The 72,089-nt window shown below is 42.1% G+C and overlaps 2 protein-coding genes across 2 annotated transcripts in view; both read right to left on the reverse strand.

The window, feature by feature from the left end:
- Positions 1-26,117: 26,117 nt before the first annotated feature.
- On the reverse strand, positions 26,118-57,150 carry rassf3 (Ras association domain family member 3). Its single transcript, XM_030045830.1, has 6 exons — positions 56,630-57,150; positions 36,163-36,270; positions 33,686-33,859; positions 32,807-32,894; positions 30,087-30,202; positions 26,118-29,951 (listed from the first exon to the last, which is right to left on the reverse strand). Exons 1-6 carry the CDS (start codon positions 56,750-56,752, stop codon positions 29,802-29,804), a joined length of 759 nt encoding a protein of 252 aa, XP_029901690.1. The 5' UTR covers positions 56,753-57,150; the 3' UTR covers positions 26,118-29,801.
- Positions 57,151-72,042: 14,892 nt separating this feature from the next.
- The window catches only part of LOC115355555 (ras association domain-containing protein 5-like), a 19,439-nt gene continuing 19,392 nt past the window's right edge, over positions 72,043-72,089 (reverse strand). The window contains exon 3 of the mRNA XM_030046413.1: positions 72,043-72,063. Within this exon, the coding sequence (XP_029902273.1) occupies positions 72,043-72,063 (21 nt within the window). The remainder of the gene's footprint in view (positions 72,064-72,089) is intronic.

Genomic DNA, 72,089 nt, shown 5'->3' on the forward strand with positions numbered 1-72,089 from the left:
ATTTTTCCTCTGAGTGTTTCCCCCTCCCTATACAAAGGCCCTAATACGCTGCCGCAACATGTGGCTGTTGGAAGGAAGAAAGTCTGAGCTAAGGCACAGCTGTAACGTTTTCAATGAGACACACAGTTTGAAAAGCTTTTTCCTGTAAATGATCTCAGTAAGCTGGTAGCTCGAAACCACTACACCATCTGTTAAAGGAGAGGAAATGCAAAAATTTCACCTGAGCAACAGCTGCAAGTAGCAATGAGCAGCATTGTGGGTATTGGAGTCTTTGTTTATTGTCCCAGCAGTTCAGCCTGCGCTTTACTTTGGTGATAGTAATGTAGTTATTATTTGATAGACATGATGGAAAACGTATGTTTCCCTGCTACCTGCTGCATGTGGGCCTTTGGTCAGCTGTCGGGTTGGAGTGCAGTCTCGAGCAGGCGCGTGTCCGTTTCAATCAGAGCGTCAGTCTGTGGCGGTGCAGGCAGGAAGCCCGTGTGGCTGCTGGGCTCGACACTGTGTTGGTTTTTCACTCTGAGATGCACAAGCCACAGGCTGGGCATTTATTTTGAAATGTTTTATCTGTTTTTTTTATCTGTTTAGGAACAACAGCGACTCAGCCATTAGGTGGCAGCACCACGTAAAGTTGCAGAGCGGGGTCACTGGGCGCTGAGGAGCATAGTGTGTGCTCTTCTCTGTCCCAGCATGACTGAGTTCCAGTGCACAAAGCAGCTCCATAAAGGCGTGGCTGGCTGAGTTTGGTGTGGAAGAACTTCACTGGCACGCACAGAGCCCCGACCTCAACCCCATCCAACACCTTTGGGATCAACTAGAACAGAGATTGTGAGCCGGGCCCTCTCGTCCAACATCAGTGTCTGAGCTCACAAATGCTCTTCAGGATTAATATATTCCCACAGACACACTCCAAAATCTTGTAGAAAGCCTCCCAGAAGAGTGGAAGCTGTCCTAGCTGCAAAGGGGGACCAACTCCATATTAATGCCTATGGATTTAGCCTATGGGATGTCATTAAAGCTTCTATAGGTGTAATGTGGAGGTGAGTTCAATCGAAAATCAATGAGCCAAAAATTTGATTTCAAGAACATATCCCTAAAGCACTATTACTGATCCTACCAGAGTTCTTGGAAAGATACACCCACCCTTGAACACAATGAAAGCTAATGAGAACAGAGGATGCCTAAAAAGACTTGTGGACCCCCAAAGTTCAGTAGCATAGCTGTAGAATCACAGTAATGCTGCACTGTCACACATTAGAATTGAGTGGAAGATTAATCCACCTCAGTTTATTCACTTTTTTGTCCGTGGAATAGTGTGTACTCATGTTTGCCTGTGTGAATTCACAGTATCCATTACAGAAATTTCATCCAACTGATGTAACATGTAGGAGGATAGGGCTTTTAACGAGAACATGCACCAGGAGAATAAAAACCTCCAAGTTATCCAACTTACTACTACATTACTAAACTTTGATTTAAGTTAAAGTGATTTGTTGACCATGCATCCTCCTGGGCTTTGGAATAAAAAGTCTATTTGTGTTAATTTCATAGTGACAATAGTCACCCCACATCCAGATCATCTCCAGTTAGTTGTTGTTTCTGTCCATCACATTTCATGGAAATGCCTCCATTCACTGAGATGCTGATAGACAAAACTAACATAATCTGCTTGGTGAACATATAATGGCGTATTATTGCCAATGTAGGGGGAAAAATTATGGAGCAGGGGAAGGGGGGTAATATTTTGAGGAAAAAAAACACAGCACTTCCAAGATTAAATTTGTAGATTTATGAGAAAAAACTCAGATATATGAGAAAAAAACTTGAAAATTCTGAGATTATAAAGTCACGAACTTACAAAAGAAAAACTGTGAAACAATTTTTTTTTATTCTTCTTTTTGGTCAAGGAACCACATCACTTCACTTTGCAAGGTTGGATCAACCACAAATGATTTTCACTATTCAATAAATGCAAAAGTCCTTGAAACAAAGAGACAGACAAACAAATAAAAGACTATTTAGGCCAATGATGATTAGTGAGTGTTGCACAGGATCTTTTTCCATATGCCCCTGTCCTTGATGCCACTCAGGATAGCAAAATGCCAGCAGCAGATTAGGATGAGGTTTTCCTATGGAGTGAGGACGCCCTCTAGTGGAATTCAGAGCATGTGTGCAGATCTGCTTTTTAAAGGAAAGTAGTACATTGAAAAGAAAAAGAAAGTTTTACAGCTGCCCACAAAGGAGAAGCATGGTTAATGGATGTGGGATGTAATTCAATTCACTTCAATTCAATTCAATTCAATTCAGTTCAATTCAATGTTATTTATTTATATAACCCAGAATCACAAATTACAAATTTGTCTCAAGGGGCTTTACAGGAATGCAACATCCTCTGTCCTTAGACCCTCACATCGGAAGAGGAACAACTCCCTAAAAAACCCCTTTAACAGGGAGAAAAATAGGAAGAAACCTCAGGGGAGCAACAGAGGAGGGATCCCTCCCCAGGACGGACAGACGTGCAATGGATGTTGTACGCACAGAAACAGAACACAGATTACATAATGCCATTGTTAGTGCAAAGGTGGATTGCTGGTGCTTGCTGGAGATTAAATTTAAATGCATTTAAAGTTAAATATTTCAGCTATGTGACACTGATTTTTAGATGAGATAGGATGAAGAAAATGAAGCTCTGCTCTTCTCTGGGACTCTAAAGCACCACTTTTCAGTGCTTTTGGAGCTAAAACAGCCAAATCAGAATCTAACATGCTTGTGTTGTAGACTAATATGAAAACATGATATTGTGTACAGGCAGACTATACATCAGGGGAGGGCTATGTTATGTTATGTTATGTTATGTTATGTTATGTTATGTTATGTTATGTTAAGGTATGACGTGATAATTCTCAATTCTCAAAAGAATGATTTAAAAATGCCTCAGGAGTTAAGGATAACTCTTTTACCCATCATGATCCAAAACATGAGAGCATTTCTCTCCATGATTTATGTTTTTGTGCCAATGTGAAATCATAACATTAGGCTCAAGATTTGTTACATTACGACTGTGGGTTAGTCTTGGATTGAACCTGAAGGGTTTTATGGTTCCTCAGTCTGGTCCTGTGGTGCCCCCTCCCATTTTAGCTGTATAGTCTGCCTTCCAAAACTGCCGCCAGCTCCAAACTAGGCCATTTATACTTACTGCTGTAGATTCATAATATTGACAGTAGGCTACACCTGGATACAGCTATATCTATAACTATATATATATAGATATCTAAATCTCTGTATCTATCTATCGATCGATCTATTGTGTGACTGCGTTTGTTGGCTGTAAGTGGCGTTACCCAACTGTTTGAGTCATCCATGAAGACCTACCTGAACTGTATGACTTACCTGATCAGCGAGCATTCGAACTGAGAAACGATGCTACTCCATATTATCCTCATGCACAAAGGCAACAGCGGGAGAGGGGCTATTGCCAAATACAAGATAGATAGAGAGACAGATAGACAGACAGATAGATAGATAGATAGATAGATAGATAGATAGAGACACACACACAGGGTACACCTGGATGCAGCTGTACCCTGTACAGAGATTTGTGCACCAGCCAGGCTCAGCTGGATCAGTCTAACCTGATCTCAGAGCAGTGAAAGACCCGGTCCAGCCTGAACCTCAGCTGATGGAACTGACCCCAGGTCCCGTCTCCGTATCAAGGAGCAGGCGCAGGCGGTATGGCTGTAACGGCAACGACCCGTGGTCCAAAAGACGGTATTCATCCCCTGTTGAGAAGCCACGGAGCAGTCATTGGTGCATCATGGCGGCGCAGTCCGGACAGCAGCACGGTCCTTGCGACCAGATGTTCAGCAGGCCAATGCCAAGTCTCCATGACATCCGTGACGCAGGCGCCGTCTCCTCGTAGCAGCAGAGAGCGCCTGCATCACTCAGGATCACCAGTCTGTGGCCTCTAGTCTCTGCGCAGGCTGCACCGACCACCGGAGACCGGCCTGAGGACACACCTGCTGTGCAGCTGGCAGAGCCAGCTGGAGAGCCCGCCTGGGAAAGACGAGACTCGCTTGGTCTTTGCTCAGTCTAAGACCGGACTGAAGAGAGTGAACCACTCAACAGCTGAACTTGGAGAGCTTACACATACTACGTTGGGCCACACTTAGTCAAGGCAAGCCAAACCGGTTGATAGACCAGTCAAAGACCAACACCAGCATGTGTGCTGGACACACACCTGCTGACCTGCAACAGGTATGTGACACACACCTGCTGCCGACCTGGCCTTTTAAAGACTCCGACTGACGTCACATTCAACCAAATGATGACGTCGAACGCGCAGCACAGACAACACCTGGAACACTGCTCAATATTTTACAATCACCTGCACTGGTTTGTGACGGACGGCATGACGTCACAATGGCTACAGCTCCACATTCTGCATTGTTGAATTCGTGTGTGTGTGTGTGTGTGTGTGTGTGTGTGTGTGTGTGTGTGTGTGTGCGTGTGTGTATGTATATGTGTGTGTGTATATATAGATATCTATATCTATATATCTATATATCTATATATCTATCTATATCTATCAATCTATCTATCTACACTATATTACCAAAAGTATTCGCTCACCTGCCTTTACTCATACTATGAACTGAAGTGCCATCCCATTCCTAACCCATAGAGTTCAATATGATGTCAGTCCACCTTTTGCAGCTATTACAGCTTCAACTCTTCTGGGAAGACTGTCCACAAGGTTGAGGAGAGTGTTTATAGGAATTTTTGACCATTCTTCCAAAAGCGCATTGGTGAGGTCACACACTGATGTTGGTCGAGAAGGCCTGGCTCTCAGTCTCCGCTCTAATTCATCCCAAAGGTGTTCTATCGGGTTCAGGTCAGGACTCTGTGCAGGCCAGTCAAGTTCATCCACACCAGACTCTGTCATCCATGTCTTTATGGACCTTGCTTTGTGCACTGGTGCACAGTCATGTTGGAAGAGGAAGGGGCCCGCTCCAAACTGTTCCCACAAGGTTGGGAGCATGGAATTGTCCAAAATGTTTTGGTATCCTGAAGCATTCAAAGTTCCTTTCACTGGAACTAAGGGGCCAAGCCCAGCTCCTGAAAAACAACCCCACACCATAATTCCTCCTCCACCAAATTTCACAGTCGGCACAATGCAGTCTGAAATGTACCGTTCTCCTGGCAACCTCCAAACCCAGACTCGTCCATCAGATTGCCAGATGGAAAAGCGTGATTCATCACTCCAGAGAACGCGTCTCCACTGCTCTAGAGGCCAGTGGCGGCGTGCTTTACACCATTGCATCCGACGCTTTGCATTGCACTTGGTGATGTGTGACTTGGCTGCAGCTGCTCGGCCATGGAAACCCATTCCATGAAGCTCTCTGCGTACTGTACTTGGGCTAATCTGAAGGTCACATGAAGTTTGTAGCTCTGTAGCAATTGACTGTGCAGAAAGTCGGCGACCTCTTTGCACTATGCGCTTCAGCATCCGCTGACCCCTCTCCGTCACTTTACGTGGCCTACCACTTCGTGGCTGAGTTGCTGAGGTTGTGAGATCTGGTGTTGTCTTGCTTTGGCTGCGATTTAGAGCGACTGACCTGCGTTTGACCTGCGTTTGACCGGCGAGCTACCTGCACCTACATCTGTGATCGTCTGATCCAGAACCACTTAACACAGATACATTTATTCCATTTAAAAACACACACATAACTAATTGTTAATCAACACACATATTTGCACTCCTTCAACACACAGACACATACAGACACACACAGACACACACCCCCACACACACACACGCACTGCCAAGGTAAGTTGAAACATTTGTGTATTTGAAGGCTGACCTTGTCTGGGAAAGCATTGTTTGTGAGTATGATTGGCACAGATTCACTTGGATTTTTAAAGTTTCTTTGAACTTCGGAGGAAATTTTATTTTATTTTATTTTTTGTTTGTTTTTCATTCCTAGATGCCCCGTGCCAAGTCCCACCGGCGGGCCCAGGCCCTGAAGCAGAGGATGGCGCAGCCGCTGCCATGGACCCCCCAGCCGCCTGTCCCCGAGTTCGTTGCTCGTAAGTATCAAACAGTTTGTTTATTTTTTTTTTTAATGTTTAACTGACGCAGTTTGAATGTTATTTGAAGAAGTACGAATTTTGTGTCATCATCCTTAACTTTGTTGTCAACCACACAGGGCGCGGTACCGGGTACCGCCATCACGTGCGGAGATGGCCGACTTCGAAGCTGACCCAGCGCAGCTTCAAGTTGGTCACTCCTGCCCAGAAGCCGGACCAGTAGGTATTAGTTTTTCTTTTTCAGAAACACAGTGCTGGTTGTAAGAAGTCGGTGTCTATGTTCTAAAGCCATGTCTCTGCCATGCAGATGGTGTTCGTCGTGGGAGACTCCCACCTGCGGGCCATGGTGGATGGGATCGTCGCGATGCCGGAGGTACCTCTCTCTTTCTCTTTTCTCTCTGTTCCAGGTGCGCATGCAGCAGAGCTGAGGAAGGAGGTGTCCCACGCCGCTCTCCCCTGGACCCCGGACGTGGTGTGTGTGCTCGCCCCGAGCAACAACCTGACAGCCAGCAGGAACATCGGAGAGGCGTCGCTGGACTTCGGTGCTCTCCTGGCTACAGTCTGCAGTTGGCAGTATTTGTTTTGTCCTGTGCTAACACAGTAAGCGTGTGTTTTCACATGTGCTTTTTTAGAAACCTAAATGTGATTCTAAACGTGTTTTTTTTGTGTGTGTGTGTGTGTGTGTGTGTGTGTGTGTGTGTAGGTGTTCGTGCTGGACTTCCCTCCACGCCTGAACATCGAGCCTGGCCTGCAGGAGCTGTTCCGCCAGGAGTTCCGCCGTGTCGCAGCACGCATGGGTACGTCTTAGTTTTGGTCATCAGTTTGATTATAACTGACGTATCGTGAACCTAACCTCATATGTTTTACATGAGTGTATTTATTACCAGAATGTATAATATTTCTCACTTTTGCGGCAGGTCTCCCATACGTCTGTGGCAGAGCACCTCCCCATGGACCGTTTGGAGCTGTGGAGCCGTGACGGTGTAAGTACAGCATACTTTGTTCTCGTTACGTCACACATGGAGGAGTTGAAGGTTTCCATTTTCGATACACAAGTTGAGCGCAATGTGTTCTGCGTTTGACTGTTTTCCAGGTGCACCTCAGCGACAGCGATGGAACGCCGATCCTCGTCCAGGCCCTGTGGGACGCCGCGGTCCGCCAGCTGACTCCTCCTCCTCCTCCTCCTCCTCCTCCTCCTTCGGTGCCCCCCCGGACATCGCCTCGTGCCAGGGTCTCCCCCGTGCTGGTTGTGACTGGACACAGCCCCGCGCCCCGTCACCGTGACCCACTGGAGTGGACCGTCGTCGGACAGGAGGGCAAGGTAATGTGTTTGAGTCATTTTCTGGCTGTACATTTGTGCATCTTTTCTGGTTTTACGCCTTTATTTTGTGTGTGTGTGTGTGTGTGTGTGTGTGTGTTTTTTTTTTAATGGTGATAATTTTTTTTTGTTGTGGTTTTTAAGATTCGAGCGTCTCCGGTGCAAGAGTCTGTCCTCCCGTCCAACCCCGTCTGGTTCAGCGGCGACATCCTGGAGGCCATGGAGAGGGTTTCTCCATCCTCGGACTGCAGCGTCACTTCCCTTCTGCCAGCTGGCCAGGTAAACTGCCTGAGAATTATATTTATATATTAAGAAGTAATCCATATTAGTTCTGACTTTAAGGTGTTTCTGTTAAGTTATAAAATGTTAAATGGGTTTGCCTCTAATGTTTCCCCTTGTCTCTGTGTGAGTGTGTGTGTGAATGGTTGTGAGTTTTTCCGAGTGCGTGCTGTCTTTTTGAGCCAGGTCATCATGCTGCTGGTGGTTGTGTGGCTCCGGTCCCAGGCTGCTCCAGTGCATGTGGCTCCCCTCGGCATCCGCATTCCTCATCCACCAACTGTTTTTACATTTTTTTCCTTTATATTATACATACAGATCTTTTGTTGTGTTTTTCTTCTGTGCTTGCAACATCCATTGTAGGTGTGTATGTCCTGGACAAAAGTGAATTTAAGACTGCATTTAACAAGGTTTGTTTTCCTTCTTTTAGACTTCCCGTGTGAGGCGTTCGCCGAAAGGTGTTGCCACAAGGCGTAGAGGAGGAAAGCGGCAGGTTGGTATCATGTTTAGTGTGTGAGCTATGTGGATTGTTTTTGCCATATTTTGATAACACATGCAGAACCCGAATGAATGAGTGCATTATTGAAATGAGTCTTTTGTCTTCCCCTATCTTTTTTAGGTGCCGGCAACACCTTCACCTGCCCGTGTGACCGTGTCCGCCTCCGGGCCCAGACCAGCGGTGCAGCAGGTTTGTCTTTGTTTAAATATAATATGCGAGTTATCGTTTTGAGAGGTTGCAGGGAAATGGTTCTCCTGTGATTTAGTGAAACCTTGTTTGATTTTTTTTTTTTTTTTTTTTTGTCTTGTGTCAGGTGGAGTCGTCCGGCGTGGTGCCAGGGGTGGTCGTCGTCCGGGAGGAGCTCGCCGCAGTGTGCCCGGCCGTCCCGGAGGTGCTGCAGAGTACTTTTTTATAACGTGCAGAACCCGAGTGAATGAGTGCATTATGTAAATGAGGCTTTTTTTCTTCCCCATCCTTTTTAGGTGCCGGCGAGACCTTCACCAGCCCGTGTGACCGTGTCCGCCTCCGGGCCCAGACCAGCGGTGCAGCAGGTTTGTCTTTGTTTAAATATAATATGTGAGTTAGCATTGAGAGGTAGCAGGAAAATGGTTCTCCTGTTTTCATATTTGTCTGTTGTGTACATTCTGTTTTATCTAGTTATTCTCAATTGCACTCAGTATTATTTACACTGTTTATTCAGTTGTTTACACTGTTTAGTCTGTTGTTTACATTCTGTTTTATCTAGTTACTCTCAATTGCACTCATTACTATTTAGCTCTTGTTTTTTAGCACTAGTTATATAGACCATATCACACTAGTTATATAGATTATATTTAATTTTTAAACGGTCCCACAATTCCATCTCTGCTGTAATCCGGAAGCCAAGCAATGACATTTCGTTGCCAAAATGTCACTGCTGTGTTTTTGGTTTTTTTTTTATCAGGTGGAGGCGACAGCCCAGGAGTCGGCCAGCGAGGTGCCGGGCGTGGTCGTCGGTCAGGAGGAGGTCGCCGCAGCGGGCCCTGCTGTCCCAGAGGAGCCACAGATCTTCAAAGCTAAGGCTGTTTTTGTTCCTTCTGTTTGTGTTAGAGATGTTAAGTCAGAGTCTAGTGCTAATGCTGTGGCAACAGGGTCTAACCTAGATAGCAGCAGGATTAGGCTAGCTAAAGTTGTGCGCGGGTCGTTTCATCAGGGAAATGCCCGATTTGTGTATGGAGGTGTCCAGTGTATGGCTATAGCTTTGGCCAGCTTAGCCAAACACACAGTGAGGAGCGCGTTCTCGTGGGACAGGCTGGATCTGGATCGCGCGTTGGTTGAAGGTGATGAGTTGTACACGAGTTTGCGTGACCTCAACATCTTCAGCCATGTGTCTAATCTGCTGTCTGTGCCAGATTTGCCACAACAGCTGGAATTAGACGGACAGTTGTTTAGGTTCGATTTTGGTGACACAGTGTTAGGCGAAGTAGGCATGACCGAAGGTGAATACATCGACTTCGGTGTATTCATCAGCTTGCGTAATGGACTGGAGCGGATCTTCAGTCAATACACCACATGTCTTTTGACAATGTGTGGAAACACCACTGCCATCGTGCGTGAGGATGGACGGTTCGCTGTAGTCGACAGTCACTCACGCAGTAACACTGGCTTGTTACAGTACAAGCGTGGTTCTGCATTTCGCGTGTCTCGACGATCTGCACCACTACATCTGTCGTTTGGCCGACAGTCTCCGTTCGAGGGAGAAGCTCTTTGAGCTGTGTGGTGTGACGGTCAGCACAGGTGCAAGTCCAGTGCGGTCTGGTGTGTCTGTGGAGAGTCTCATCACTGGGATGAGCGCTGCTCCAGCACCAGAATCTAGTGTGCTCACTGAGGCTGGGAGAAAGACTGAGGTGTCTGCAGGCAGTTGTGTGCCTGAGTGTGGTGTCAGCATTGCCGCAAGTCCGGCACTGTCTGGCATTTCTGTTTTTAGTTTCTCCAGCGAGGTGAGCAGCGATTCAACGGCAGAACCAACAGTGGCTAATGGCAGAAAGCGTGTTATTTCTTCTGGCACTTGTATGTCGAAGAAATCCAAGAGTTTCGATGTCCGAGAGGTCAATTTGGACGTCGAATTTGTTAGCGAGGTGAGAAGCGAAGAGCTGGTCTTCCATCCCCTCGGCGTAGATGTTTGTCGTGCTTTATGCACAAAGTTAAACGTCGATTGCGTGAAGGTTGTTAGTCCGGTAGCCACAGAGGAGGGGTTCTTAGGTGTTCCTTGTAGCAAAGAGAGGATTGTGGCCGATGGGAACTGCTTCTTCAGAGCCATCTCTCAGGCTGTGAGTGGTTCTCAGAAGCACCATCGTAGGATTAGGTTAGCTGTATGTAAAGAGTTAGAAAGGAACACTGATAGATATCAGAGTTTTTTGAGGACTGAGTACTCCTCTGTGTTAGAGTATATTCAGCAGTCCAGGATGAGACGTGTCGGTAGTTGGGCCACAGAGGTAGAGATTCAGGCGACAGCAGATTGGTTAGGCATTAGTGTATTTACGTTCCATGACGGACGTTGGATAAAGTATAGCTGTAGTAGTAAGCATTTGTCAGCAGAGTGTATTTACATAGACAATGTCATGGGACGGCATTTTGAGAATGTTGTTTGCGTGTGTAAGCCTGGACTGCATGGTTGTTACGGTTACTGTAAAGTTAGGGAAGTGGCAGGTTATAGCATTAGGTCTAGAATGATGGATGTTGTAGATAGTGACAACACAGTGGTTAGGTGTGATGTAGGTGTAGAGGATAGTGACAAGGTTGTGGAGGCTGCTAGGGAGTTAGCATCAGGTAGAAAGTCAGTGAAGTCAAAGTATCTGAGGCAGAAACAGAGGAAGCAGGAGAAGTTAAATATATCGCTTAGGGAGAAACGACAGTTTAGGATTAGAAAGATATATAAGGAAAATGTGTTGTTCAGGGAGAAGGCTAAGTTGTTGAGTGTAGGGAAATATAGTGAGAATTTGCCCCACAGAGAGAGGGTTAAAGAGCTGAGTGTTAGTAAATACAGGGATAGTGTTGAGTACAGGGATAGTGTTAAGGCCAAGCGTGTGGTCAAATATAGGGACAGCATTGAGTATAGGGAGAGAGTTAAGGCGAAGAGGTTGGTCAGATATAGGGACAGCATTGAGCACAGGGAGAGTGTTAAGGCCAAGAAGTTGGTCAGATATAGGGACAGCATTGAGCATAGGGAGAGAATTAAGGTTAAGAGGTTAGTCAGATATCGAGACAGCATTGAGCATAGGGAGAGAGTGAAGGCCAAGAGTGTAGGCAAATATAGGGACAGTATCAAGCATAGGGAGACACTTATAGAAAGCATTAAGACCAAGTATCATGATAGTTTAGAGTATAAGCAGAAAGTTATTTCCAAGGTGATGTTAAGCAGAAAGCAGAAGATAGAAAAGTCTAAAGATTTTGGTTTTGTTAGAGAGCAGTTTTTAGAAAAGGTCAGAGATGGACCTGATTTTGTGTGCTGTGTGTGTCACAGGTTGTTTTTTAGATATCAGGTGGTTAGTTGTGATAGGGAAACTTATAGGCAGAGTTCAGCGACAGCGGCTGTGGCAGATAGGTGTATAGGCCAGCAGTATTTGCATCGGTGTAGTGGTGAGTGTGTTGCGCCGTGTTCATTGGTTTCATCGCGCGGTAATTTGTGGATTTGTTACACGTGTGATAGGAAGCTTAGTTCAGGTGAGATGCCAGCTGAATGCTGGGTTAATAACTTGGAGCTTGATCCCATTCCTGCTGAACTGGGATCTTTGAATAGTTTAGAACAGCATCTTATTGCGTTACATATTCCATTCATGAAAATGTTGGCACTGCCTAAAGGCGGGCAGAATGGAGTACATGGACCAGTGACATGTGTTCCAGCCAACATTGTTCAGACTGTGAATGTGTTGCCGCGTTCTAGCATGGAAGGGTCTCTGCTTCAGGTTAAGCTGAAGCGGAAACTCACTTATAAAGGGTATTACGAGTACCAGTTTGTCGATACGTTGCGTGTAAGACCTATAATATATATATATATATATATATATATATATGTAAGGCCTATGCTATTTTATTTTTCTTACATGAACAATACATGAAGTACAGCCATGATTTTTCTAAATGTTTGTCTTGACAGAATAAATAACTAATCTGTACTGAGAAAAAAGGTCAATGACTAAAAGTAAAATGCAATCATCAAAACATTTACATGTAAATGCAATTGAATTGAAAAATAAATTTTATATTCTTAAGTACAAGATGTTGTCTGTCATATTATGAATGAAGGTCCTTTCAATGTGTTGTGAAAAACAAGTCTGTAGTAATACTACTCCTGCTTTACTGTGTAATGCAATATTATATAACTACATAGGTTATATGTATAAATTGTAATGGATTAAAATAGTATATTATTCACATGGGTAAAGAGATGACATGTAAACATGAGGAAATTATCCAGCATTGATGTTATCAAGAATGAAGAGATGACCAACAGAGGAGCTTATAATGTGTAAGTCATGAGTGTAATATTCCCTCAGCTGCATGTTACCCTGCCTGATGTGGAAACCTTTCTGTAATTCCCTTCTGAATGTTTCAAAGGTGTCTGATTTGTAAGGACTTGTACTTGAAATGTGTTGATGTGATGAAACCCTGCAACTCTCTCAGCTGGGTTAGAAGAAATGATAATGAAAATAACTTACAAGGCTTTTAAAGTCATTTTTTAAAGTGATTTTATTTTGAAAATATAATGCTTTAAATGTGAGAGTCTGTAGCATGATCCATATAGCCTGGTCAACAGTGTGCTTGACATGTCAGCAGTGAGGATAAGAAGTTCACGCAAGGTGAGATGTGTTTGTGTTGCTCACACCAGTGTCATCCAAATGAATGTTCATTGAGGCCAGTTCCCTTGATTTTTATGTATAAATTTAAAACCTCTTGAAGTCTTGATGAGTTAAGGTGTAGAACATAATGTCACCATTTTCAAGAGTTACTTGAGAGTGGTGTGAGGTTTTATTACCAAAATGTCAGAGGCATAACCCACATGATTTGGGCAGTGTAACTGACATAGGGCCCTTCTCCCTTTGGGGGGGCCCTAAAAATGTCAGAGGCATAAGCCACATGATTTGGGCAAAGTGTAACTGACGTGTAGTGGCAGGTGTGAAAGCATTAGAAGTATCAACAGATAGGCATAATGTAATGTGTAATAGGAATGATATTAGAAAACAGTAATAATTACAATATAATTATGTGTAATAGTAATAATACCAATAATATAATATAGGAATAACTATTTTAACAACATAAATATTAACTGTTATAAATTATTAAGAATAATAATATTAAGAATATTATGGCCGTATCTAAGATCTAAGATCCCTGGCAGCTACGGCCTTGGATCCTAGATTCATCGTAAAGTGAAAGATTGGCCATGAATTTTACTTTGAAAGGCATCTGATTACTGCTTTGCACACTCTTGGCATTCTCTCGATGAGCTTCAAGAGGTCGTCACCTGAAATGGTTTTCCAACAGTCTTGAAGGAGTTCCCAGAGGTGTTTAGCACTTCTTGGCCCCTTTGCCTTGACTCTGCGGTCCAGCTCACCCCAAACCATCTCGATTGGGTTCAGGTCTGGTGACTGTGGAGGCCAGGTCATCTGCCGCAGCACTCCATCACTCTCCTTCTTGGTCAAATAGCCCTTACACAGCCTGGAGGTGTGTTTGGGCTCATTGTCCTGTTGAAAAATAAATGATCGTCCAACTAAACGCAAACCGGATGGGATGGCATGTCGCTGCAGGATGCTGTGGTAGCCATGCTGGTTCAGTGTGCCTTCAATTTTGAATAAATCCCCAACAGTGTCACCAGCAAAACACCCCCACACCATCACACCTCCTCCTCCATGCTTCACAGTGGGAACCAGGCATGTGGAATCCATCCGTTCACCTTTTCTGCGTCTCACAAAGACACGGCGGTTGGAGCCAAAGATCTCAAATTTGGACTCATCAGACCAAAGCACAGATTTCCACTGGTCTAATGTCCATTCCTTGTGTTTCTTGGCCCAAACAAATCTCTTCTGCTTGTTGCCTCTCCTTAGCAGTGGTTTCCTAGCAGCTATTTGACCATGAAGGCCTGATTGGCGCAGTCTCCTCTTAACAGTTGTTCTAGAGATGGGTCTGCTGCTAGAACTCTGTGTGGCATTTATCTGGTCTCTGATCTGAGCTGCTGTTAAACTTGTGATTTCTGAGGCTGGTGACTCGGATGAACTTGTCCTCAGAAGCAGAGGTGACTCTTGGTCTTCCTTTCCTGGGTCGGTCCTCATGTGTGCCAGTTTCGTTGTAGCGCTTGATGGTTTTTGCTAATCCACTTGGGGACACATTTAAAGTTTTTGCAATTTTCCGGACTGACTGACCTTCATTTCTTAAAGTAATGATGGCCACTGGTTTTTCTTTAGTTAGCTGATTGGTTCTTGCCATAATATGAATTTTAACAGTTGTCCAATAGGGCTGTCGGCTGTGTAGTAACCTGACTTCTGCACAACACAACTGATGGTCCCAACCCCATTGATAAAGCAAGAAATTCCACTAATTAACCCTGATAAGGCACACCTGTGAAGTGAAAACCTTTTTTTGTTAAGTACATAACTCCACATGTGTTCATTCATAGTTTTGATTCCTTCAGTGAGAATCTACAATGTAAATAGTCATGAAAATAAAGAAAACACATTGAATGAGAAGGTGTGTCCAAACTTTTGGCCTGTACTGTAGATTGACATATTGTATGTTAAAAAGATAAATGAATGATAACTTGGTGTTGAATCGATTCCCCAGATGAAGATTCCCATGGAGGACATCTGGATTTGTCCTGTAAATGTTGGGGCTCACTTGATTTTGGAGGTGTGTTTAAACCTCTTTGTTTGTTATGCTGTGGATTATTTCACGGCTCATGTGTGCTGATATATCAGCTGATCTCTGATAGAGTCACAAGGCTCATCTTCAGTTTGGATAAAATTATTTCCTAAATCATTATACATGAATATTAATGTTGTAATGTTATGAGAAAAGAATAAAAATGCACTAAACATTCTTAGATTGTCAAAATGACAGAGGCAGTTGTTTAATGTTGTTTATGCTTTAGAAATATATTGTGGATCTTTGTAAGCTCCTTCTCAATTTTACAGTCATGTTTTAAGTGTTAATCGATGAGGATATTTTTCATTTCTTTTATTTGTATTTGACGATTAGAAATTTCTTGAAGAATGCAGGCAGGCCACAGGCAAAATGGACAGTCCAGAAAATGCCACACAATCCGCAGCAGGACGCCTAGAACTGTGGCATTTTGATGTTGATGGTAAAAAGATTGCTGTTATAGAAAGTTCAATATTTCTTAATCCCACCGGTCACAATAGTGACCGTAAAAAAATGTTTCATTTCTAAGGCTATAAAAATGTTACTGAATGATCTATCAATGCATTTCCAGCAAATACTGAAATAAGAAAGGGTCTCAATGAAATATGGGCAGTGTCACATGTTTACTGTAAATTGTCACATGACCAGAGCTGTTTACTTCCTGTTTGCGCCAAGTGAAGAGGATGGCAGCAACAAAGCTCCCAAAGAAAAGGTTAGTAAAGTATGTTAACATAAAGAGAGGACATAGATTTTTGGTACACATCATGTTTAAGGTGTCTAGTATTGTTGTATGCATTTGCTATTACTCAAGTTTGTTCAGTGTGGTCATAGAACTCACAAACATGTCACCGGCAACAATAGTGACCGGTGGGATAACCCATTGTATCTACATGCTAATACACATAGGCTAACTGTTCTACCTAACTTTCTGCTGCTACCTACCCAGAAAGCAAAAATCCATTGAATCACATTGAGATATGGTCATGGCTTAAGATTGAATCAACGTTGATGTCAGATGTTGAAAATAACATTGAAAGCGCTCGTTATGATCAACATTGAAATAATGTTGAATTTTCAATCAGTCTCAACATTGATTCAATATTTATTCAACTACATTATTACTGATTGAATTTTCAATCAGTCTGGAGCCAATCCCAGCGCTCATAGGGCGAAGGCAAGGAAACACCCTGGACAGGTCGCCAGTCCATCACAGGGCAGACAGACAAACACTGACATTCACACCTAGGGGCAATTTAGCTTCTCCAATTCACCTGACCTGCATGTCTTTGGACGGTGGGAGGAAACCCACGCAGACACGGGGAGAACATGCAAACTCCACACAGAAAGGACCTTGGGTGGGAATCGAACCCATGACCTTCTCACTGTGAGGCGACAGTGCTAACCACTGCACCACAGTGCTGCCCCACTTTACTCTTTTGGGTCTCCTGCAGTCTCAGGAGAGAGCAGGTCTCACGAGCTTCCCACGGCACGCCTACCCCTGCGGGGGTGGGGGGGCGGGGGCACAGACGCACAGCATACCATACATTGAAACCATGTCTATTTAATGTTGACATTTCAACATTGAAAAACCAGCATCTATACAATGCTGATTCAACAACATTTTTTCAAATGTTGAAAGTGGTAGCTGTAATTAAACATTGAATCAACATAGATTTATCAACCTCAACCAAAAATAACCAATTTGACCAAAATTCAACGTTGAATCACTGTATTTTGCTATCTGGGTACCTTTCTACCTAACTTTACACAGACACACACACACATGCACGTGCGCACACACACACACACACACAGACACACACAGACACACACACACACACACACACAGGGACCCCAGGAAGACTAGCTAGCTAACTAATTCTACCTAACTTTCCCCACACACACACACACACAATTACACGTAGACACACACACACACACACACAAGTACACATGCACACACACAAGCACACGCATACACACACACACACACACACACACACACACACACACACACACACACGTGGGCGCATACAGTTACATACAAACAGTACATTGGAGTCTAGGAAGAAAAGCTGAAAAATGACCATCAAAATGTCCTAAATGTATTTTATCTATTTTATTTTGTTGTTTGTTTGTTGTTGTTGTAAGCCTATACTTGAAAGTATGTTCAGCCGGCTACCTCTATCCTAAATGTTTACCTTCATGTTCAGTGTGTTCAATGTATACTGCACTAAAAATGATTGTGTTCAAATGAATGTGTTAAAATGAATTTTGTACTAAAAATAAATGTTTTCAAATGAAATTTGCACTTAAGTAAGTTGCACTAAAGTTATAATGTTGAAATACATTGATGATTATTGTTGTTTTTGCCTTTTGCCTCAATATTCATAATGGTGCTCCCAGTATTCATATTGGTAGCAGATAGTATAAAGCTTTTTGATGTGTAAAATATTCACAATACAATGAGAGAGCATTTAGAGGCAATACTGGGACTTTTAAAAGTGGTAATAACTAGCCTTATAAGGATTTTAACTTTACACACACACACACACGCACGCGCGCGCACGCCCGCACACACACACACACACACATACACACACAAACTGCATAGGTCAAATAGGCCTATATTCAGTCTGTCCCATGGTTGATACAACACATTATCCCACTGGTCACAGTTGTGACCGATCATAAAACACACTTTTTCACACACTTTTCCATGAAAATTTCTAAAAAAAATTATGATTGACAGACGGTCTTCTTTGTGACATCACATACCTGTCTGGACCTGCGTGTCAGTGACAGACGGTCTTCTTTGTGACATCACATACCTGTCTGGACCTGCGTGTCACTGACAGACGGTCTTCTTTGTGACATCACATACCTGTGCTAACTGTCTGCTGCAGCAGGAAACGAGTATGCAGGTGATGAAGGTGATAGAGGAGGAGGAAGATGACGATGTTGTAAGACCTTTCTGTCTCTGTCTGTCTGTCTCTCTCTCTCTCTCTCTCTCTCTCTCTCATGAAGTTGGTTCAATGTTAACGAAAAAAAAAGTAGCTTTGATGTAGGTTGAGCTCCATGTTGTCATTGTATTGTAGCTCAGCTTGCTGCATTTCTCTGGTGGGGAGCTTCAGTGGAGTGAAGCTTCATGTAATGCAGAGTAACTGGGAGCTCAACTCACTACAGTTTCCAAGTAGCTTGCCCAACACTATGTCCACTATCATTATGACGGACTTAAGATAAATCATGAGCAGACGGCAGCAGATATTACTCAGTTTTATTCAGTTTGGCTTTTTAAAACCTTTTCTCTCTCTCTCTCACTCTCTTTCATCTTTGGGTTTTCCTGCCATGTTCGCTGCCTGTGATGTGTGACGCTCTAAAGCCCAACACACACCGGCGGCGTAACGACGCGCGTCAAACAGCCGCCCCCATTATTTTCTATGTATATCCACACACCGGTGTTACGGATTGGTTTCCGTGTTAACTGGTGACCTTTGTTTGTAAACGTCGGGCGTTTGTCGTGGCAACAGCAGATGTTCTAATCACGGCAAGGGGACGCGGCTGACCTCGAGAACGCCTGAATGACTATCATTAAATCCCGTTTATAATTTTCTAGACTTGGCTAACTATCTGCTCATCTTAGCTTGTTGGTGGTTCATGTGGTTTAGTGAAACGGTGGGATCAGAAATCTACTCCATATTTTGCTTTATTTTCTTTAAAATAAAAAAATTATCCACCCGGGGTTCGATACCGGGTGTGAAACCTAAAACCCCCTGTTGCAGGGTTGATCCGACAATATAGCCCATGTTAGGCAATAACAACCACACGGCTTCCTCCAGGTCCTGAATACTTCTGCCAGATTAACACTGAGCAGGAGATAATAGCTCATCTTATTTCACCTGTTACCTGTTGTGTGTGTGACTTCACATGGGATTTTATAATAAATGTATGACTATACTGCATTGTCTTTGCAAGAGTAGTGCATTTATCCCATGATGTCAATCATATAGATTTCTAAATACATACACCTCCTGTCCATTTAGAAAATCATGTGCTTCAGTTTACAAGAGTATTGGTGTTTAACTGCACAGAAAAAAAAATCGCCTATTGTGGAAAGCAAAAACATCATATAGGCTATGTCTCTGCCCGTTTTTAAACACACCTGGTATTCCTAAACTGTGGGATATCTCTCTCCGTGCCTGGGCTTTTTTAACGATAATGATATCGTTAAAAAAAGGTATGACTGCAGTCTAGTGTCCCACAGCCCTGCATGCAGAGACAGCCACGATGACGCTTTCCTCCATTTTTCTTGTGCCTTTCTGCCAAAATCCGCCCATTTTTTCCAATTCCAATATTCTCTCCTATTGGATGCGCCGAGGTGACGTCACAGGGCGCTGCGCCCAAGTTAAAAAATTTCAACTTGGGCGCAGCGCCCTGTCCAGCGGCAGCGCCCTATCTCGCGGCAGCGCCCTGACCCGCAGCAGCGCTCTAACCCGTGGCACCGCCAGCCTCGCGCTGTGCCCCCCTCGGCGCAGAGCGGAGCGTCCTGGCGCCCAGCGATCACATACACAATGAATGGCTACGACGCCGAGGTCGGCGCTGAGCGCGCTATGTGAAAGCCCCTGTGAACATGCGCGCCACCATCTTGCCAACCATCATCAAGATCACAGTGAACACGCGTCATATGATGTCATCGGGCCTACGCAACTCTCTCTCTCTCATTGGCTTTAAGTAAGTGACCATCCTCTATGACGTCATATTGAGACTTAAGTGTAAGCCGTGATGTCAAATTAAATTACATTTAAAAAAAAGCATAAATAGGGGGACATCAGGCAGAAAATCTCGTCCCTCTCAGTCATTACTTAAAGTGACCTGTACAGCATATCAATATGGAGTGGCTATGCAAGAAGTTCTGCTCTCTAATAGGCAACATGCAAGTAGAGCAAACTGCCTCCATCCGCACCAAAGCCACCGAGCAGAATCTTTGCACCACACTCGCTAATGTCACAGCGACAAGAGTCCCTGGCCTACGAGAAGACATACAGAGAAGACATGTCCTTCAACAAACAGCACCAAGACAGCTTAATGTCACTGTGCCTGCACTGACACAAAGGAGGAGGAAACTATTATCATCTTCAACATCAACATCAAGCAGGTCTGACTCGCGGATGGAGAGAAGATGCCTCAATCAGCAAACTGCAGCAACACCGCAACACCGAACCATCCCACAAAAAGACAACAGAGACGTGAAAGAAACATTCACATCAGATAAAGCGACCCCGCCCTCAGAGCCAGACAAGCCCAAGAAGCAGCCGAGTCTGACAGAGCAGATCAAGTCAGAAATTGCAGAATTCTGGACTGAAACAAAGGACTTGGCAAAATTCGTTATATCGCTTCCTTTCTTACATAAACTGGGTATAGTCTTTTTCTCCTTCACCGTCACCTCTATCACTTATTTTCCATTTGCAGAGGTGCTTGTCCTTGCTGAAACTGTGATGCTGACTGCATTGGCAATGTATATGTTATGTCACTGCATTGCCAGCTGGTAGACCCTACACATTTGAACCAGGGCACACCAATAATACAGCTACTGTCAAAATGGCATTATGGCCAATTTGATGAAAAGGAAATGTGGGTCAAAACAGCAACTTGAGTCTTGTGAAGCACCTACCACGCATCAAGTTTGATGTTTTTTTTCTCATAGTGAAAGTAGATTTTTTTTTTTTTTTTTAAATAAAAATGTAAAAATTCTCACTAATTCTTAGAATATTTGCAATATAATTTCCCCCCAAATGACCATTTAATCCCACCGGTCACAATAGTGACCGTAAAAAAATGTTTCATTTCTAAGGCTATAAAAATGTTACTGAATGATCTATCAATGCATTTCCAGCAAATACTGAAATAAGAAAGGGTCTCAATGAAATATGGGCAGTGTCACATGTTTACTGTAAATTGTCACATGACCAGAGCTGTTTACTTCCTGTTTGCGCCAAGAGAAGAGGATGGCAGCAACAAAGCTCCCAAAGAAAAGGTTAGTAAAGTATGTTAACATAAAGAGAGGACATAGATTTTTGGTACACATCATGTTTAAGGTGTCTAGTATTGTTGTATGCATTTGCTATTACTCAAGTTTGTTCAGTGTGGTCATAGAACTCACAAACATGTCACCGGCAACAATAGTGACCGGTGGGATAACCCATTGTATCTACATGCTAATACACATAGGCTAACTGTTCTACCTAACTTTCTGCTGCTACCTACCTTTCTACCTAACTTTCCACACATGCACACACGCACACACACACGCACACACACACACACACACACACACACACACACACACACACACACACACACACACACATACACACACACGGACCCCAGGAAGACTAGCTAGCTAACTAATTCTACCTAACTTTCCACACATGCATACACACACACACACGATTACACGTAGGCACACACACACACACACATACAAACACGCACGGACCCAGGAAGACTAGCTAGCTAACCACCAAACTTTCTCCTGTGTTTTCTTTTAGATTTACTTTGAGTCAAGTTCTGGATTTGTTGGCTCAAGATGAGTTCCCAGACAAGGCATGCAGCATTGCAATCATCCCTGAAAATGAAAAGGATGCTGTACTCAGTGATTGTGACAGTGATGGGTCTGACATGGACTATGAGGGGGAAACAGTCCATTTGCCAGGAAGGCTGTTGAATGCATATGCAGAAGTTATGCAAACAGAGCATGATTGGAATGATGGCCTCCCCTTCACCACGCCCCCTTCCCCTCCACAACCCCCTTCCCCCATCACCTGTTCCAGCTCCCCCACCTCCCACCATAACAATGAAGGCCAGCCAGAAGACTCAAGGGCCTCTAAGCGCCAGAGGGGCCAGCCAGAAGACTCAAGGGCCTCTAAGTGCCAGAGGGGCCAGCCAGAAGACCCAAGGGCCTCTAAGCGCCAGAGGGGCCAGCCAGAAGACTCAAGGGCCTCTAAGTGCCAGAGGGGCCAGCCAGAAGACCCAAGGGCCTCTAAGCGCCAGAGGGGCCAGCCAGAAGACTCAAGGGCCTCTAAGCGCCAGAGGGGCCAGCCAGAAGACCCAAGGGCCTCTAGCCTCCAGAGGGGCCAGCCAGAAGTCTCAAGGGCCTCTAAGCGCCAGAGGGGCCAGCCAGAAGACCCAAGGGCCTCTAGCCTCCAGAGGGTTCAGCTAGGTCAGCCAGAAGAGCCAAGTGCAAAGCTGCAAGTGGTCAAAAATAAACATAGAGTGTTCAAGCGATTCAAGAGGCCTTCCACTGCTGTTATTCCAAAATACACAGTATACAAACCAAATGCTGCAGAATGTGTAAAACAAAGCTGCCCCGACCCAATAGATATTTTCTTACTGATGTATCCACCCACCCTGAGAGAGATCACAGTTGAAATGTCCAACCTCTACTCCACCCAGACCAAGGGAAAGCAACTGAATCTGAGTATGGATGTGCTCCTCACCTTCTATGGGATCCTAATCACAAGTGGATACAGCTCTGTCCCAAGAAGACACATGTACTGGTCAGTTGACAACGATGTACACAATGAGAGCATTTCAGATGCAATGCGGAGAAACCACTTCGATGAAATAATGGCCTCAGTTCATGTGGTTGACAACACAAAGATCACTGATGACCCATTTTTTAAGGTTAGACCCATCTTCTCTGAGCTCAACCAGCCATGCATAGTCATGCCATTTCAGGAATGGCTGTCAGTGGATGAGAGCATGAGCCCATACTACTACCGCCATGGATGTTACCACTCTTTCACTCATGGATGAGATGACAAAAAGAGGATATGGGAGCACTGGAACCATGAGGCAGAATCACCTGTTTGATGTCCCATTCACACCATTGAATGCCTTCATGAAGTTAGCCCGGGGGAACCTCTGAGGTTCTGTGCCAAGGAGAGAAGCTGCTGGTCCGTTGGAAAGACAATAACATTGTCACAGAGGCAACAAACATGGAGGAAAAATACAGTGAGACCTCTGTCAAGAGATGGAACAGGCATCGGCGTGCCTTTGACAACATCCAACAACCAAAAAGCATCAGTCAATACAATGAGCACATGGGTGGTGTAGACCTTCACAACCTACAGGTTTCACAATACCATATCTCAATCAGGTCTAAGAAGTGGTGGTGGCCCATCTTCGCATGGTCTCTCAACAGTGCTATTGTAAATGGCCATTTCTTTTACAGAGATGTTATTGGAGGGACCATCGACCTGCTCACCTTTTCACGGATAGTCTCACAGTCTCTTCTGCAAAAGTTTGGAACGAAACCACTGAGCCATGGAAAGAGATCTGTACTGAGTGCTACTGTTGAAGATCAGGCAAGGTATGACAAAGTTTCCCACTGGCCAATCAACACGATGCACCGGTTCCAGAGATGTCGCCGTTGTGACGAACGCATTACCTATGCATGTGAGAAATACAAAGTACCACTGCACATTGAGTGCTTCAAGATGTACCATGGAGTGTAGATGAGTGAATGAAAAAGGGTTGAAAGAAGAAAAGGAAAACAGGGAAGTCAAGAGACAGGAGAAGCTATACAATGGACACATGCAGTCTTACATACAGTTCACATGCACACACACACAAGTACACATGCACACACACAAGCACACGCATGCACACACATACACACACGCACACACACACACACACACACACACACACACACGTGGGCGCATACAGTTACATACAAACAGTACATTGGAGTCTAGGAAGAAAAGCTGAAAAAAAGACCATCAAAATGTCCTAAACATAATTTTTCCAAGTCACACAGTAATTCCCTTAAAGGTAAAAAAAAAAAAAAAAAAAAAAAAAAAAAGCCAGTCAAACAGGGTTGGATGGCTATTACATAATCAAAGTGGGGAAATTCAAAACTCTTATTTTGAAGGCAACATTCCTATTTTGCCGGTATTTGCTCGTAAACTCTGGAAACCTGATGCACTTCCAAATGAGTTTGTGGGGAGAGAGGGGAGTTCCCTCTTCCCCTCGTCTTGGCTGAGAGCTCACCGCTGAGGTTATTTAAATCGAGGTCATCCAGAGGACAAGAGGAGGAGCTGCTGCACATATTCAAACTAATATCCAAATCACCGACAGTGCAGGACTGGCCACGTAACACCATTAATAGATAATATAAACGCAGTAAATAAGATGTAAACAATCAAAAATGACTAAAAAATTAAAGGGCAAATGTACAGAAGGCAATTTAAAAACTAAAAACATAAAAAGGCAGCTTAGAAATTTCATGTATTGCATGCGTGGATGCTGCTTTTGTCGTGCCTCATGTCAGTTTGTAGGGAAATTATTGCTATCTTCCTCCTAGCTATCAGGAGATAGAGATATTAGGCAGCCAGTCACCACGTGTCTTTGTGTTGCAAAATCCAACTCATTTCTACCTGGTAACATTTAAAAACATGGAGAAACTTCTGCAAAGACAAAGTCTCTCCTCTACTCTGCCATGTCCACACCAAGGACCTACCCTGTAACCCGGAGGCTGCAGGTTCAAATCCCACGCGCCCATCTCTCACAGTGAAAGCTGATCGCATGTTGCTTTAGGCAAAAGAGGAGGCTGAGGCATGGCTCATTTCAAACACAACCAGGATACTGGCACCAGGGGATTCAAAACTTGGCATGACATTTAAAATGAAATAAATAAGGCGTGTGTGTGTGTGTGTGTGTGTGCGTATGAGTGAGAGAGAGAGAGAGAGAGAGAGAGAGAGAGAGAGAGAGAGAGAGAGAGAGAGAAAACAAAGAGAGCTACTAATGAAACCTCCAAAACACCAATCTTTTCGTTTTAATTCAACTTTAATAGATGCAGCTGGCCCTGTCTGAAGAAAGGCCACATTTGGTAACAATTCAAAGGAGAAACAAAGAGTTACCTACAAAAATAAACCTGCATTACTTGTTATTAGCGTATGAGACAAAAATGGAAGGGAAAGCAACATCTGATAGAACCACTGCACCTCTCCTGCAGAGCCGACACTCAGCCGAGCTGCAATGCCCAAACTCAGCAACACATTCACCTCCAACATGGATTATGGATTATTGCATTTTAAACATAACTGTTGGGGGAACAAACCAATTGATTTGGAAACAGATTACTAATTTCAAAGAGTTTAGCCTGGTTAAACAGAGGTTAGATAGAATTAGGAAAAAATTACAGTATTAAGACTATCGTCCTTTACTTATTTTTTCCATTTGGTGTAACACTGCAATACAGAGTTCGGCACAACAATGACTTTAACCAGACAGGATTTCCATTTTTAAATCACTAATTTATAAATGTGATGGTGGTTTTGGGCTTTGTAGCTTGGCCAGAAAATGAAACTCACGGCTGAAATACAGCTGGGAGGTTCTTCCAAAAATATCACCTTGTGTTTTTGTAAGACAAGGGAGCAAATTTTGCCTTTGCGACTCCAGGAAACTGCATAGGGCATCTGTTTCTCCAGTCCCTGCGTTCAGCATTGCCCCTGCCCCCCCCCCCCCCCCCCCCCCCCCCTAAAAAAAAGATAAAATAAATTAAAATAAAATAAAAACAGCAGAAGAGCTACACACAGATCTTTGGCATTAATGTGTCTGGTCATTCAAACTAGGGACATAGTTTGCACAATGCTTATGAGGATCTCTCTCAGGCAAACACACTTGTGTCTTTATTCCATCTTTCTGTTTATGCTGAGTAATACTTAAAATGATTTCAGATGAAGCTGAAAGGACATTGGATTGTAAAAAGCCACATCCAATTTAATTATTGTATACTATTAGTGGTAATATATCCCATAATATTAAGCCAAATCATTAGGTTAAAATTATAAATGTGTAGTTTATGTATTGTCCTGTAGGTTACCCAACATTTGTGCGCTCTATGGCTCTACTTATGGCTGAACAGTCTTATAACAAGATCTCTGATTACATACCAGATACCATAAATCAGCTTCTCATACATTACAAACACTACTGGCCCATTATTATTATTAGCATCATTATTATTATTTTTAAATAATGGCTAAATACCACTACAAGCTCAGAATTTGCATTACTGGCAAACCTGAGTCTGATCTGCAAAATAGTTGCTGGTGTTTGTTTTAGCCTCCACTGTATACCAAGTGGGTGGGGTTTACAAAGTTAGGTAAGCTGTCAATGACAACAAGGTGAACTGAATTTTTAGCCACTTTCCTGTAGCTGTATAGATCCTGTGGTACTCACTGAGACGCAAACTCCGTCACCCGTCTGGTAAGGAGGCTAAAACGAACTACTTGCAGAAGCCATTTGTCCCAAGTGGGATGACTAATCTATGTAATGTAACACATGCTTTATGTTGAATAATCCAGTAGTGTATACAGCAAGTATGTAAAGAAACAAACCAGAACACATGCTCAAAACATTTCACAGTCTACAGCTAACTTTGTGTAAATCATATGGAAGCTAAAAAGATGAGCTTGAAAGAAAAAAAAATTAATAACAAAATAAAATTCTGTCACACTGTTCTTCCATTTGTTACAAACATAAAATAAAGAGAGGAGCTTAATGAGAAAAATCTTGCAAAATAAGGTCATGGCAGGGGGTATTACAATTAGAAAAAATGTACAGATTGTGGAAGTAGTGGGTGGATATACACTGTAGGCATCCCATAACACAGGAGAGACAGAGGGAAAGAAACAAAAGAAAAAGTCAAAAATTAAAACCCGTCTTCCCTGAATTAGAAGGTAAAGTGCCCAAAACATACTCTAGTTGATACGATTGGTGTGGTTCATGGCCCTGGCATGTGTATGTGTATGTGTATGTGTGTGTGTGTGTGTGTGTGTGTGTGTCTGTGTGTTGAGCACAGGGCCTTGTTTCTGCCTGGTATAGCCTAATACAATGATGTGCTTCAACAGCAAAAGTTGTTAAGCGGATACACTAACAACATCATGGCTTTAAGATTCAAAAACTGTCTGCGCACAGACATCCATATAATATTAAATTACATTACCCAGTGTTTGAAAGTAAATTTGGGTTAGCAACCCCTTTAAATAAAACTCTATATAGTTATTCCCTCCAGTGGGACGAGGCCTCTAATATTTTGCTCCAGGCAACACCTAAATATCTGCACATTTCTTAAAAATATCTTTGGTTATACAGTATAACAAAAAATAAAATAAAATAAAATAAAATAAAATAAATCTATAACATAATGTTACCAATGGAAGTTTGACACAGAGAAATGAGAGCGTAGTTGCAGATTTGTCCACTAGATGGCGGCATTACACAACCGTCCTCTACAGAAATGCATTGCAGCACCGTCAGCTTTACATCATACAGTACTTGCAGCTAAAACAATGAGTCTTTATATCAAACAGGTTTGCATTTCTTGAGAAGCTCTACTCTGAAACTCTATCCAACTGATTGTCATTCAGGATTTCTCTAAGCATCTGTCATCGCTGATTCACAGGACACCGACATCAGCGGGGAGACAACAGAGAAGGTTTTACATAATGACAACACTGACAACATGCCTCTTTGGTCTCCAAGCCATATCCTGAAGTATAAATGTGACACAAGACAGTATATAGACAGTAAGGCAGCTATTTCCTACTCTGGCAACACTATTGAACAGCTTGTATTACTGTACAAGGAGCCGTTCATGAGTATAACCACACTGTACACAAACAGGCAGCTGAGCAATGTCAGACATAATTTTAATCATTTTGTACCATCTCTTTTCATTTGTGGATGAAATTGTTGTTGTTTTGCAGCTAGCAGTTCATGTTAGAGTTTCCTAATGGAGGTTCCAGATTTGTTGCTTTATAACCATCATGTCATCCTGTTCTGTTGCATTCCTGTTTTATTTTCTGTCATGCGGTAATTTTTCCTTCTTTACTACTTTTCCTGTGTGCACTCTCGTTTCAAAAGGAGAATGCAGGGTTGACAAGGGGGTCAAGGGTGCAAATTTAGCCGGGCCAAGATAAGGGCAAAGCGCAGCCATTTGAAATGAATAGCTGCGGACAGACATAGAGGAGGGCAGGACAATAAAGCCATTTTGCTCTCCTCTGTGTTGCTGCTATCAGCACTTACAGACCTCCATCTCTCTTTAGTGACACCAAAGCAACAGAGGAGCTGGTCACTGATTTCTCCAGTGCAGAAACTGAAGGGGCTGCTAATCACAGAGACTTCAACTTCAACTCCTGTGTTGCTTTGATGTGAGGGGAAGTCCTTTTGATCATCCCCAAGGCAACAGTCTCACTGCTGTTGAGAATATATATTTTCTCTGTTCATAAATTCTCACATAATGTCTTCCTAGAAAAACTGCCTAAACAAACTATTCTTCCGCTTTTTCTGTGCTTGTTCCTTCCTTCTTTCTAAGGTTTCTTTTCTACTTCCTCTACGCTGTTAGTCAACTTACAGAATTCAGTCTATTCTCACTGCAACATCCTCCTCCTCCCCTACCCACAGTGGGTTAGTTTGAAGGTCAAAGGTCAGTGATTATCTCTATCCAAACCAGTGTCAGTCTGTTCAGTTACTTTTTGCCTCTGCCTGATTCACTATATTAGTAATCTTGCCTTCATCCACCATAGCAAATGACAAGGCTTTTAACAGACCACATTCAAAACTAAATTCCTTCCTCTCCTCGAAACTTTCTGATTAATGTACCGCTTCATTTAGTCTTTCTATAGAAACCTGGCCTTTTCAGCTATGAATTGGTAACCAGAGCGCCTTATGAAGAGCTTTTTTCTGGTCTTTTTCCAATCATAAATCAACTATTCACTTCCCAAACCCTTGGCCCTTTTCTATTCATTTGATACCTTCACCTCCAACATGCAGTTTTAGGCCGATGTGTCTTGATTTGTAGGGTAATCTTATTACATACATATAGTCTTGCTTTCTTTAATGATGGCATGTGGGCATGTTTGTAGTCGCAGGCCAAACAAGGTTCAGATGGATGTGTGTTTCATGCTCATGCTGCCTGTGTAGCTGCTTGTAGTAGGTCAGTCGACCTGTATACATGATTCTATATGTTTCTGTCTCAACAGCCTGTTTTCAACGGTTCCAGATTGTTACTACGCCTCTGTATAATAACCTAAAATAAGACCTTTTGAAAAGAAAAAACAAAACAATATGAACGCTTCACCCATATAAATTAACAAAAAATATGTACAGACCATAGCAACAAAACAAATTAAATAAAAGTCAAAATAATCCAACTCCACGTATGGCCTTGAGTCTTTCACAAGTTTGAAGGATCAAAAAGAAATAAAGGAGAAGAGAACTCAGACTGCATAAATTATGAGACAGCAGAGGAGACGGAGAGAGGTTAATTGAATATGGCACAATGATAATCAGGGTAATTCTTTGGTATGTGGCATATGGGGCAGCAGTTTAAAGCCTTGAATCCAGGCTAAGGGAGATGCCACTGGCTACTAAGTGTTGTCCATTCATCCATCTATCCAATCCATCCTCTTCATCGGTCTCCATATCTCCATTTGTTCAGTCCCCTTCCCATTTCTTAAAGCATCCCTCTCTGTGTGATCACGGCTTCCTTCAGGTGCTGGATCGTCTTGTCCCATTCTGCTTTCAGGCCCCTCTCTCCTCCAAAATATACAGACATTTTCTGTCTCTCCTCTGAGGACGTGAGCCCCCTCCCCCACTGTGTCCCGTCAGGCCCTCCAGGGGGCAGTAGTCATGTTTTACTGGGGTTTATTTCTCTTAACAGGGTGCTCTGGCCTCGCTCAGGGCCTCCTGCAGTCTTTGACGGTAGTTGTCGTAGCGTCGAATCACCGCCTCCATCTGCTCCTGCTCCTCTTTCTCCAGGATCCGCAGGAAGTTATGCAGCTCCGGGATGGAGAATGCATCCCACTGGAGAGATGAGGAGAAGAGGAGGAGGAGCAGTAGGGAGAGAAGTAGGAAGAAAAAGAAGAATAAAATCATTAAAATGCTGAGTGCTGAGTGTTTAATTTATTTTGGAAATGAGACAGAGAGAGCCTGTATTACCACGACGTCTCCTGTTTGTTGTTCTTTCAGTACAAAGCTGAGTGTGTCGGAGTCGGGTCCTGCCACCAGACGAAGAAACAACGGCTGCTCTCCATCCGCCAGCTTACACACATACACTACAAAACACACAAAGTCGTTTTAGTCATTATGTGTATATTTATTGACTAGTGTCATATTTTGCACATCTATTTCTGCATACAACGAGCCTGTAACTGTGAAATGTGTATCTCTGTGTGTGTGTGTGTGTGTGTGTGTGTGTGTGTGTGTGTCTGCATAATAAACCAGCCTGGCAAAAGATGAAAGGGTATACACAGAAGGGTAGGGTACATTAACAACCACAATAAACTACAGAGAAAGAGAATGGAGGAGAGAGCAGTAAACAAGGCTGGCTTTAACTACATAAACTTTTTAAATATTAAGCAAAGTTAAAGCATTTATGTCACACTGAATATTCCTCTAATGAGAGAGAGACACAGTAATGGAGACAGGGAGAAAGCATGGTGGGATAAATTAAATATTCAGAGAGCAAAGCCACCGTGCCAGGCTCACATAATCTAAAACAAGCTGCAGTTAAAACAAACCAAGCTTGATTTAGGTTTTTTTTTTTTTTTTTTAACAGAGCAGCCTCTTTTTGCTGTAAACCTCAACTGGAGACATTTTGTCTCAACCTGAAACCAAAGTTCACAGCCATTTGTAGAAGACATTGTTACACATCTGCAGCCAGCACTTCTAGTTCTAGTGAAAGGAAAGGAACATGAGGTCTGTAGTAAAGTTAGGGGAGGGCGATATGGACAAACTCAAATATCACAATATCTTTGCCTGAATACCTAAATATTGAGCTTGTGATGATATTGTAGGCATGACTATTGGTGCTTTCATGATAGTTCTATGCAAGAGATTTCTGATAAATAATCATTAGTAATGTGGATCTGATAACCAAGCACGTAGAGGCAAATAATAGAACACAACATCTTTTTACTGAAATGCAGCCTTTAACACCAGGAAAAGACAACAGTCACGACAACAGTCAGTCATATCTACTGTCATATCATCTTAGATATGAGGACTGTGCGATGCAGATAATTTCATATTTTGATCACAATATAATATGTCTTATGTAAATTTGATGAAAAAATCACTGACACAAAATAACCACATGCATCATGACTTCTTTTTGAGAATTCTATTAGCTGAATACAAATGACAGGCACCCTTTTTCCTTTTATTTCTTCTTTCATATTAAGATTCTTTAAAACTGGTTTGAGGTTTTTTTGCTTTCAATATTTGCCTTTCATGTAGCTTGCATCTTTTGGCTCTACCTGTCCTGCCTTTCAGGGTTGCTCTGTAAGTGGTAGAAGAGGTTTGTTTTATTGGAGTCTGATGTGCGGGCCGATCTGCGACATACTCTACAAACCATTTTCTGGTCGTGTCAGCTTTCTCATATCCAAACCACGTCCAAAAAACAGAAGTACCCCCCTTTTTGGGTACAAGTTACTCATCTTGTCTTGGTTAGACTGGGTCCTGTTCTGCACCTGAGTGTTACCTGAGTGTTGCGGTGAATTTCATTCTGTGTCATGTTCCTCCATGTTTTGTTATTCACCTCCACATGTAGCAATGGTGCATTCAAGACAACTAGGGGCTCTGACTCAATGGCAATAGCGACAGAAACCATAAAGGAAAATCTGTATTTCCACCATGCATATCATCATATAGCACAGCCCTAACAGATATCAGTATCAATGTTATCAACACTTTTACCTGGCAGATTGAGTCATTTGTAGAAAACAGTTATAGTTTAATAGTTTTTCAGTATGAGAGATGAGGTTCATGCATGAGCTGAGAAAGCCTCCATCTGAGTTCTCAGACATGTGTCTAGACACCATCTTTTATTAGAAGTCTCCCTCCAGTAATGAGGGAAAGCCACTCCAAAACACAAACCATAAGAACACAAACACAAACACATGCAAACACATGCAAACACACACACACACACACACACACACACACACACACACACACACACACACACACACACACACACACACACACACTAATGAGGGGAAAACACCATGAAACTTTCTATGATATCGACATAGTTTTCACACACAGGAGGTGTAAAAAGGTCAAACTAACTCAATCAGTCTTATGACTGATCTAGAGACGGGGGTCAGGCCTTATAGATTAAGCACTAGCTTTCACACAGTTCAGCTCCTACAGCATTTTTTCAATGTGTAAGTGCTGTAGTGCATGGACTCCTACTGTCTTTTCTTTGTATCAGGTTACTAAATCAACTCCTGCAGCGCTGTTTTTTCTTGTTTGGAGATGCTAAATTGACTTTGAGATGTTTGATACCTCTCCACGGAACCCAATGACCCTATGACAGCTGCTGTTTGTGTGTGTGTGTGTGTGTGTGTGTGTGTGTGTGTTGATAGTGGGGAGAGCCCTGAGGCATTCAGCAACCAGCATGAGGGGGGTGAGGCATCCAGAAATACACACACTGGTACGCCCTTAGCTGTCTCTCTCTCTCTGTCACAAATACACACGCACAGAACCTCGACAGCATGTCGGTTCCCAAGCATCCGATACCAAGCCTGGCATGAGTGGCATGAAACACCAGCCCCAGCAATGTCGCTTTCCCTGGCTCACACACGCACACACACACACACACACACACACACACACACACACACACACACACACACACAGAGTGGGTGTCTTACCCTGTTCCTCCCTGCGACAGCGTTTGTACAGGGCATATTTGGCGGGGTTGTCTGCTACTGTGAATTTGTTCAACAAGGCGACGATCACCTGCACAAGAACAAGACGACACTCAGATATTTTGGTCCAGACACTGATAACAACACTAATGTGAACAATATGAGATGATTTATGATGTGATATATGACTGTGTCAGTCATTCAGGGTAAAGCCTACATATTTGTGGCAGATGATGATGTCAGACAGGATTCCTACTGTGCATATTTCGTCTTTTCAAAACCCCACCTTCATTTCTTGGCTCGGCCTGACTTTGCTATGTGTTCAATGTGGTGCCTGTTGAGCAGCTGAGAAACATGACTGCCAACTAGAACATATCAATCTGGAGCTGATATTTCACAGTAGGGGTCAACTGATGGCTTTCTGAAGGCCAATACTAATATGATATTGATATGTTTTGGAATGAGGCTGTTTAGACTGATGTGTTTATTGAATGCCTATTATTCAATATCTTTCTTGCCAGAAAAATCCCAAAATCTATAGAATTCATTGCTTCTCCCAAGGACAAATAAACTAATAACTAAGGAATACAAATGGTAATGTCATATTCATGCCTATCATAATGTCTCAGTAAAATCAGTTCAAGTTAAGATGTTCCCATAATCATCTAGTGTTGTACTGATCAGTTATACAATAAATCTGCAACCAATTAAAATGCATCCATCATACAAGAGGTGGGTGACACCGACTGGATTAGACCTGAGTTTTAATTTAAAAAAAAAAAAGGCCAATATCAACCCATGCAACAATCATAATTTCAACCTATTCCTCACTGGTTCTTGTTCCTAAACAGGACAGTGTGTATGCATGTGTGTGTTAGCCACCTGTTTAACTGTGTTATTGGAGCTGATGTGCAGGGTATTGGTGGATCCTTTGGGCAGATAGAAGGCCTCCTCCCCGACGGTGCCTCCTGCTCCTCCCCGTGCCCCCCGCACCGTCACCGGCCTCCTCAAATCCAACTGCACCTTGATGAAGCCGGTGTAAACCCCGCTTGGACTCTGCAGGCCAGAGAGACACAGAGAGGGAGTGATTATCTATAAAGTATAAAGTATAAAGATAAAGTGATTATCTAACAACCCTCCAACTATATGCTTTTTTTTTCAGCTATGTTGCACGAGGCTGGGTGTTTAACATCTATATGTTTTTTCATATCCAAGCTTCCAGAGCTACATGCTATATGATCACTATGGCACGGAGCTTTCCACTCAAATAACACAATATGACTCCCAGGACAGATGGAGCATCTTAAGCTTATTACCCCATATGTGGTCTGGAACAGTGTGTGTGTGTGTGTGTGTGTGTGTGTGTGTGTGTGTGTGTGTGTGTAAAAGCCAACAAACCGGATCATTGCAATGAAAAGTCACTAGAAAACAAAAACAAAAACAAAAAAAAACAAGCTGGAGCTAAGCATTCAGCTGACAAACAAAATCTACAAGACAGAGAGAGAGAGAGAGAGTGACTTGTGCCTACAGATGAAGTGATAGGGAGACAAAGAAAGAAAAGACAAAGTAGCAGAGAGAAAGAAGCAAAGAAAGAAAAAAAGAAAAACAAAAGGAGAGATGTGTGGGGGAGAGCGAACAAAAGAAAGCCAGAGAATGAGAGCTGAATGTCTGCAGGTTTGGCATAGTGATGCTATCAGCCCAGCAGTTCAACATCTACACTGAGAGGATTTTCAGCAGCAGTTTTCTTACTTATCTCTGTACTTTTCTGTATTCTTGCGTGATACTTGCAGAAAAGCAGCATTAACCTCCTTTAGTTCATGTTTATCGGGGTATCTGCATGCTTCAGAACACCAAATGGATTCAAATTGTACTGCCAGTCCTGTTCTGTAATAATCTGAGAGGACATGCAGCAAAAACAAACCCCATTGTTGCCTGATGAAAAAATAAGTCCTCTACTTTACTTTATTTAATTTTAAGATTTCCCTAGACCGTTAAAGGATCTAAAGATTCTCTGTGTAATGACAAGAGTTGAAGAGAGACCAAATCATAGAGTCACCATATTTTTTTTTTTTACTATTCTAGTGTTTTAGTTTTTCATTCTGTATGATTAATGATCTGATGTAAAATCCTATGACCAAGTCAGCACTGTCGTGTGCTAAAAATGTTCTTCCTTCCTGGTTGTCTGTGTTGTTTTTCAAACTGGTTGAACAGCTTCCACTGGAGTGACCACCATTAGCTAATGCAATCAATGTGTGAAGAGTTGGGTTTCCACTGTAGAAGTTCATCATTTTGTCAAACAAGGCCGTTAGTTAATGACAGTCCTTTTAAAAAGTAGGCAGCATTGCTCTGTCAATGTCCGTTCAATCAGTTTTAACAGAACATTTCCCCGTTGACGAATATCTCACATCACTGCTGCCACACCTAAAAGAATTTTCATTTGTGTTGGTTTCACCATGGAGAAACAATGTCACATGGTCTGAATACAACTTCAGACACTTGAATGTGCAGCCAAGCAAAATATTCTGTTGGGAAACAATAGCAGGAATAACTTCAGCTCACACTGATGTTACTGCTGAGGAATGCTGAAAGCAGGAGGGAGGCAGCGTGGATGTTGAAACGTCAGCACACCTCAACCAAAAATCCTGAACTCTAGCCTCATTTTTCAATATCACAATCACAGCATTTCATTCATTCTTCTCTATTGCACTACAGATATTTTTCTGCTGCAGCACAAATGCTACAGCCATATCATAAACAGCAGATGATACATATCACTCAGTATAAATATATCAGCATCTGTTCCACTGTCTAGACTGAGGAAGAAGGGGGGCAGCTGTTTTTCACATCACGCCCCGTGTAATGTGGAACAACATGCTAAATCTATTAAAAACAATTTTTTACAACAACTTGTTTTCTGTAACAATGCTGAAGACTTTCACTTTTTTTTTTATCACTGACTAATTTTTTATGTCATCTTTTGTGTGGATGTGATGCCTTTTAATGATTTCTAAACTTTGGTTTTAAAAAGCTGCTAAACAAAATAGGGGGGGAATAAGTGAATCAAAGACAGAAGAGCAGGAAAGAACAGTGTTAATACCATGAGTCATGACTGAAATATTTAATGCATGGACGTGTCAGGCACAGCACTGCAAGAGAGAGAGAGAGAGAGAGAGAGAGAGAGAGAGAGAGAGAGAGAGAGAGAGAGAGAGAGAGACATAGGGATAATGTTGAGGGAAATGAGCAAGGATGAAATAGAGGGGGGTGAGAAAAGCATTCACAGGAAGCCCTGAATACAAGCCAAAACAATTGAATATATGTGTATGTATGTGAGTGCATGTGTGTGTGTGTACTCAACTCACCAGTGTCATTTTAAGGTGGTCCCTGGTCAGGGAGTTGTATTGCTCAATCTTCTGTCTGATCTCCTCTCTGCTGAGCTGAGCACGCAACTCTCTCTCCTTCTCCACATCCTGATACAGAGACAGAATAAAATAATCCATGAAGGGCAGATGGAAAAAAAGAGCCATGACATTACAAAGTCATGAGCTGACTAATCGCCTCAAAACAATATCATCGCTTTTTTCAGCTGATGCGGAGTGGAGAAACAGAGACTACTAAATGATTTATCGACAGAATAACAATGAAAATATTTGTCAGCTATAGCCACAGTCATTAGTGATGAAGGCACATTGAAGCCAATATAAGGGATCTTTTTCATGGTATGAGATGGGACCCGTAATAGGTCATAGGCTTCTTACTGGAGGGCCACCACAAGCCACAAATAGGTTTTTAATCAGCCTGGATCCCAAGATGAGTGACTGACTGTTAATCTGAGACAAAAGATGATGGTTTCCTGCAGGTGGGTGGAGGTGAAGGAGCTCTATGTATATCCTTGCCTGTGCGAATGTTACTTCTAAGTCACGCAGCAAAACAGTTCGATACTGAACCTTGATGATTCCAGGAAAAAGAACCCAGTTGTTTACAGGATAATGGGATTGTGGAGTCTTGGCTGATATGGTTATATGCTCTTTAAGAGCGTATGCAAGTGTATATAAACTTGTTGCAGTGTATGTGGTGGTGTGTATGTGCACGTGTGTGTATTTGTAAAGTCGCTCACACATGCACCTCAAGGGGCTTTATGTGAGGAAAGAGAGAGTAAGCTGTTAGCGATCCATGTGTGTGTTTATATATAAATAGCTTTAGGGTGGGGTGGCTGGTCAGCTGATATAGAAAGTTCTAGATAAAAGACTACACTAGACATACACATACATACACACACACACACACACACACACACACACACACACACACACACACACACACACACACACACACACACACACACACACACACACACACACACACACACACACACACCCTCACAGGCTTAGTGCTTGCACATGTGCAGGAACATGTGCTAGAACAATGAGATTTTAAAATCTCTGCTTTACTCGATGCACCACATCAAATACACTAATTAATTTACTGGCGTCACCAAAACAGGCATAAATGACACCAGCTCAACGAAACACACACACTCCATGTGAGTTGATGATTCTGGTGGGGTTTTTTTTAGAAGCAGTGTATTCTAGCCTGGAGTCATGGCTCTTAACTGAGGACAATGTAACCTTCATAAGACTCACATGGAGAGCCACACACAAAGCTTTATCTGCAGAAAAGCATGTTAAACTTGGGTGACATGACAATCCCCAACATGTTGCGTAATCCGGGTTAAAGAGCTCGTCCAGTGACCTCAAAACCAATTACAATATTTTCAGGCAGCCACTGAGCAAATCACTGGTTTTCAAAGCAAACTGAGGGAAAAAAAATCATTTGATTGGAGTGGGGCTAATGCATAGAGACACTATTATCCAAAATGTCATCCATGAGCAACTTCAATTCAGAGACTCTTCTTGAAACACTGAAATTGTTGGCTGTATTAGGTTTAGTTAGTACAATTATTTTGCGGGTGTAATGACTTGACTGTCCTTTGGTGCTTAAGGATAAACAGAAAAACAACAACAAAAAAACAAACAAAAAAACACACACATGTATTTTCTGAGGTAAAAAAAAAAAAAGTTGTAGAAGTTACCTTTCTAAATTAACTAATTAAATAAGTAAAACTAAAGAAAGAAAGAAAAAGTCACAGCAGTACAAGTACTTGCATCAGTGAGTCCAAACTGAATTTCCAAGTTGGAGTCATATAAGATGGCAGCACTTCAGAACACTGCTTTGCATGTTTCATAGTTTCCATTGTCCTATGCTGTATATAGATATGGTTAGGTACAAGGAGATGGTAAAGGAAAAAATGCAGTTTGCCCACTTTTTTCACGCTGACAAAAATACCTGAGTATTAAAGGATACATCATTGTGAGTAGTTTTTGGAGACTGCAGAACTACAAGTCATTTTCATTTACATTAATGTCTGCTAGCCTCATTGTGATCACTGACTAAAGGTCACCATTTCGTCACCTTTTTATTCTACCCGTTTTCATATGCTGACTAAGGCACCATGCTCTTTCATTTCATATTGGGTGGTGAATTATATTATCTTATTTTTTGTGTGTTCATGTGTGTCTTTGTGCAAAGCATCAGCACTTTCCAAGACATAACATGACATGGTCGAGTCAGGTGAAAAGCCACAGTCTCTTATTTCACCAAGTAAAGGGTTTTGAAGCCTGGAAACCACCAACATGTGGACTGTGCAAAATGGGATGCAAAAAGGAAGGTCATCCTAATGTTTCATATGCTCCATCTGTGTGTGTGTGTGTGTGTGTGTGTGTGTGTGTGTGTGTGTGTGTGTGTGTGTGTGTGTGTGTGTGTTAGGGAGTGCCTGTGCAGAGTTTTCAGATGGAGTTTAAGTCCCCGGTGTAGTGTGTGCTTACATGGGCATAGCGCAGCTCTCCTCTGCTTCTATTAAAAACAACCACCCCCACCTCACCCCAAAACACACACACACACACACACACACACACACACAGTACAGAGTCCAAGGCAGGCCTTAAAGGCACACACACCCTTATATGGATAACACACACTGTTCAAGGGAAAGATAAGGTGCCAACACACACACACACACACACACACACACACACACACACACACACACACACACTGTAGCAGTTTTAAACAGAGCTTCAATCCTATGTCCACTATGCCACATTTGTAGCTCTGCAACGCAAAAGGCACACCTGGTTAGTGTGTGTGTCCAAAGGTCTCAACGTCATGGTATGTCTGGTCTATAAGCGGCTACAGCAGCCCTGTCTAAAGGGTTAAATCTCATGATAAAGAAGAAAGGTGTGTGTGTGTACGTGCAACATTGTGACTTTGAATCTTGACCACACCCTTTATCACATGTCTACATTAGATAAGACTTTGGTGATGTTTGTGGGTAAACTAGGACATGACAGCATTAGGATATTTCAATTCAACTTTATAGTGCACTTGTTGTGTGCAAAAGATAGAAGTTTGTCCTTGGCTTGCATGTGCAAAAGTCTACAGGGAGGATATATAGGCCTTTTTCACAGCAGGTAAACACAGGTCTTATTAATGAACATTAATTCTGTTCCATTTCACTGTAGCAGAGTCATTCCAGTAAGGAAGCATGTGTAACAGCAGGGTCCTGGCTCTGTTAGAGCTAAATGAAACTGAACCTTAATGTCATTAGTAAAACCTGTGTTTACCTGCTAGTTAATGTCAAAAGGTCTGTTATGAAAAAGGGCTATAGAAAGAAGAAAGAAAGACAAATGGAGACTGTCCATTTGGACCAATTATGAAAAATCCGATCAGGTCAAGTCAGTGTTGTCCATCACTGATGTGGTAGACATGATGCAGTTCAATTGACTATAAATTTATTGTAGGCCTGATATATTGGCCTCCAGTCAATCTTGATGATTAGCTGTGCAGACAGACTTAGTGATGGTGACCTGTCTGTATACATTTGTCAGTCTGACACAGACACTGACTCATTAGGATTAATGTAAGGCAGTCAGGGACAGCAGACAAACAAATCTGCTGAGTCTCTCTCGCTCTCGCTCTCTCTCTCTCACACACACACACACACACACACACACACACACACACACACACACACACACGCACACTCACACACACACACGCACACTCACACACACACACACACACACACACACACACACACACGCACACTCACACACACACAAACACACACAAATACACACAATAGCATAACTCTCAGGTGAATGGATTCCTTCATTCCACTCCAAATCATTTTGCTGGAGTGTGTGATATGTAAAGGTGACCTGCTGCTGGGTTTTTCATGTTCAATCTGTGCTTCGGGCTCAAGACAGGTCAGATGAGCCAAAGCTCATTACCAAGAGGTGACAGGTAATGAGATTACACAGCCTGCTGTGTCTTCATGCTGAGGCACAGAGATAAACAGAGAGAGAGAAAGAGGAAAGAGAGACGGACGGACAAAAGGAACAGGCGTTACCAAATAATCCTTCCAGTGAACCCTTCCTCATGTGTCTTTGCAGGGCGTGTGTGTGTGTGTGTGTGTGTGTGTGTGTGTGTGTGTGTGTGTGTGTGTGTGTGTGTGTGTGTGTGTGGTGAAGTCAGCAGCTAACCCCAGTGACCTAATAGATAAAGTGACTTCCCTCTCTGCAGCTGAGAACTGCGTGACACAGCCAAGTAGATCAGCTGGCCTGTGGTGGATAAATTGCTCATATGAAGGGTGATCATGTATTAGGCACTATCCTTTAGAACAATAATAAGCTATAATAGTATTTCAAATCATATTCTTATATTCAATCACCTATTTTATGTGTTTACAGTATCTTATATGGCATAGCCTTACTTGTGCACTGCATCCTTATGTTTCTTTCCTCTTTTTTTGTTAATATAACCACAACCTTTCTGCATGAGACCTCTCTCTCATGACGCCCATCTTCAATACCTCAACATCCTTTTGAAGTTTTTCCAGTGCTAATGAGCAACATTAGCATCCTTATTATCCTGTGGTAAAAGCTGTAATGCTACACCATGAAACATCAAAACTGTTTGCTGCAAGTCATACTAATGGCATTCTTTTTAGCATGCTACGGGGGGGTAGGGCAGGTTTCACCACAGGGTTTGCACACTAACACCTGTGAGGCTGCTGAGCAACATCCTCTCAAACTACACTGGAAATAATTTCTCTGAAAAAGTAGCAGAATATATTCACTAACTGTGGTTATAGAGGAGCCTCCATCACATCAGAGGAGGAGAGCAGTTAAATAAAAGATAATTTCTGGTACAATAAACCAACCCTACTGTGTGTGTGCATGTGTGTGTCATTTTCAGACAGTGCATCCAGGAAAGAAAGGGTTAAGAGGAACTAGGAGGGCGAGCATGACCAAATCCAAACAAACAGGAGAAGCAGAGCAGAGCGGAGCTTCAACACGATGAGGTCATGGTCCTATTTAAGAAGACAGCAATGCCTCCTACTGAGGGTGGAAGACCAACACAGAGAGGGGACAGAAAGACAGACCAGGAGACAGAAAGGAGCAGAGACAGAGCCAAGGAATCCATTAATATTCAGAATGACAGTCAAATAAGAGTGAAAACTATTCAATAAGTGAATATTAGCGAGTATTTTCTTTGGCTGGGTAGCAGAAGTCAAGAGGAAGTGATGTCAGCAAGTTTCTGAGAGACCCTTCTTCTTCTTCCCAGCATTTGCTCAGACAATGCTTTGTTGTGTGTAACTCTACACCTTATCGTGTCACTTTATTTAGCAGTTGTGTAAACAGCTCAAGGAAATCCTTGACACAAGTGGATCTGCATTGCCAACAGGGAAAACAGTAATGTTTCCAGAATAACGTACTTACTTTAGGGTGCACGTGTATGTCTGGAGTGTGATATGGCTTTTTTTTTTTTCAACCCTTTATCACACACACCTGCAGCATTCCTATCTTTGTTTAGCTCAGTCACACTTGTCTACATCCACTGTCTGCAAATAGATGACATCAGCTTGTAAGTGTGCATGTGTGCGTGTGTGTGTGTGTGTTGTGAATGCTGCAGGCAGACAAAATATGCTTAGCCAGGTTAACAAAACCTAAAACATCAGACTGTGTGTTCAGCAGACAGACTAAACACAGTGATTTGGCCATGCCAGCAGAGTCTAACCTACATTTGACGATGAGCTGAAAAGTCAAACACACACACACATACAAACACATGGTGGTGTGAGGTGTGATGACTTCAAGTGAAATGCAGCTTTCAAAAGTGCACGGAAGGGACATTTTTACATTTCAAATTGCAGTGTAAGTCTTCGCAGTCAGGAAATAAAGTTATAAACACAAAACAGAGTGATGGTGCATTCTTAATGGGAAGCAGCAGCACAGAAACAGCACACCACAAGGAAGACGCTGTGTTGCGGCTCTAAATATATTTATATGGGTTTCTGCTCTAAATAAATGAATCTGAGCATCATTTTTTTCTAGCACTGGACTACATTTTAAATGACCAATGATCAAGGTCATTTACATTGAAAGATGCAAAAAAAAAAAAAAAAAACTGCTTGGGAGCTTCCACCTGGTGAAGGATTCAGTCCACTGCTGGTGAATTCATCCATCCGTCCAACCCAAATTTTAGGCCTAATATTTCTACAATTTTCTTCAGAGGGTTCAACATAAAAATACTCATCACCTGTTTTGGTGTCCATGCCCTAGTTGATGAAACACTTTTGTAGGCCCTGTCCGAAATCCTCAAAGGTAGATGCTCCAATGAAATCGCCCTTTCCATTTTGTTTTCTTGGGTACTCCCTCACCATCTCTCAATTCTTTGTCATTCTTTCTTTTTCCTACAAAACCATCTCTGTCCATTCTTTCCCTGCGCTTTGCCCTCCTCTGCCTCACCCTGTCCCTCCTCATGTTTCTTCCTGTGAAGTCTGTGGAGGAAGCGTAGACTGGCCACACCTTTCCTCCCAGCATTCCTACACTAATGGGTACACACACAAACATACAGCACATACAAGCACAGATGCCCACGATGATGATACATAAATGCATTGATGGAAATGGACACACACTCACACCTTTCCCCCATAATGGATACTGCTAAGCTAATGGACAGAAACACACACAATCTGTCTTCTTAAGTGGACATTCCTTAACTAATGGCCACTCATACACACATACACACACACACATTACAGGGCTACTAAAGCCTTTTATAGACCTATGTTCTCTCCACCTCTATTATGCAGTGCTAACTATATGCTATTAAGTGACCACAGCTGCCCATTCTCTTTCACCACTAACCAGTGTTCATTTACACCTGGGCGACATCCAATGCTTAGGTGGCCTCAGACCAGCCATTGTTAGACAGTTTCAATGTACACTTTCTGCCCATATTCAGTACTTTTCAATATGACAATTGTCATGCAGAAACAAGCTTTGAATGAAAGCATATATGTTTTACAATTATATATGTAGGCATATAATTTATATCGGTCTAGCTGTAATTCTTAGGTTTAGCCTAATGAGATCACTACAGACTGTAGTGGGCAAGGCAATGAGCCCAGCTGTAGAAAGAAGGGTGTGAATTCAGCACAATAATAAGAGTTGAAGTGTACTCACTGCATTGGCTGACTTGATATTGAGGATACAGCAATACACAGAAACACACAAATTAAGACAGGCACACACATAACTGATCCATATATCAATCCCTCTAGCTTCCTCTCAGGATGACTTGGTCTCCCACAAGTCCTATTCACCACAGTGACTCAGTCCACACCTATAATCACGAACAGCTATTCATTCAAGTCAGTAAAGCAGAGGTGAGGCCAGTAGGGCATATTAGAAAAGAAGAGAAAACAATAGAAGAGCAGAGGTGGGCAGAGCATACAAAAGAAAAGAAAAGACAAAAGAAAAGAGAAGAAAAGAAAAGAAAAAAGACAAGAAAAGAAAAGAGCCTTTGGTGCTGATTTTGTGCATATGTGAAAAACCTCGACTTGACTACTGTCTTTTATCCACATGTATGTTTGCAGATACAGAAGTGAAACCTGTAGACTAAGCTGACTGGACCACATAGAGACGAGGGGCCGCGCTCGGCACAATGATGTGAACCAAGCAGGAGTGCTGGAGCCTTGGTGCTGCGGGGCTCAGTATGTTTTCAATGCGGTTCAGTGTCAATAGTCTGGTAGGTAGACAGCAGTATACACAGTTATGGTTCAGCTCCCACCACGACCACAAAGAGGCTGCTTGGAGGGACCACACAGACACATCAGACCTCTGGTGCCTATACTGACACTGTAGGCAATGGGTGGCAAGGAGGATTACAAGAGGAAGGGGGAGGAGAAGAAAAACAATGAGAAGGAGGCGAACTTGGAGAGGGATGAAGAGAAGGAGGAGTAGAAGACAAAGAAGAAAAACTAGGAAGGAGAAGAGGAAGGAGGAAGACAAGAGGGAGATTAAGGAGCAAAAGGAGAAGAAGAAGGAAGAGGAAGAGGAAGAGGAGGAGAAGAAGAAATCTGACAGATGAGCTGGAGAAGGTCCAAATCCAAGGCTGCAGCTGCTGAATTGAAGGGATCAGAGCGTTAGCATCTACATTTTCTTTAAATAATAATAATTTCCACATCAACCCAGCCTAATTCTTATTCATTGAACATTATCAGCTTTGCTAACAATATCTTTCATATCCTTAGTGGAGAACAATTTGTCTTAGTTGCTTTGGAGATAAATGTACAGTTAACATTATAAACATGAGGTAGCTGCAGTGCGGTCATCTGGTTGTGTGCAGCAGCCTTAGTGGAGCCACTCTCCAAACTACTGGCTGCCTGCTGTGATCTGTTCTCATTAGATAGAAGGATGGCTTTCATTTTAACAGGTACATACAGGGGAGTGGTATCACCACTGGACGCACACAGCATGTTTAATTAGTAATTTAGTCAGCACACAGTTTAAGATGAACCCCATGTCCACAGGGCTTTTACATTAGTTAAGCAGTAAGCATTGAGTAATAGACCAAGGGTTTACATTAACGGGTATGATTTAGCCAGCATAAAGTGCAGTTGTCTGGTAGATAAAAACATTGTCCACCAAAATGTCCAGTGGGAAATATGAAAGATAAATAACGTAACTGATTACTGTATTGAACATCTATGCAAAGGATGCTTTCTGTCTTTTTGAGAGTCAATTCAGCTCAGTCAGTTCTCTTATGCACACACACACACTGTTACAAAGGGAAACACTTACAGGCTCCAATGTGTTGCATTAGGTTTAAGTAATCCCTCTCACAGCCAGAACTTAATTACCACTACTAAAATAAACATCATCATTTCAAATATAGGATATGTGTCTAAGGACACTACAAAATATGTGTCTGAGAGTTCTGTTTGGCCAGAATTCAGGAATATCACTGGCCATTTGGGGTGTGTGTGTGTGTGTGTGTGTGTGTGTGTGTGTGTGTGTGTGTGTGTGTGTGTGTGTGTGTGTGGTGAGTAAGCATGTATGTGGGGAGGGGGTGAAATTATGAAACTTCATGGTTCTGACCTCAAGGGAAGAAGAGAGCAAGGCAGGGGAGTGAAACAGAGGGGTGTGTGTTTGTGTGCGTGGGGGAGTGTGTGTTCATAATGCAGTCTTTGAGGACAGTGAGCCAACAATAAGCCAGACTTCCTCTGGTGAGTTTCATTAGCTAGCCAGCTCCTTGGAAACCAGAACACACACAAACACACACACATACACACTCACACTCACACACACCTTGTTTAGCTCTTTGCTGGCTTGTTGTGTGGTATAAATTTTATATATTTTTTTTTTCTAGACTATTTTGTTGTCGGCCTAATAATGAGCAGGATATGAGACAGAAGATGACACACACACATACACACACACACACACACACACACACAGAGAGAGGTCTAGGAGATGGCTCATAAGGTCCAACAATTTCTCTACACCACTACAGAGGCTTCCTTCTTACTGAGACATTTAATCTAGTATTCTAGTCTGAAAATTGTATTTTTCCAACAAGTGAAAATCCTACTTATGATGTTAGTTATTTTCTTTCTTTTGCCTCACTTTCTTGTCGCATTACATTGGAAACACACAGAACTGACTTAAGGACTCAAACTTAAGGACTAAATGACTTCATAAAATGGATGTTTTTTTTGTGTACAAGTTATTATTAGGCAGTAAGCAAGTCCAAACTGATCCCCTGGACTCCAAAAATAAAGAAGACTTAACCAAACTGAACAAGTTTCAGCCAAAAAAAAATACAAATTAAAGCACAGATGACGAAAGACATGTTAACTACAACCAACTCCCTAGATGACTCAATGAGTCAGATATGAAGCAACAGTAAATATGAGCCAGTTGTGATCAGTCATATGTGAGACACAAGAATTGTAACTGAACCTAATCCTGGCCTGCGCTACTACTATGATTAAAGTGAGAATCATACCGATCTACTGAAACGTGCTCTGATGCTGCAAGCAGACAATAATGCACCTGGTATCTTCTGTACTGTATCTGTGTGGCAGTCCGCACAGCTGTTATTGTGAAAAATATACACATTTGAACACCATGTTTATTCGCAAATCATACTTCCTTCAGAATCTTGTATCAGTCTCATTGCTTCATACTGCATATATATTTCATAAGCTTTCAATTTCATCCCATTAACATTTTGGTATTTTTCATGTTTTACACTACTACATAGGTGCTTTACTAATACATACAGCACACATTTGTTCATATTTAGTAATCCCTATCAAGTATGCAATAGATAATATCTGGGTTCACCTGCTATTTCATGTGAAAATAGCTTCTATGAAAAAGGGCTACTGTCACTTTAAGTACCAGCTGTCAAAAAAGCAACAAATGTAACCAGTAAATACACTTTCCCATACTTACAGTCTACTTAACATGTGAAACTGAAAGCAACCTATAAATTCAACTATTTATATTCTTGTTCATACTCCATTCTTATTCATCTAATCTTACACTTCTCTTACATGTACATACTTGGTTGCTGCAACAACCCAAGTTCCCCACAGGGATGATCAAGTTTCAACTTATCATAACTCAGTGATACTCATTTCACAGCAGTTTGAGAATGCGAGCTTGAACCCTTATGCAATTATTGTGATAACTGCAGTTCATTCGAAACTAGGTGGAGAAAAAACACCAAATCATCAATCATTTTTTAATAATCCCATAAAAAATTTCCTCACACTTATGCAAATCATTCCTGGTAGAGTACTGGGTGGAAAAGTACAAAATATAGGATCACCAGTCAGTCAAACAGGACAATGGATACAATGAGGATGTCAAAGGCAGGTGTGTCTGTAAGGGGCCAGATAATGGGAAACACAATACCTCTGTGTGTGTTTGCGTGCGTGCATGCGTGTGTGTGTGTGTGTGTGTGTGTGTGTGTGTGTGTACCTGTGTGTGTGTGTGTGAGATGATCATCATCATCGTTATGTCATGCTAGCCAAACCAGCCCCCTCACCTCAGCTTTGGTGGAAATTCCCTTTTAAGAGTCTGTTCCTCACACAAACACACACACATACTACCACATCAGTCAGACTAGGTGAGATTCAACCACCATGAGCAACTGTCTACTGATAAAACCCTGCACACACAACAATATAATGATCATCTGGCACATTCAAAACAAAAAACACCTTGGGAATTTGTTTTTGTTTGTTTTGTTTTGTGTTTTTAAACCTACCACTGCCATTTCCTTGGAAGGAGTGCCATTTGAGTCACAATTGCATAACATGCCAAGTTCAAAGCTGAACTGTTGCTCCATTTCAGTGTCACATGAAACAAGTAATGACACATTATAGTGGGTTATTTGACACGTAAGTGTGTGTATGTACTAGTAATTGTGAGTGGGCTCACCATTGAGCAATTTATGGTGTGATGAGTGGGGTGTATGGAATGCCATTTACTGTCCGGAAAGACAAACATAACACCAGACATTCTCATGTTACTTTTGAAGATATTACATTGACTAAGTAGGGGGTCATTCTGTATTCATTCAGCAGCAGTGAAATACCAAAAGCCTAAAACTGATACCACTGCTGGTAATTCCCTCTAAGTAAGACGCCTTTAAAATGTGTTTAATATGACTGTAGCCATAAGTGGGACTGAAACAGAGACATGGAACCAAAACTCAAGTTACTCCTGTCCGGGCATCAGTATCACATCAAATTACAGACGAAGCTTCCCTTGTGCATAACTCTCATTCCACAGCCTTCAGCCCTTTCGCTAAATGCCTAACTTTGGCCCAAAACCAAACCTTAACCTAAACATAACACCAATTCACATCCCCAAAATGACCCCTTGTAAAAGTATGGGTGTCCTCACTCGTGGGAGGATTTTTTCTAGTACATGAGCACACACTGAGTGAACACATGCCTTGTCATTTATCATCCATTTATTCTCACTTTCTCCTCAGCACATCAAAGCATGCTGCGGGAGAACTGGCCCACCTCAGAGTGTGCTGTGGTTTGGTGATAATAGCGGTCCTGAGATCACAGCCGGCCTAAACTGCTCACAGATGGGGATCTGATTGAAGCTTGGTATGTGACTGAATAGCTTGCAGGGCACAGCAGCAAAACCAGGGACCAACACATGCTTCATTACCAACCCTGTCATATAAGCACAGAACGAGAAAGCCGGGCAGTGAGACACAGAGCTAGACTGCACTGGCATCTATGATCAGACTCAAGGAGACATGACGCAAATCACATTTTCACCAGCAATACCAGTTAAGACAGACATGATTTAGTTTAACATATACTAAGAATACTAAGAACCGATACTTTGGTACCATGTCAATGCCAATAGTTCAAAAATACTACAGTACCCATTTTTCTATGGTCCGTAGGTACCCAATGTATTTATTTAGATTTAGCCTTCAGTGGGCTCTAACATATGCTTCCAGAACCGACAGGGGCAGTTCCATACGACTTACACTTGTTTAAGTGTGTGCCAAATAGAGCACAAACACATGTGAAAGTGGTATCGAGAATTGTGGAAATTCATTGTGGAAATTCACTGGTATTGTTACTGACCACTGAATTTCTGGTATCGTGACAACCCTACTGTGTTAGCCTTATATCTGATAGCAGCAGCAGCAGCAGCAACAGTAGCAACAGCAGCGCACCTATCAGGAGGTTATAAAAATGTGAGCAGGTCACGGCACTGCATATTCAAGTAGAATCGATTTGCACCATAACACTTGCGAGGCACACTGTTTTATTTCTGAAGCCACAGAAAACACTGCTAGTGCCTGTAAGTGTGATTGCTACCACATGCTGATGGAGAAATCCAATTTTGAGCCTCAACCTTGAGATTTTCAGCCTGTTCTCTACAGGTGTAGCGTTCCCTCTCAGAAACACTGGGTTTTTGGCACCGTTGTGATTCTTTTAAAGACTGATGTTATCTTTTACAGTTTGGTGGACCAAAAACCAACTTGCAGTCCTGTGGGTTTATACATTTTTAAAACAGGTGGCCCCATGTCAAAGGTAATCTCTTACTCTTGCAATATTAATGCCTTAAGTAGTACATTCTTACTTAGACAGGATGAGCTTTAACAATAATTGAGCTAGAAGTAAGCTGAAGTCAAAATGAAAAAAATACAGCACTGTAGTAGCCTTAAAAGGCTACATCTTCCATCTGGTGCCCTTTGACCTTGTAATATGATGCTACAGGTGGTCAGTTTCAGACAACAGCTCAGACAGGTTAGTAGAAAAGAGAGAGAGTGAGGCGGGGGTTGTAAGGCACTTATACACCTGTTCATTGTATGGAATTGGATGGGAGCTCTACAGTAGGGCGTCTGTTCAAAACAGCTGGTAGCATGACTCCTGTGATGTCAGCTAGCTTTATAAGCTGTGCAAAAACCTCAAAAAGCCTTTAAGAAGGAAGAAAGACCAAGAAGAAGATAACCATGGCAATGATGATGATGGCTGTGCGGAAAAATCATTTTAGGTGAAGGGGTTCAGCTACGTAATATTGATCAAGTCAGAGGTGGACGACACTGACTGGCTGCCATACACACATACAACATAAGAGAGTGTAATACACATAGTCTTCCTGAATTCATCCATGCACAAATACACTCTCTCTTTCTCCTCTCCTCTTTTTCTCTCACACACGGCCCTTACAAACAAGTCATATTCTCCATGACGTAGGTGGCTCCTTTCAAAGGCTACTCTATCATATTATACAACATAGTTCGTCCCAGTGTAGAGTGCTCAGTGTGTGTGTGTGCCCAAGCATAAAAGCACTCCGGTCCTGTTTGAAGAGATAGCGAGGGCAGCGCAGTAAAGAACAATTCGACTGAGTTTCCTCTGGAAAAGCACAGGGCAGGAGAAAGAAAAAGCAAAGGAGAACAGCCTCATAAAAAGCTTTATGTAACCTGCAGACAGTCAGACATAAGTCCTTGTTCTCACACACACTGCAAAGTATAGTGGGTCACACACACACACACACACACACACAAGCAAACACATTATACTAACTTCGAGAGTGAAAAACATAAGTTCAGAGATTTCTTTACAAGGTAATGACGGAGTAAATGTAATATTTTTGTCTGATGTTGATTCTTCCCAGTTGAGCCAAAGGTCAAGGCACACCTGGGCTGAGTCCCAACTGGAGCTCGATTAATATAGTTGGAGGCCAGCGCCAATATTTTTTAACTGCACCTGCCAAGAGACAATGTTTTTGTGCTGTCTGCTTTAAATTTGACCATATTCATCCCCAAAACAATATTTTTAGTGAAGAATACAGCATTGAATGCAGATTTTTATACTTCCTTATGCCTCCAAACCTGTATTTACAGCATCACAGAACACTAAAAAGCACACTAAAAGACCAATGACATTCATCTACTGTATCTGGGTTAGCTTCTTACAGCAGGCTGCGTCAGTGTTAATTGCAGGTTGTAGACACCGACACCCCTGAAGTTGTTGAGTGAAATCCACCCACACCACACTGGAAGGATTTTTCCAGAATAAATCATTATCGTGTGGTCTGGACTCTTGAAGGAACCTGCATTCTGTTTTTAATAAAAGGGCAGTATCAACTCAATTTTTCAGTCTAATACAAACCAGCCAGCTACTGGTTTCATGGGTTGCAGTTATGACTGCATAATGAATGGTGAATCTCTGTTTCTGGAACAAAGCTGATTCAAATGAAGTATATCAAATGAACAAAAACAGACACCTGGCCCACAGTAAAAGAAATAAGACAATTGGCTCATCTTGGTCTGGCTATAACTGGACTCACTGCTGCAGGGTGGAGGCAAGGCCAGCACACACAACAACAAACATGCAGACAGAGCACTCTGTAGCTGCCGTGACAGTGTTGTGAGTCTAAACAGCTGAAAGGTTGACAGTACTTAAAACACAACTGTACCACACGTGATGTTAACACACACACACACACACACACACTCCTTCACATGAGGCTGAATCTGTCAGAATATCCACTTGCAGCCAGGTAGTTATTACCACTAAACACACCGTGATGAGTGAAACTGTCTTTGAAAGTTTGAGAGAGTATACCCAAATGAGAAATTCTGTTAAAATTTGACTGAAGTAGGAGTAAAATTACTTCAATATCTGATTTAAAATTGTTTGACGTAACTGTTGCTTATCCAAAACGTTTCAATTTTTCTCTGCAAATAAAAAAAAAACAAAACAAAACATAAAAAACAGCCTGAGTCTATATTGTACAGTAAAAGTCATGGATTAAATCAGTGCTTCATATCGGCTGGTGCAGCAGCACTGTGTAAGAAATGTGTACAGGCAGTGAAAGGGAAGAGCTCTGGTCTTGAAACCATAACAAACCTTGGGCGGCATTGCTGTGTTGAGAGAACAGGATAGAGAGCCGAGAACAGGCAGGAACTCACACACAATGGAGGAGGAACCAGGATAAAGGGAAGAGAGGAGGAATGGAGGGGTGAGGAAGGGAGAGAAGGAGGGCAGAGGCTGGACAGAGGAAGGAAACAGAGAGAGAAGGAATGTGAAGGGTGGTGTGGGGGAGAAGGAAGGATTAAGATGGACAAAGTTTGATTTTCAATCACCTGCCCATGAAAATAAGAGAGAAAATCCCTTACAGAGAGCTAAGTTCAGACTGATAGTGATGCAGACAGCAGTCAGTCAGTATTCCGTATTGGGAAAATGCCACATGTAGTTTCACGAACTCAGAGGCAAATAAGAAAAAGAAAGCTGTGACGAGCTCAAAAACAGGTGCACAGAGTGTTTTAGTGCTTGGTTTAAGATAAAAGGAATGTACAGATGTCTAAAATCAGAGGTGAGTGTGCTGACGCCGGAGGGAGGCACTGCATCAAAGACTTTCCAATACCCTGCTATGGCATGAACACTTTACTGGTAGGTGATGTCACATGTTAGTTTACTGTTTGTGTGTGTGTGTGTTACAGTGAAAGAGAAAGAGAGAAGGAGAGCTAGATAGGATCACCCTCACCTCTGTGGTAGTCAGCCAGTCTATCAGTCAGCCTTGGAGATAACAAACAGAAGGGACTTTTCCCACAGCAACAGATAATGAAGTTAAGAGTCTCAACCTTTTTAACAGAGAAAGACTTCACTTTAACATCTGAGGGGATTCCCTTCACAACAACTTCAGGTAGACAAACAAAATTCAGTGTTGTGAATTCTACCTTATGCACACAGTTGGACAGACACACACCTCCACAGGGTTACAAGGCGTGGCTGGAATAAGGCACACCTAACTGAGGAAAAAATACTGTACCATAAATCCATTAGCTGTGGGAGTGGGCGGTCTGCAGTTGGAGAGGAACAACAAACAACTTGTGGTTCTCCAGCTACCTCCTGTTATCACAAATGATGTCAGGTAAAGGGCTGATATCACCTCACCTTTAGGTCAGCTCATTTGAAATGCAAACAGAAAGTGCATTTTCATTTCGCACTGATAGTACACTTACTCACTTCATGGCTGTAAAGTCTAAATATGACAAGTTCTTTCAACATAGGACAACATTTCCTATCCATATGACAACATATTATACATTATACATTATATTATAGATTGATAAAGAGCCAAGTTCCCCCTAGAACTCTGATAAAATGGTGCTGAGTCAACATCACTGCTATCATATGATATTGCTGTTCAAAGGTGCACTATGCAAAATTGCCAAGTGTTAGCTGAAGTAAGGACTGTTTACACTCACTCAACTAACTGTGGAATAAGCACAAAATTTGACAGTTGAGTCTGCATGATTCTTAGCAGCAACCTGACCCACTGATAAATGATGTGCTTATTCCATGTATTGTGTCAGCCAAGTGCAAATGGTCCTCACTTCAGTCCACCTTCAATTTTGTATAGAATTATCAAATTATTGATAATTCTATACAAAATGTCCTTGTTTGTAGAGAGCCATGCAAATATAACAAGATTAATAATGTATGATATAATTCGCCTCTAAGCTAAACAACCCCCAAAGTCACCATTGCAACTGCATCTTTTTCAAGCGGTTTACTGGGTAAGAGTGCCAGTTTGACTGTTTTTAGTGTGAAGGCACTGGTGAGCAGACAACTAAATGTCACCAAGAATCAATGACCATCCATCCATTACACAAATACAGCACAGCCTGTCAGTTAAAACTATGTTATATGTATCAAAAAAATCACTGCAATACACAGTCACTGGAGACAGACTACAGGATCAGCAGGCACTGCTGATAGCACTGTGAACAAGGAATTACTGCTGCATGTGAACCTACTAGGCCCACATTAAATCTATGAATAGCCTGTGTGTTGTATTTTTTTCTCATTTGTCATTCTTATGTTCTGAACCAGCTTTAAATCTATTTTCATTCTGCATGTGTTATTCTGCTGTGATGTAAACCACTATGTAAAGCCTGTGTTTAGTGTTTTTCTTATAAGTGACTGGTGGTTAGTTCAGCTGAGTTTAAGTGTCTTTGCTGCTACATGACCCAATATCAACTTGACACACTTCGCAAAGATGATGAATAGGCTACAGTAACAGTGCATGATGATGAATTGAAGATGAGCCGCTTTAGTGTGTGTGTGTGTGTGTGTGTGTGTGCTGGGGGGAGGATGGGGGATTACCCTAGAGTGGTTCACTACACAGCAACCCACTGGTCAGCATGACATTTCCCCTACAGTGACACCATTCATACAATGGGTGGATGGGATGGATGAGTGTGTGTGTGTGTGTGGGGAGAGGGGATAAACACTGTTTCAGTCACCACTGACAGACCGTACAAATGTGGGAATGTGTGTGAGTGTGTAGGACAGGGAGATAAATCCCCCGCTGCCTGGACGGTGACATCTCATTTCCCTGCCCACAGTTGGTCTACTGTCCATTTATCACTCATCAGTCTTTCCTTTATGTTCCTGTCTGTGTATCTGCTGTCAGTCTGTTGACACTGCAGCTTATTAAACGGCACTTTTTCATTTACACCTTAGCCTGGGACCTCAATGAAAAAAGTCACCGCTTGTCCTTGACTACTAATACTACAAATACTAGGCTACTACTGCTGAATATGTAAAGGTGACTCCAACCTCAAAGATATAGGTGTCTTGTGTTGTTAGTCATGAATTTCCTCCGTGGGGGGCGTTACCAAGACGGCACCTGAGTGAACCGACTTCTCTTATAAAGGACTTTGCCTCTACTACTACTGCTTCTACTATTACAACTACTTCTACAACATCGTCATGGTTCTAGAGGAGTTTGTCAGTTTATCTGTGGCACCCCTATTTCAAAATAGCTAGTTCCATATGGTTCCACTCATTCAATCGATGCTGCAAGCAAGAGTAACAAATAAGCAAAATGAGAAAATAATCATAGGCAAAAGACCGAGTACATAAAAGTTAGAGCCAACCCACACATTTTCCTAAGGAAATGTCCTTTCTGCAGTTGTAAAGTGCTGTTGCCACACGAGGAACCACCAGACACAAGCAAGTAGCCCAATTCAGGACCCAAGCTGCAGTTTAAAAGGCCAGGGGTCACAACCTCTCTTGCAGCACTGTGTGGCCACATTGTGCATGTACTCCATGCACAAACACACACACACACACACACACACACACACACACACACACACACACACACACACACACACACTGCCATGAGGAATGAGGACCTGTGTCAAGGGCCTTTTATGGAAAAATGAAGGGTCACACTGCAGAATGTGCCAGCAACTTATGTCTCTCTCTCATACACACACACATGCACACAGAGACAGACAGAAGTGGGCAGAGCAGAAGAAAAGCTCAATTCTTTTACAGTATGCTGAGTGTTCAGAGAGCGAAACAAACCAGCTGTGTTTGTGAGAGTATGTGAGCTTGTGTGTGTGGTGTGGCATGACAGACAGTGCATGTATGTGTGAGTGCAAGTGAATGAGTGTGAGTGAAAGACATTGACTGACACTGCAAAAGGTCAAAGATCTGAAAAGTGACCTAGTTTGAGAGTTCCAGACATGTTAAGGCTGAATGTCTTAATTTTAACCCAATCTGAGTCTAGACTTAATTCTGTCTGCATGCAAAAGAAGATTCAGTAAACAAAATTCGAATCTAGGCTACAATGTCAGCTTTTGTTTGAAAACCTGCTTAAACTGTGTTTCAGGACCAAAAATAGGTCACAGAGCTGGTTTTGGTGGGTCCTTGTGAATCCCTGTAAAGACTAATTTCCTCTGTGTCCCAGGTCAGAAAAGACCCTATAGACAAGGGGCTCTCACACATTTTCATGTTAAGAAACACTACATAGAGAGACAAATTAAGCCAAAGAGTCATTTGATAGGACTTTGTCCGAGAGATCTATAATACAAGAGCTTGCTATTGATTTTGAACCAAACTGTGAAACAGTCTCAATAGTATGTGGAGAGCTTACTGTGTTAAAACCAAAATATATGACTAGAGTGGTCATTATTTTAGATTGTTATTCTGCAGATAAGATAATTTCATATGAATCAACATATACTGAAATGAAACTAATTGTAGGAGGGACCCCACTTTGAAAGCACTGCCTAGATAGCAGTCAGCATGATATGAGGGAAGCTAATATTTAAATTGCTCTATAGTTACTTCCTCAATTCAGTGCTCTACGACCTGAACCACATGCTACTTACAGCAGACAAAAACCAACACAGTTATTGTCAAATGGTGATGTAAGCTAGAGCTGTTAACTGTCGAAAGGGGATTAAAACGAGACAACACAGGCTCGTTGTTTTTATGCAAATACACGTATTAATAGACCCTGTTAGTGTGGACTTGTATGGAGACACTACTTATAACAAACTACATTTAAAAATGAGTCAATTTAAAGGAGTTTCACGTATATGCAACTATATATATCCGACAGAAAAAAAAAAAAAAAACATTAATAAATTTACACATCATTAGCACCTTTTGGTTAATTCGGCATTCATAAAATCTACCAAGAAGCTTTCAATGTTATTAAAATTTCAACTTTTAGAATTGGTACACGCCGCCGTCTAGAGTGAATTTTGGTGAAAAAGACTGTGGGAAGATGAGTGAAATAAATTAGAAAAGTGACAATTTAATCGAAGTAAGCTCTCTTTTGTGTAGTAAGTGTATGCCGAATAGAAGGATGATCTCTAAAGTCTCACTTGGTCTTCAGTTTTGTTCTTCCAAATGTGCGCCTTTGCCCATAAACAGAGGGTTATTAATTTGATTGTTGAAGACAGCTTTGCACAATGTTCCTCGATACAGGAGGACAGGACGGAACGTACAGGGAGTAACTCAAGAGGTGCCTAGCCACAACTTGGCAGCAAAACAAAAGGGTTACAGTGAAATTAGGTTCAAAGGGCACAAGCAAATTTTAAATGTACCTTGCTCTCTGTCGGTTTGCCTGAAGGTTTCTTGAAGAAAGAGGTCCTGGCGGTGAAAAAATACTCTTCGGAGTCCTCCTCTAAACTACTGTAGCCACTGCTCATCGTGCTATTCCACGTCATTGGCGGAGAAAACTTGTCGATTCGAGCTTGGCCACATCAAAACCGGACAGTCGGCTACTTAAAGCGAATTTCAAAAGAGGGCAAAACCCAGAGCCCGGTCTATTCGGGGCAGCAACTATCGGTGTTTAACGTTACTCTTGTGAGATGATTTCCTCTTTCAAAATCCACTCAGCTGTCCACCAGTTCCCAGCCCCGGTCCTCCTCCTTCCACCTTTTCCACTCAAACAGACTCGTTTAAGTCTAGCATGGCCAAACTAAAATGAGTTTTCAATCCTGGAAGAGAGTGTAACCGACTACTTAGATGTACTGAGGCCCTAGGTCAACTTTTATCGCATAATTTCGAAACAGATACCGCTGAAATACCATGCACAGCTCGCTTTGACTGCGTACCAACCGTTACACTGTTGAATGTATATTCCTAACTTCTGTCTGACAGCCCGTCTACAGTAAGGCCCCGCCCACTACGAGCTCACTACTACAGCTGTCCAATCTCCTGTCTGACGAGCAGCTAAGCCACACCCACGAATAGCTCACAAAAACAGCCAGCCAATCACCTTCCTGATAGCCAGACTAGGGCAGAGTAAAGCCAAAGATCGTTTATATTAAGATGATCCAAAATTTAAAGGATTACTATGATTTTCGTTACAGTAAGTTACAGTTTGCATTTTTATCCCACGTCTGCTTAAATATGTCTGTTTAAACATGAGATATAAACAAGTTGCAACCGAACATTGTATATCTCCACAGTTCCATTTATGCCAATGAGAACAGATTCTGGTTTGCACGTTTCCTCCTACACTGTCTGATTACGTTTGTGGTGCTCAGAGACAGAGTGAGATGTCTGTGTTTTTCCTCTTCTCAGGTGGAGCAACTTCCACTACTTGCTCAGTACTGCCAGTCTGGTCTTAACATCACTGTCAAATGTCACTGTATTCAGAATAAAAACGTAAAACCTGAAAAAACTGAAACCTACCTGAAATCTTAAACTGAGGGACACCTCAGCAGGGCAGGCCATTACCAACACAGCTCTTGAACTCAGGTTGTCTGGTTGAAGAATGGTCTCTAACCAAAAAGCCAACCTGCCCTCCCCAAGCAAGAAAATCTATCTTTCCCATCTCTTGCTGACGTAATCCTCATGCTCATGATCTATTAACTCAAGACAGTTTGACCCCCTCCTCATAAATCCCCTGAAGGACTCCTCTCTATCCCGCTCTCTCTCTGTCTCTGTCTCTCTCTGTCTCTGTCTCTGTCGCTCTCTCTCCTTCTCACATACACACTTACAAACCCACATTCTGGAAATGCAACAAATACAGCAAAATACAGTGTCTTACCTCGATGAACAAGCAGCAAATTGACGCTAGCTTTCTGAGTTTTTTCCTCGGCAACATGCTTTTCCTATCCCAGCAAGCATCAAGTAAACTAAAAATACAGAGACCAAAGGCATTTAATAGCTACTGCAGGACTGACGTACTTGGTGTGAGTGTGTGTGTGTTTAATTGCTAAGACCAACACATGCAACCTTCTCAATGGGTGGAACATGGCTAACTGGCAGCTGGTTTAACATTTCTAAAGGGCCTTGGAAATGGTGGCTGATGGTAGTTGAGAGTGTGTGTGTGTGAGAGAGAGAGAGAGAGAAAGAGAGAGAGAAAGAGAGAGAGAGAGAGAGAGAGAGAGAGAGAGAGAGAGAGAGAGAGAGAGAGATCTCATTCTTTGAATTCATATGAGATTTATATAAAATGTCACTTAGATCTTCTTCAGTGGTCAGTCCCTCGGTTTTTCACAAGCATCTACGGAGTAATTTCACCTTTGCTCCACCTACTTACAATAGACCAAAACAACAGAAAACTCAGAATAATGTTAGGATTCTATAATCTCTAATGAAAAGTATTCATCCCAAGTCTGTGGATCCTTGCATCTGAACATTTTTGGGTTTATGCAAATGTTTGCCTGGGTAAGGAGAGGCTCGGGATAAAAGCAGCCAAACCCAAATGAGAAGCCGTGTTTCCATCTGGTGTGGTGTGGTTTTACCATAGGGCAGGGTTTGGTGTGGAGAGACTCGGGCAAGCCGTTTAACCTTTTATAGAAAGAAAGGATGGCAGTTTTGCAGGAAGAATGTCAGCTGGGCTTTGATTCTGCAGCCTAGTAGTTGTTAGCGCTGCTGTTTTAATGCTGCTAGTAAAAATATTCTATCAAAACACTGTCCGGGAAAATGCATCAAAAATAGCTTGGATTACCATGCATATTGCATTGGGGGCCTATAGTTTTAGAGATTAAATGACTGACACAGATAATAGTTTATGCCAATATTCAACCTGTTCAATTTGACCATTTTCATGCCAAAAAAAGCAGTGTGTATATTCAGTGTTTTACCCAGAATTTTATTCTTATCAGAGTGGAACAGCTACAGAAACAGCACTTGGACTATCATGAGACCCTAAAATTCTCCACTGAAACCAGGGATGTTGTTATTCTTACAATGTTTTTTGCATGCTTGCAGTAATCCGATTTTACAGACAAGGTCCATATCAGTTCAGTAAATCAGTGTAACTCCAGTGGCCTCAGTGAGAATCAAACTCCATCTAAGCCAACAGTTAAGTGAATGCAACAAAAATAAGAACTAATGTTGATGAAGCCAGTTTAACCTTGTCGAATTAACACTGCTAATACTTCACAAGAGCATTTTTTTTGCAATTTGTCTAGCGTGTGGTTTAATAAATGAGAGGCAGACTACAGGGGAACCCTCATCAAGAGCAAGGGGTAACCCTAAAAGTGTCTCCAGAAATGTATCTACTGCTGCATGCTGTCGTCACACAGCATCATAAAACACAGAGGAGAATCAAAAACATGTTGGAAGCATTTTTTATATGTTCAGCAGAGTTGGGAGCTGACCGGCTGCTGCGTTTATGTGGTTATAAAAATGTATAGTTGTTCTACTCATGTTTTCACTGACTGGTAAAATCTCTATTATCCTTTCATGGGACAACAAATGGAAGCTATTATGGAACAGAGAGAGAGAGAGAGAGAGAGAGAGAGGTGGTAATAATTTTAACAGAATAAACTTAAAAGCACATGTACTTATGTTGTCAGCTGCTTCGTGGACCTTGTTTCATACTGTATGTTTTCCTTTGTGTGTATGTGCATGTGTGTGTGTGTGTGTGTGTGCCTTTTAACACGCTACCCTTAGACTGTACATCAGCCCACCTAGTCGCAAAAAAGGACAAAAACATCAGCAAGTTCAGCTGCAGGGTGAAACCTATGGCACATCTGCACTAAATCAGGCCTAACCCACATGCACACACACAACCACACACACACTCATGCAGCAGTAGCAGCGACAATCAGCAGACTAGCTGAGTGTTTTATAGACGTTAGGCTCTAATTTAAACCAATCGGGTTAGGAAAAAGACCGAAAATAAATACAGCACATCTGGGTCAGCCAAACCGCCATCTTCTATCTTTCCCTATGCTGGTCCGTCCAAAACAATCCAGTACACACACACACACACACACACACACATACACACAGATAATCCTGCATACCACCATCTAGTCCCTTGCTTGACTGCACTGTCCAGTGAGTTAAAGGGTAAACACGTGTCCATCACTTTTAGCTTTTCTACATCACCAGGAAACCGCATCTGAAACCAGACAGTATTTATAACACAGGGTCCAACCGATATTGTTTTGTGAAGACTGATACTGAGAAAAGTGGCCAAATAGTTACATGTATTCAGTGTTTCCCTCAAAGCTGTATTTTTAGGGTAGAAAAGCCTGTGAAACAGCATTTAGATCTGCACCCAGTAGAAAAACAATTGTGTCGCATCCAATTGCAATATCCCATTAGAGTCATCTGATTTAGAGCTTTCCATAGAGAACCACTGTATGAATTATATAATAACTACGTAATCAATCAAACCATCATGCTCTTCATTCATATTTTTGCATCAGAGGTGGACAAAGTCAGTGGAGCAGCTTTCAGTAGCAACAAACTGATATATCAGATGAAACAGTTAATAATTATTATTTGTTATGCAAATAAAGAGACTGGCATGCATGGACGTGCATATGTGTGTGTGTGTGTGTGCCTAAGGGATCTTCTATGTATGCAAAATGGCCTTACTTACAGAATCTTACAGGCACACACTTGCATGCATTTTCACACACACACACACACACACACACACACACACATTGGTGCGAAACAGTGGTTGGCTCCAGCAGGACTCCTCAAGGTGACAAGGCGGAGCGTGTGAAAATACACTTTACAAGGTTTCTCACACACGTGGAATTTCACTCTCTCAAACACACACTCATGCACATGCACATGCACATGCACACACACACAGTGAAGACTCCAGCTGCACCTCCAAGAGCTGGACCGCGACAATGGTGGAAAGACTCCCACCCAGCACACACACACACACACACACACACACACAGGGTGTTTGTGTGGTCACTAGTGTTAAGCTGCTGTCCAGTCGATGTGGCTGGGAGCCAGTCTGGATACACATTACTCACATTCCAATGTCAGAGGCCGCAGCTCCGAACACAAAGCCTCCACACTGTAAATCTGTAGCTGTTCTACTGTCACTCTGGATCTGCTACAATATAGGAACGTTAACATGGATCACATTATTTATGCACATATATAATAGCAGCAAAAAATGCTGGTAAACCCCTCAGTTATCTTGTCTTCTAACATTATAGCAGCATAGTCACTTCATGCCCCCAGCCAGGTCCCCCCTCCATGTTAACATCTACAGTCATGTCATTGTTCTCCTCCAGCTGTAGTGTAACCTGGCAGCCTGGAGTGTTTGAATTTACTGCCTGCATCTCTTCTCCCTGTGTCTGTCTACCTCGATGTGATATAGGGAGGCCGTGTGAGTGATCCTTAGGCAGCATTCCTCTGGCACTTTGATCACGAGACACACACTGTTTTGTCTGTCAGAGTGAAATACTGGGCCTCCAGGGGATAGAAATGATGCTACAACATACACACACACACACACACACACACACACACAATGAATGTACACATGAGGCTTAGACTGATATATGATGGTTTACAGATATTGGTTTTGTATTGAAAATCTGCTCCAGTTAATGTGGTCCACCTCTGATATTCTGATATGATGGATTTTATTTTACATGATTAGTTATTGAAGAATTACTACACTGGGTGTCTGGGGCGAATTATTAATTAGTTAAACTGAATTATTAATTAATCAAACATTTTGACTGGATTCCACGTGATTATGTATGAATGTGTATAACTTATTTTTACAAAATATATTTATTATGATACACACATCTACATATTCACTAAAATCTCCATGGATGTGGTGTATGTAAACAGAGGCCACACATGCTCTTTTGCTCTCTCTTTCAGTCTCACATTCACCCACATGCGTTCTGATCTTCACAGCCCCTGAGGTTATGTGGATCTTAGGTAAGAAATGAGATATTCAACACCTGGGACACTGACACAATGGAATCCTCACACACACACACACACACACACACACACACACACACACACATCACAAGTGTCCCATATTATTAGTTTGTAGAGCCTCACCGATATATTGGGTGGCTAATATTATCAACGAAATAGGCCTATCACACATATATCAGTATCATATCAGTATCGTGTATGTTGACCAATATATACTGATGTAAAGTCATTTGCACGGGCTCAGTTTACAAGCTAGAGTGAAGATAGTGGTGTCATGTGAAAGTGACTACCTAAGGAAACCATTGTTACCAAGCAGAGGAGGCTGGAGGTTAGATATTGCTCCAAAGTTTGGCTAAATTTTGTTGAGGGTAAACTGGCATAGCCATTTTAAGGGGTCCCTTACCCACGGACCTGAAGCTATTTGAATGAAAATGGGCACCCATAGGTCTCCCTTTTGCAGACATGCCCACCTTATTATAATACCGTGTGTCGGTTGGGCACTATTAGCTTGAATAAGCCCAGCACTGCTTGTAATGCAGAGCCACAACATAAAATGGGCACATAGTTCAAGAAAGTTACTGTGATGTTACTTAGTATGAACATATTGTTATTGCTCTACGGCCACAGGAATGCTGCATGAACAAGATGACCACTCACATTTGTGTTCTTTGTTTTTGCTTACTTGCAATTTGTGGTCATGCAGGAACTTATTCTATAGCTTATTCTGTTGTGTGCACTTTAAGTCACTTTGAATGACACTGTTAAAATGCCAAACTGTAGCAGTCGAGGCTGCAAGTCAGCAGGTGTCGCTTTGTTTTGAAGAGAGCTGGGAAACTCCCATTTTCCAACAGAAACACACTTGCTGGTGGTTCTCACCTTTAAAGTGGTGACAGCTCCCCTCTCCTTCAGTGTCCTGTCCACTTCCTCTGCCTTTAAATTAAAGAACAGACACACCCACGCCCACAGGAAACACACACACACCTACCGGCACACACCTACATGCATGTAGAAACACTCGAGTGAAGTCTTTTTACACTGTATCCCTCTGTCTTTATCGTTCCCTCTCTCTCCCTCCCACACACACACACACACACACACACACCTTTACCTATGCTGAGTAACAGCATCCTTACCGAGTGAGGTCACAGGAGCCTGAGGGGAAATTTTTCACTTCTCTCTCTCTCTGTCATCTTTGGTTTTGAGATGTGACACATTCCACATAGTTTCACCCCTCAACCTGACCTTCCCCGGTCACATGACCTCTTACCCTCTGACCTCCACCCCCACTGAGTCTAATTTACCCCCTCCAAACACACACACACCACTGCACCTTATCCCAAGCCTCTACCTTAACTCATTCACTTTACACAGTGAGTATAAGAATTTTCTTCAGTAACATTGTTGCAGAAAATCATGACAACCAAGCAATTTACATGATTTCAACAGACATGATTTTTTTTTTTTTTTTCTGTCTGGACTGTGTCTAGGTCAGATTTGCTGGATGGTGTTTGTCCCTGAAATTAAAATAAAGATTATGTGCGCATTTCCTCTGATAACATTTAAAAATCCTTAAAAAATTTACTGTAAAAAAAACTTGCTTCCCTCACTTCCTATCCAGCAGCATCCAGATAATACGTTTTTGACAAGTATGTTGCAGTTTCAGTTTCTTTTTGCCTCTTTGATGTGGTTTATTTATGTCTCTGTACCTGTGAAAAATGTGGAGGTTTTGGTGTGTTTTTGCTGTCAGATCAGTTAGGACACATGTGAATGCAGGTGTATGGGGGTCTGCAGCAGCCTGCCTCTGCTTTAAAGCTGGATTAAAGGTTAACCAGGACTATAGCTGCAGATACACTCCAGTGTTTCCCTTGAACGCTGTTCTCGTAAGGCTGGGAGAGCCTCTGCAGCACCATTTCAACCATCATGGGACACTAAAACCACTCACTAACTCACTGAAATACTTTTGGATGGATTAGCAGCTCCTTAAGGCTCCTTGAGCCCACCCAGCTATTTGATAGAGGAGAAACATTAATACACATAGAGGCAAGGCTTACACAGGAACAAAAGAAATCATGCTAATGAGGTAAATACACATTTTCACACCGTGTAATTTTATACTGTTGGTGAATAGCATCTTTATTTTAATGTCACATAGCTGTCTGCACTGTGAAATGGTGCATTAAAGACATCTCTATCTTTTCCCCCGCAGCCAGTAAAGGGGTCACACTTTTTTTTTTTAACCACAAACAATATCAGTTACTTGAGAATAAACGTGGGTGGTTTGGGTTTCACTCTGGCCCATCACAGGCTATATGTTAGGAGCGTCAGGACCCGTCCCTGCAGTGGAATGTGTATAATGTATAACCCAGGCTGACGCTGCAGCCCGTCTGTCTCACCACACCAGAGCTGTCTCTCTCTCTCTCACCCCACTCCCCCTTTACCATAGCTGAACACTCTGCTAATGTAGCCTGCTGTACTATCTTGGTAGTTTTAGACTTTTCGTCCATGCTGCATAGGCCTCTCACCTCATATTTTTGTATTTAAATCCTTTGAGACCTATGGAATGTGTGGGCAGGCCTTTTTATTTGATTTATTTAATGTTTTTTTCCCTATTTTGTTAATTTTGTTGTCATTTTAAATGTATAATCATAATAATTATAGATGTAGAGTTCTTTTTTCAAATGTATGTTTATTATACATTTTTTTAACCATTTTTAAAAATAATATTCTGGTCATTTTAAGATTACTTTGTGGTCTTTTTTTACAAGTTGTTTGGTAATTTCTGATATTTTGTGGCAATACACTTGTAAGGTTTCTTTTTTTGTTGTTTTAGAGTTAAAAAAAAAATCCTGTGAATTCAAGTGAGTTTCAAAGGGTTAAGCCTTATCTGCAGGCCCACAAGATAAAACTGGCACTAGTGTAATCGTACTTACAAATCTGAAGGTAATGTATAGGAGGAACTGAAAGGGACAGAAATCAGGGGGCTTCATGCTTGGCACAGCCTTCAAATTGTCCCCAAAGTCCCCAAATTGTCCCCAAAAGTCCACCCCTGGCATGGCTGTATGAGGGGACAGTTCATCCACACTCAGTTAGCCCAGCTTTTACTATTGTTACTATGAGGATGGCATCATTTATGGGAGAAAGAGTAAACTAATGCCCCTGAAAAACTTAATGAAAATACTGATGAAAATGTATCTCCTTATTTCCAGATTGCTTTAAGGTGTCTTTGAGGAACGCAATAGCTATAACCAGGGAATTACATAACGTAAAATCCGTTTTTAACCAGAAACTGCCAAAGACAAGTAACTTGCCTCAATTCTGCAAAATGAATGGAGCCATTCTTTGGCTATTGTGGTTTTGAGCACAACACTAAGTTTGTGAGAAGCTGTGTCAGCCAAACACATGCACACACACACACACACACACACACACACACACACACACACACACACACACACACACAAACTTCAGTTTAATTCACTTCAGACATTTATTGGCATCATAAAATTTTCTTAGTCACTCTGCCAACACGATCTCTCTGACCCCTTACCCCTACTCAAATACAAAAGCTGAATTCAATTTAAAATGCTGATCTTTCACTAAATGTCCATTTTGCTTGTCTCTATCTGTGACTGATCTACTGTAACTCAACAGTGAAGGTTTTCACATTTGATGTTCTAGTGCTGTCTCTAAAAAGCCTCTAAAATTATGGACTTTTAGGGACTCTCAGCTCCTGGTGGATGATGAAGATAGAACCCAAGACCAATACTAATTAAAAAACGAACAAACAAACAACAAATCCATGTTTTTAATTGGGTTTACTGTCCTGTAAGAATTTTCCTTGTGCTGCTACAATAACCTTTTCTTGGCACAACAGTAGCACTTCTGTTCTTTCAGTCTCTATGTCTCTTTTTAACTCCCTGTCTTTTTTATTTTTTCCACTCTCCGTCTATAGATCCAATCTGAAGTTTGTCAGTGTCCATTCAGCCAGGGGCATATACTGTAAGTGTATTTTATTTTGCTGACATGAAGGTCAGGCTCTGTGAGAGCTGTGTGAATGGTGAATGTGTGTTATTTACAGCGAGCCGTTATCTTGGTGTCTGAGGCCAAGACTGCGCGCCGGGATAAGGTCGGGATCCCAGATAAGAGCAAACAAACATACACAGTGCGCAGTGTGACACACATACACACGTGCGCATTATACACACGTGCATAATATGCACACATGCATAATCGCTCACTCACTCACTCACATGCACACACACTCATACAACCCCTGTGCTGCGTCCCACCCTGATACAGATCGCCGTGTTTTCCCTTGAACCTCCCATTTGCACAAACTAAGAAGAGAAATGACTTGAAGTTTGCATCAACAGAGCTGAAATTAACTATTTATTAACGGTTTCTGTCCCTTGCACACTTACATCTCCTCAACAATTCACATTAAACTTATTTTTTATTATATGACGAAGAGTATGTGAGCAATCAGACCTGCGGTGTTGGTAAAAAGTGTGTTGCAGTGATTTCTTCCCCATTAACTAGAGTGATGGGAACGGTGGGAGAGACAGAAATCCAAAATCTGTCCTGCTAACACTCCACAGTATTCTTCTGAACTGTTTCAAATGCTCAGGCAGACTTTCACTGTACATATAGCTAAGCTTCCACATGCAACAAAACTTCCATATAAAACCATCACTTGGCAATCCACTGTAATCCTTCTCAGAGTTGAAAATTAAGTATGATATCATACACAGTCTCTTTATTTATGTATTGACACTTATATTCATATATCAGTGATCCATTCAGCCGGCAGCCCCACAGCCTTCTGTCCTGATGCCACATGCAGAGCTTAGTGCTGATGCAGGGGCTCAGCTGGCATGAAGCATAACCCCTGTGTGAAGTGTTTCAGCTGTGTGGCTCGTGCAGGTCAGGGCATGTTAGCAGAGCCTACGAGGGAAATCAATGGGACTCGTCTGCTGCTGGTCTCTAAGCCCTCGCCTAGTGTCCCGTTTCCACAATAGGCAGCTAATGACGGGGGAGCTTTGTCTGTCAGACCTGCCTCTGACCATGCAGTTAATCCTATGTAATCTAGAAAGATTATGGTGTTGTGCAGAGTGCTATAATTTATCTCTGTGTTGCTGCCTTTCAGTCTGTGTTTCTGCCTGTCTCTATGTATGCATGCATGTATCCATATGTAGAATGGATATCAAATACACACCAAGAAGCAGAGCCACCGAGAAGAGTTTTGAATGGTGAATGAACTCGTGTGTGTTTCCAGCGCTCAGAGCTGCAGGTTTTATGTTCCTGCCATTCATTTGTCCCAAGGATAATTGATTTTTTTTTTTTTTTTTTTTAATCTTTTATATGACATTAATGAAGGTTGTGCTGCATGTAGGAGGCAGGGTGCTGCTGTTGTTCATGCCGGCTCACTGGAAAAGCTCTGCTGCACTTCCATGGGACAGTTTCGTGACAAAACAGCTGCTATGAAAAACGGTCTGTTGGCCTTTGGCTTATCGTGTTGCTGCCTGAGTAATTTTGATGGCTGCAGAGGCGTTTCCATTATTTTGTCCGTATCATGCACCCGCGCCTCCTCTGTGCCCCTTAACTTTCTCTGTCTTTATCTCTCTCCTCTCCCTTCCTTCCTCTATCTCCAGAGTGCACCGACAGTAAAACTAACATCTGCTCTCTATCTAAACATCAGGCTTGATTTTACCCCCTGCACTGTTCCTCTTTTCCTTCCTCCCTCCTCTCCCTCTGCACATCTGTGTGGCAGGTAAGCCCACAGTCTGCTGGCCGGTGGCTTCACACAATGGCTGGCTGATTAGAGGACAGGAGGAACGGAAAGATTAGCAGAAGATACATGAAGGGGAAGGGAGGCCTGATAAGCAGCTGGTGGTGATCTTTGCTTACAGGGAGAACTGTATAAAATGAGATGCTTGATAGGGATGTTATGGCAGATGGGACATCTACAAATCCAGATAGGGGATTTTTTAACAGTACTCATACTGTCCTGACAGCAAGGGGAGTTAAAGGGACTTCATATCTTCCAGTTTATCCTCTTGTCGCTTTGCAATAAAGCAATTTAAGAACCTTTTTTCTCCCTATACCTTGTGCATCTCAGGTTTTATTCTATATCTGTTCAATAAATATAATACTAAAAATGAGGGAGAGCTCACTTCAGAGAACTAAATAGAAGTGTGAAATGAAAATGTGACCTGTCGCTGCTCTTAAATCACCTGCTTAGATGCTGATTTTTTTTTTCTTGTAGAAATGCATTAACTGTTTGAATCCCAGGAGCCTGTGGGTGGACTTTTATTTTAAAAGATTTTATTTAACACTCTGAACAAATTCACTTTCATTCCTTTTATTTTTACTTTTATTTGAGAGAGGGTAATTTTATGGTCATTTACTTATAAATAACTATTTATTTTTAATAACTACTATTTTGTTGCTAATTTTCCAGAAACATTTTACTATATTTACCTTTTCAGCAAATTCTTGCTAATTTTTGGGGTTATTTCTGGCTAATTTGTTCATCATCTTTATTTTCCTATTTTTTATTTTTTATTTTTATTTATTTATTTATTTATTTTTTGGAAAGAAATCAAGTGAATTTGCTCAGCCAAAATCTTGCTCACCAAACATTTGGGATCTGAAAGCTCAATCAAATGGTTGGTGTCAGTATCAACCCTAGGGTGCCCAGATGAGAACGGGTGAAATTCAGGACAGGGGAGATGGCGTTGGGTGTGGTCACATGGCCGTGGTGGGCGTGGCCTCCAGTACATGATATTCAGTGTCAACAAACAATAACAGTAAAACACATGAAAGTCAAAACTCAACACTAAAATGTATCATTCTTGTTCATGAACATGAGGTCAACTGTCTGTCATTACTAAGAAAAAGAAACACAGCGACTGTGTTGTATGGAACTGTGCGCAAATCATCATCCATTATATCAAATTCACATAACTCATGCTTAGTCTAACTTTCAGGACCAACAGGACAGGTTTTGGGACAACTGCTTGTTACTCAGAACTGTCCCAAACTTTTCAGACGTCAGGTCACCCTAATCAACCCTCAAAACCACATGAAGGTCAGACCTTTGGTGAAAATTTGGTGAAACAGAACTGAGCTGCACTCTGACTTCTCTGTGCGGCAATAAGAGCGTGGCAACTGCAACAAACAGAGCCATGAATGGACACATGGCTGCATTCATGGGTGTGGGTGTGAATGTATGCCTTTGTTAATGCATGTGCATTATTATTATGTGTGTGTGTGTGTGTGTGTGTGTGTGTGTGTGTTTATGTGTGTAAGGTTGTGTTGAGGTGAACCTTCTAGGATGTCAGTGTGTTTTTCACTCAGCTTGATTGAGTGGGCAGAGCCGTGGGCTTTAGGCAGGGAGTTAAGCTGACTCAAAAACAGTAGTGCACTATTGTTACTCATATCTGGTAATAGACACACACACACACACACACACACACATGCACACACACACACAAACACAGTGTTTCTCCAGGGTAAAGTAATTGTAGAAGCAAGAGAGACTGTTTACTCAGTGTCAGTAAGGAAAAGCTGGTCAGTGACAGTCCTCCAGCTTGTGACATCATGTGACACTTTACATTTCCATAAACATGAACTTCTCTTAACTTTTTTTTGTCATGCAAAATCTAGTGTGAAGTCTTGTGGTGAGCCGTCTCTCTGGCCAAAGTCACTCTTCGTATCTTGGCTCTACTTCACACACTGAGACAAGATGTCTGTACGTCCTGCGGTTTGGTTCCTATGGTAGCATTTCGTGTTAGCTTAGCATAAAGACTTGAGGTCAATGTGAGTTGTTAGCCTAGCTCTGTCAAAGTGGGGGAAAAAAGTACACCAACTCCGATGCTGACCTATTTACACAATGCATTCGTGTCCTGGGCTCTAGAGTAATATTTGCAGTTTTCTGGTGGAAAAATTGTTACTGGCTTTAAAAATCCCATATTAGTGCAACCCTGCTCTTATGATTTGAGATATAAAAGGGTTAAAATCATGAAAACAAGGCACTCTGTTCACATTAAAGAGGCTCTTTACAAAATAATACACAGGATGAGGTAAACCATAAACTTCTCCACAGCTAGACTGTAGGTGATAGGTCAGATGAGCATGACGCAAGAGAGCGAGTGTGTGTGTGTGTGTGTGTGTGTGTGTGGTTTGAGGAACCCAACCCCTAACCTAGCCAATGGCTGTTAATGAGTAACCATAAAACCCAGAGGGTACACACATTAACATTCCTCTCCTTTTCAAAATGTGCCTCTCTGACTTTAAACGCTCTGTTATGTCATCTGCTCTCCCTGGTGAAATTTACAAAGATTTAGCAGCATTTTAAAGAATTAAAATTAAAATCCACGCAACTGACACCTATGCATTTTCATACAGTTGGGGTTTTATCAAGTTTTAAGGGCTTTATGGTCATAAAAAGTCACCTAAAAATCACCTAGGTTGCTATGTAAAATTTAATCTAGAGAGAGAAATGCAGCATATAATTGTTATATGAATCATTTTTCTACATGTGATATGCCACATTTAGTGAAAACCTCAGCATAGAAATTCAAAAATGCATAATAATGTATTGATGCATTCTTATTTTGCAGATTCACATGGGAACCAGTTAAAATATCTCATAATAATCACTTCAGGTTAACGGCTTCACACATAAAACTGGTGTAGTATTGCTAAAATCTTCTGCTAGCCAAGAAAGAAAAACTCAGAGATATAAAGTAGGTTAAGGATCCTTATAAACAGGCCCTTTTTCCCCTGTAAATTACAATATTCCTCATTTACAACACTGGCTCTCACCCACTGTAGTCTATTCTGCCACAGTTTCTTCCTATAAACATATCCAGCTGTCTTCTATTATGTGAAATTATCCTAACTCCAATCAGTTTAATTATCCACACATTTACACGGCCTTTCGAGTAATGAATTGTCTTTACATTGACTTTTTGCCGTTTTGTGTTTTTCCTGAAAAGCTGACAAGGTTTTTAAATCAGCTAGCAGTGACAGGCGCAGATAAATAATCCCTCACAGTGACCCTGTGCTGGTTAATGAGTCACATGCGGAGCCAGAGAGAAAACATAGGAACATTCCCCTCTGTCCGTACTCCCTGTGTCACTTCCCTCCCTCTTTTGTTTTCTCTTCTCTCACTCCGTCTGTGTTTGTCTTTCCCAGCGGACAGGAAGTGAACCCCATAACCAGTTATTTTCTCTCTCTCTCTCTCTCTCTCTTTCTCTCTCTCTCTGTCAATCATTTACTGCCTCTGCCTGTGGCTAAGCCAGTCACAACGCATGAGAGAAAGATGGGCTGTTACCTTGAAACGCTGTGAGCGAATAGCTACAAGTGGTGCTTAATGCAAAACTACTGTTATAGCTACTGGCTATAACAGTTTCACTATTTTATTTGTTTTGCATTACACCCTCAAATTGCCTCCTCTCTTTTGTTCAAAACTCAGGATAAGTCAGTTTCCACTCATGTTGTCCATAGAAGAACTATAACACAAATAAGACTTTACTTCTTTGATTGCTAATTGGCTTTTTTTTTTTTTTTTTTTTAATGAAAATCGAACATCAGCCAAACTGTTATGATGCTGTTTGATTACATATTTATAATAGGCTTGGTCGATACTGCACTGTTTGTCTATAGAAAGCAGGGATGCACTGATACACATAGCAAATTCCTCTGTTAACTCCTTTAATGTTTTAAAAAAACTTCAAATCAAGTGCACAGTAATGATGACTAGTAAGTAGATTTGACTCACAGTAATGATCGCTTCAACAGGACTCTCTAATTTCACTGCAATACCGGCTCATGCCACCAGGGCGCTACACTGCAATCAGCACAAAGCATACACAC

The sequence above is a fragment of the Myripristis murdjan genome, chromosome 23 (assembly GCF_902150065.1).
Source record: "Myripristis murdjan chromosome 23, fMyrMur1.1, whole genome shotgun sequence".
Classification (NCBI taxonomy): domain Eukaryota; kingdom Metazoa; phylum Chordata; class Actinopteri; order Holocentriformes; family Holocentridae; genus Myripristis; species Myripristis murdjan.

What these genes read in the sequence shown, in the direction of transcription:
- rassf3 (XM_030045830.1), bottom strand. Translation starts at nt 56,752, where the DNA reads ATGACGTGGAATAGCACGATGAGCAGTGGCTACAGTAGTTTAGAGGAG. An exon ending in CCAATAACACAGTTAAACAG is followed by an intron (nt 32,895 to 33,685) that starts GTGGCTAACACA and finishes GTTCTTGTGCAG; the next exon opens with GTGATCGTCGCCTTGTTGAA. An exon ending in AACAAACAGGAGACGTCGTG is followed by an intron (nt 29,952 to 30,086) that starts GTAATACAGGCT and finishes TCATCTCTCCAG; the next exon opens with TGGGATGCATTCTCCATCCC.